This window comes from Aegilops tauschii, chromosome 3, assembly GCF_002575655.3.
Source record: "Aegilops tauschii subsp. strangulata cultivar AL8/78 chromosome 3, Aet v6.0, whole genome shotgun sequence".
NCBI lineage: Eukaryota > Viridiplantae > Streptophyta > Magnoliopsida > Poales > Poaceae > Aegilops > Aegilops tauschii.
The window spans coordinates 598,623,435-598,695,523 of NC_053037.3; the positions used below are offsets into that span (position 1 = coordinate 598,623,435).

Sequence of the window (72,089 nt, forward strand, 5' to 3'; positions counted from 1 at the left end):
ACTACATTGTTGAGAAAAAAGGCGGTTACAGGAAGATGAGGCCCGTCGAATCTTCCAGCTGGTGCCTTTTCTACTCCTGCCATGTAGGAACACATTTTTTGGGAATAACCATATGTTGAGCTTCCTATTTCGACCATCAAATGTATGGACATGCTTGCTAGTTGTCGACCTTCCTCATGTGTTTACCGTGCAAATCGCGATCAATTTGCTTGGTTTGCATTCGTTGACTAAGTTTTACCGATACTTTTTTGCTCGATGACGATTTTTTCCGGGAGGGGACGGAAAAATACGGTTTACGGAAAATGTCGGACTATATTATATTTAAGCTCGTTGGTTTTTGTCGATTCTTTGTTTTGTTGTTGTATTATTTGGCATCTTCATCATTTCATGCCTTGGTTATCTTAGTATCATTAATTAAATCAATTTTTGTTTAAATGGCGTCTTATTCTTCATGCCTTGATTGTCTTAATCTAAGTGCTCAAATTAAATTGTCCTTTAAAACATAAAGAGATGGTATATCCCTTCTGAAGGCGAATATGTAATTTGAAGGGTTCTTTCTGATTCACTGAATGCATATTGAGGTTTTGTCTCAATAGCTTTTCAATTGAATTTTTGTTAAACAGATTATATCTGGTGTTGAATACTGCCACACAAACATGGTTGTTCATCATGATCTAAAGCCAGAAAACATGTTACTTGATTCCAAATATAATGTGAAACTTGCTGACTTTGGGTTAAGCAATGTGATGCATGATGGCCACTTTTTGAAGACTAGTTGCGGGAGTGTAAACTATGCCGCACCAGAGGTATTGACTTATTTTATTATTTGAGTCCTTATCCTCATGCTTCTTCTCACGCATCGTCTGGGTTAATAGCTTTAATGAGTGTTTCTACATAGGTTATCTCTGGTGAATTGTACGCAGGACATGAGGTTGATGTTTGGAGCTGTGGGGTGATGCTTTATGCTCTTCTTTGTGGTGTTGTTCCATTCGATGATGACAACATTCCCAAACTATTCAATAAGATAAAGGTGTGACAGAACATTTGTAGATTAAGTTGGATCTAACAAGTGTTTACCTTTTTTTCTGGAAATCAACAAATTCATGTAGATTAGCTGGACTTTAGAATTCATTTTTTTCTGGAGATTTAACTCCACCTTATTTGGTGTTATAGGGAGGTATCTATATCCTTCCAAATCATTCATCTGATCTTGGAATGGATTTGATCCCAAGAATGCTTATTGTTGATCCCATGAAGAAAATCACAATCAGTGAAATTCGAGACCACCCATGGTTACAGAATCGCCTTCCTCCCTACCTGGCAGTGCCTCCACCAGACACAGCATAGCAAGCCAAAATGGTACCCCATATGTTTCATATTTCAAGCGACTATCATATCTGCACAGTAAAACTTTTCAGCCTTTATCCACTTACATATACAGGATTTTTAATGGATGATAGGAAATTAAGAATAATACTTTTGCCGTGAAATGCTCTCTTTTATGGGTATAATATCAATGTAATTGCAAAGAAAATATAATAGAAATCAATGGCCATAGTTGTGCCCTTTGTTTCAAAAAGGTATCACGTCAAGTCTCCATGCAATGCTGCTCTTTATTTAGCAAATAATAATCATTTATTATCGAGCATTCAAGTACCGTTTCTATGGGAATGATATGCTGATTTGCTAGATGTTCATTTCAGGAGATTGGCGAACATACACTTCAAGATGTTGCTAATCTGGGATATGATAAAGATCATGTGTGTGGATCGTCGTGCAATAGGCTGAAAATGAGGTATAATCACACAAAAATCAGTGGTTCAGTCCTTTCAGTTTTCATAACTGACTATATACTACATGTTTCCAAGAAAAGGTTTGCATATTACTTGCTCTTGGACAATCGGTTCCGGGCTACTAGTGGCTATTTGGGGGCTGACTATCAACAAGAAATGGTTAGTCCACATTTGCATCATCTGTGACCTATTTAATGCACTAAAGGTTTATGCACTATTAACTTTATGAGTGGATGGTTCTCTAGGATATGAGTTTTAATCAGTTTACTCTATCGGAATCAGCAAGCCCAAGTACCAGGAATTATCTTCCAGGCCCTAGCGTTGGTAGGTATAATTTGGCATGACGCGAAACTCTGGAGGTTTGGCCCTGGCCTCACAGGGACACGTTTCCCATTCCTGTTGAATCCGTCCCCTGCGATAGAATGGAAATGGAAGGAGAGAAAGAAGGGATGTGGTTGGGCCCGCAGGACATGTGGCACCCTGGCATTGGTAAGTACAACGTGGCCTGACGTGACAAACTGAACTTTTGGTCGGTCTATCGTAGAGAAACGTGTGCCATTACCCTTGAATCCATCCGTGGCAACAGATTGGAATTGGAAGGAGAGAAAGAAGGGATGTGTGTGGGCGCGCAAGGACATGTGGCGCCCTGGTGTTGGTATGTATAACGTCACGTGACACGACACACTGAAGTTTTGGACGGTCGGTTTAAGGGAAGCATTTCCCATTCTCCTTTAATCCGCCCCTGGTGACGGAATGGAAACGGAAGGTGAGAAAGAAGGGATGTGCATGGGTCCGCGAGGACATGTGGTGCCCTGGCATTGGTAGGTATAATGTGGCGTGATGTGACACGCTGAAGTTTTGACCGCTGATCATAGGGAAACATTTTCCATTCTATTTGTGACACGCGGAAATTAATAAGCAGTCATCAAGATCGTGACCGGTGCAGAGGTAGTGATTTTTTTTGAGTTTTTTTGCTGATTTTTTCGTTGGCTTTGTGTTACTATGAAAAAACAAAACAAATTCTTAGAAAACAGTCCAATATGCGTATGCACCCAGTATAGCCAACATCCTCTTCACCCACGAAATAACAGCGTTCCAGTTAATCCCACCCACCTCCAATGCCGGCCGCACGGCATACATATTTCACATTGGCGCCTCGTTACTGGCGACCGAAAAGCATCTCTGTTGTCCATCCTATTCCTATACCGTCCAAATGAACCAACAGCGGACGGAGGACTCGATCGACACATGCAAAAGGAAGGAGAGAAAAATGGGCGGGGGCCGGGAAACGACAAAGGAGAAAGAGGAAAACAACGTGCGCACTTAGGTAAGCGTAATGCTGACGCTAATGCTCACCTTTCCCTTTCCCCGGTTACACCGCCCCCATCTAATAAGCTTTATCTCATCTAAAGCCTAAAGCACACCTTCCCTCCCACCGCCGGAGGTAGAGCATCCTCAAAACCTGTGTCCGGGTGGTTGATCGACCACGGGATTTGGTCAGGTAATTAAGGCAATAGCACTGCTCATTTGGCCTGCAATTCATGTCGGAGTTTAGCATTTTTGCATCGTTGTTGCTTGCTTGGCCTGGTAGAGAGCTGAGTAAGTTCACGCATGCTCTTAAAGTTTAGTTCTGAGGGAATGCTACTTGTCCATTCTATTTTTGGCTCGAGTGAGAAATTTATTAGTGCAGTTTGTGTGCTGCTCTACTTGTGGTTGTGGGGATTTCGGTGCCCTCCCTTTTTGTTTCTTCCCTCCAATGGGGATCTTTGCTACAGATCCACGTATGAATATGTGAACCTTTTCAAGAATACTTTGCGTGTTAACCCATTACCTTGAATTTTATGTGTCATATGTGTCTTTGCACCAGGGCTGGGCATCCAACGTACGAGCAAGCATTATCGGTGGTTGTTATCCCAACCATTATTGCCAGACCAGATATATTACATATCAGAAAAGGCCTATAGTCATTCTTGCTGTGCGTGCAAGCATTTTTATGGTAATATATTATGATCCTACTCGATCCCTTCAAGAGAGTACATGTTGGTTGCCGATCATCTCACTGAACCAAACTTCAGTGATCGAATATGCTGTGCCACTCCCTATTTGAGAAGGGAACTCCATTTCCTTGACCTCTAATGGAACCACACTTGCCCTCACCAGTGATGTCCGATAGTGGTCATTTATGCCCAGCCCACTCATTTCACCCTCAAGGCCAGTATATAAGAAGTGACATGCTATAAATATTTCATGTTATTCATGATCAGCATATTCAGTGTAAGTCATGTTTCACCAGTTTCGATCAACTTGTGTCTGAACTATAAATCTGTTTACTAAATCTCATATATTATATCCCTTGTTTTGGCATAGTGAAAACGGATGGAAACACTAGAGGGGGTGGACATTCTGAAGCATTGAAGAGCTACAATCTGGGCAAAAAATTCGATGAAGGCACATTTGGAAAAGTGATGATTGCAGAGCATAAGCTTACATGACACAAATTTGCTATAAAGATTCGGAACCGTCGTAAAATAAAAACTATGGAAAGGGAAGAGAAAGGTATGCCTCCTTCTCCTTGCTCAATAGTGTAGGATACATTTAACTTGCTTGTTGAAAATTTCGAGTTATCTGCTTTCAGAGTGTTGGTCAGACTTGTGGGTGTGTTCCTGATTGCCGCTTAATCAATTTGTCGAGATAATGTATATTAGGTTAGTTCATCTTTGGTTAAGAAGAAAGATCACCTTGTGTCTTTGCTCGAGTTAGTAGAATTTACATCTCCAATTTATTCATAGACTCAATCTCTAACACTTTACTTCTATTGTTTTCTCATATCTTGTTTCTAGCAAATAGAGAAATCAAGATATTGATGTTGTTCGTTGACTTCACTCACCATCCTATCATCCGGTTTTATGAGGTTGAGGGACCTAGGGATATACTTTGTGATGGAATGTTGCAAGGATGGTGAGCTATTGGACTACATTGTTGAGAAAGGGCGGTTACAGGAATATGAGGCTCGTCGAATCTTCCAGTAGGCGTTGTTCACACTTTGCTTGAGTTCAGTCCGAGTGTTGTTCACACTCCTCAATGGCTATAGTGTTTGGATCTTAATCATTTGAAAGTTTTCTGCAATCTAATTGAGAAATGTATGTCAACGATTGTAGAATTCCGGCTATATGTTTCTCCTAAATTTGCATATCAACATAGCTGATTGAATTCTCGTCTGCATGGCGACTGTGATGGAAATATGCCCTAGAGGCAATGATAAAATGGTTATTATTATATTTCCTTATTCATGATAAAGGTTTATTATTCATGCTAGAATTGTATTGACCGGAAACTTAAATACATGTCTGGATACATAAACAAATATCGTGTCCCAACTGAGGCTCTACTAGACTAGCTCATTGATCAAAGATGGTTAAGGTTTCCTAACCATAGACATGTGTTGTCATTTGATAACAGGATCACATCATTAGAAGAATGATGTGATGGAGAACACCCATCTGTTAGCTTAGCATATTGATCTTTCAGTTTATTGCTATTGCTTTCTTAATGTCAAATACATATTCCTTCGACTATGAGATTATGCAACTCCTGGATACCGGAGGAATACATTGTGTGCTATCAAACATCACTATGTAACTGGGAGATCATAAAGATGATATATAGGTATCTCCGAAGGTGTTTGTTGAGTTGGCATAGATCGATATTAGGATTTGTCACTCGGAGTACCGGAGAGGTATCGTTGGGCCCTCTCGGTAATACACATCATAAGAAGCCTTGAAAGCAAAGTGACTAATGAGTTAGTTGTAAGATGATGTATTATGGAACGAGTAAAGAGACTTGGTGGTAACGAGATTGAACTAGGTATGGAGATACCGATGATCAATCTCGGGCAAGCACTAGTAGAAAAACTACTTCACGTGAGACACATCAGTCCCGGTTTGTAAATGAACTGGCACTAATGGTACCACTAGTCCCAGTTCGAACGGCTATGCATTAGTCCCGGTTCATTTGTGACCTATAGTCCCGGTTTGTGTCACAAACCGGGACTAAAGGGCTAGTGGCAGGTTGGCGTCAGGCCGCGGCCCCACGAGCCCCTTTAGTCCCGGTTTGTGACACAAACCGGGACTAAATGGGGTCTAACCTTTAGTCCCGGTTGGAGACACAAACCGGGACTAAAGGGCAATTTTCAAACTCTACCCCCCCCCCCCCTAGTATTGCACTTTCAGTTTTGAAAAAAAAGAAAATGATAAAAACTTCAAAAATTAAAATTCTTTGAGATGTAGTTATGTTACTACATCTACTAGTTAGGTAAATTTAAAGACATAAATTTCAACATGTTTTGCAAAAAAAGTGTGATGAAAAAGTAAAACGACTATACCTTTTGCATACGATGTTGGAAAAAAAGTATAATATATCAAAATATCCAGCACAAAAATCCGCATCCGATTTTGACCTTCTCAAATTACCAACCACATCATTTAGACAAGAGATAAATAAAGTTTCCAACTGTCCACATATGAAATAGCAACTATATCTATTCAGTATAACTAGCAATTACTTTCTTCCTCCCTTTTGTCCTTGTGATGCAACTCCTTGAAACCTTCCTCACTCTCCCCCACAAAATCCTATAGTGTGTACACTACCTGTTGTTCAAGTTGACATGTCAATGGACACCGATATACACAACTTGTGTTTGGTACACATGGAAGGGACTCGACCTCGGTATACTTTTCTGGTTCTAGTTCCAAGTACATGCAACCCGACTTACATTCATTCCTGATAACATGCCAATATATCTTCTCTTAATGTGTGCGAGAGGCATTTTCCTATCTCTTTGTGTATTCTCCGACACCAGCTCCACTGCTTGTACTTCCACCATGGACCAATGGCATGGACTCTATCAAGTGGAGCACGATGTCGTAGCAAATCTCTGTGTTGCTAAACTTCCCAAACATCCTAGAATTGTTGTGGTATACATCCTTCTCCATCACCATGAACACCATGGTCTGCATGGCATACCTAATCATGCACGATATCTATGAGTGAGTGGAGGGACATGGGCGTGATGTCCGGGTCCTCTAGGAGGCGGTGGAGCTTGCATATAGATTTCACAGCCACCTCCACTCTAGGAAGGACCTAGAACATCTATGGTTAGAGCACGCATAGGTGGTCAGTAAGGACCATTTGCAAAAGAACGGCACATTCATGGTGCGCGCTAGCTTAGTGAATCACAGGAACATTTCTTCAACGGCGGGCACAGAGATGACACCAATGATGTCGAGGGACGGAGGGCTTCAAGGGGAGATGGTGATGGACGAGATAATGTCCAACACCTACATGCCCAACTAGTGTTACAGAAGGAATGTGCGTGGGCCCGTCAAGATATGTGCCACCCTGACGTTGGGAGGTATAATTTGGCGTGACGCGAAGCTCTGATGGTTTGGCCGGTTGGTCAGAAGGACTGATACGTCTCCAACGTATCTATAATTTTTTATTGCTCCATGCTATATTATCTTCTGTTTTGGACATTATTGGGCTTTATTATCCACTTTTATATTATTTTTGGGACTAACCTATTAACCGGAGGCCCAGCCCAGAATTGCTGTTTTTTGCCTATTTCAGAGTTTCGCAAAAAAAGAATATCAAACGGAGTCCAAACGGAATGAAACCTTCGGGAACGTGATTTTTGGAACAAACAAGATCCAGGAGACTTGGACCCTACGTCAAGCAACCAACAGGGAAGCCACGAGGAAGGGGGGCGCGCCTACCCCCCAGGGCGCGCCCTCCACCCTCGTGGGCCCCCTGTTGCTCCACCGACGTACTTCTTCCTCCTATATATACCTACATACCCCCAAACGATCAGAAACGGAGCCAAAAACCTAATTCCACCGCCACAACCTTCTGTACCCACGAGATCCCATCTTGGGGCCTGTTCTAGAGCTCCGCCGGAGGGGGCATCCATCACGGAGGGCTTCTACATCAAGACCATAGCCTCTCCGATGAAGTGTGAGTAGTTTACCTCAGACCTTCGGGTCCATAGCTATTAGCTAGATGGCTTCTTCTCTCTTTTTGGATCTCAATACAATGTTCTCCCCCTCTCTCGTGGAGATCTATTCGATGTAATCTTCTTTCTGCGGTGTGTTTGTTGAGACCGATGAATTGTGGGTTTATGATCAAGATTATCTACGAACAATATTTGAATCTTCTCTGAATTCTTTTATGTATGATTCGTTATCTTTGCAAGTCTCTTCGAATTAGCAGGTTGGCTTAGCCTACTAGATTGATCTTTCTTGCAATGGGAGAAGTGCTTAGCTTTGGGTTCAATCTTGCGGTGTCCTTTCCGAGTGACAGTAGGGGCAGCAAGGCACGTATTGTATTGTTGCCATCGAGGATAACAAGATGGGTTTTTTTTATCATATTGCATGAATTTATCCCTCTACATCATGTCATCTTGCTTAAGGGGTTACTCCGTTTTCATGAACTTAATACTCTAGATGCATGCTGGATAGCGGTCGATGAGTGGAGTAATAGTAGTAGATGCAGGCAGGAGTCGGTCTACTTGTCTCGGACGTGATGCCTATATACATGATCATACCTAGATATTCTCATAACTATGCTCAATTCTGTCAATTGCTCAACAGTAATTCGTTCACCCACCGTAAAATACTTATGCTCTTGAGAGAAGCCACTAGTGAAACCTATGGCCCCGGGTCTATCTTCATCATATTAATCTTCCAACACTTTGTTATTGCCTTTGCTTTTTACTTTGCTTTTATTTTACTTTGCATCTTTATCACAAAAATACCAAAAATATTATCCTATCATATCTATCAGATCTCACTCTCGTAAGTGACCGTGAAGGGATTGACAACCCCTTATCGCGTTGGTTGCGAGGAGTTATTTGTTTTGTGTAGGTGCGAGGGACTCGCGCGTAGCCTCCTACTGGATTGATACCTTGGTTCTCAAAAACTGAGGGAAATACTTACGCTACTTTGCTGCATCACCCTTTCCTCTTCAAGGGAAAACCAATGCAGTGCTCAAGAGGTAGCAAGAAGGATTTCTCGCGCCGTTGCCGGGGAGGTCTACGCAAAAGTCAACATACCAAGTACCCATCACAATCCCTTATCTCCCGCATTACATTATTTGCCATTTGCCTCTCGCTTTCCTCTCCCCCACTTCACCCTTGCCGTTTTATTCGCCCTCTCTTTTTAGCTTGCCTCTTTTCCGTTGCTTGTCGCTATGGCTAGTCCCTTACCCACTCCGTTGTCCCCTGAGTTTGAAGTCTTTCACTTCAAACAAAGACAAGGAGAAAACTTAAAAGATTCCTAGTTGAGGATAATGGAGTCTTATCGTAATTGTACCTTTGAAGTGAACCTGAGAATTTTGCTTCGCAATTTCTATGTTGGATTAAATATGTCTCATAGACAACTCTTGGATTGCGTTGCCAAAGGCAATTTTATTCAAATGGATCCCCATATTGCGCTTGAAATTATAGAAGGTATAGTGGGAACACTACCTCAACAAAAGGGGCCTCATCCTACCCAGGAAGAGACACAAGTTTTTGAAAAAAATTGTGAAGTTACTAAGATTTTACAGAAGTCTCTTGAACCTCTTAAGAACGTTAGCGGAAATATTCACCGCATGAATATGTTGATTACTCTTTGCGATAAGTGGTTGGATTCTTTAGATCTAAAAATTTCAGAATATGAAGGGAAACGTAAAGAACCTCCCGGATTCGAGCTTGATTCCGCTAAAAAGTTGAAAACCAAAGATGGCAATACCTAGATCTATCTTTGCTTTTATGCCTAGCTAGGGGCGTTAAACGATAGCGCTTGTTCGGAGACAACCCAATATTTTTCCTTGCTGATTAGTAATAAATATTTGTTCTAGCCTCTGGTTAGATGTGTTTTTATGCTTTAATTAGTGTTTGTGCCAAGTTAAACCTATAGGATCTTCTTGGATGATAGTTATTTGATCTTGCAGAAATTTCCAGAACCTTTCTGTTCACGAAAACAGTTGTTAAAAATCACCAGAACGTGATAAAATATTGATTCGAATTGCTGATGATCAATAAACAAATTTTCTAGGTCTTCCTATTTTGGCTGATTTTTTGGTGTTCCAGAAGTTTGTGTTAGTTACAGATTACTACAGACTGTTCTGTTTTTAACAGATTCTGTTTTTCGTGTGTTGTTTGCTTATTTTGATGAATCTATGGCTACTAAAATAGTTTATAAACCATAGAGAAGTTGGAATACAGTAGGTTTAACACCAATATAAACAAAGAATGAGTTCATTACAGTACCTTGAAGTGGTCTTTTGTTTTCTTTCGCTAACGGAGCTCACGAGATTTTCTGTTAAGTTTTGTGTTGTGAAGTTTTCAAGTTTTGGGTGAAAGATTTGATGGATTATGGAACAAGGAGTGGCATGAGCCTAAGCTTGGGGATTCCCATGGCACCCCCAAGATAATCTAAGGACACCAAAAATCCAAAGCTTGGGGATGCCCCGGAAGGCATCCCCTCTTTCGTCTACTTCCATCGGTAACTTTACTTGGAGCTATATTTTTATTCACCACATGATATGTGTTTTGCTTGGAGCGTCTTGTATGACTTGAGTCTTTGCTTTTTAGTTTGCCACAATCATCCTTGCTGTACACACCTTTTGAGAGAGACACACATGATTCGGAAATTATTAGAATACTCTATGTGCTTCACTTATATCTTTTGAGTTATATAGCTTTGCTCTAGTACTTCACTTATATCTTTTAGAGCACGATGGTGGATTTGTTTTATAGAAACTATTGATCTCTCATGCTTCACTTAGATTATTTTGAGAGTCTTAAATAGCATGGTAATTTGCTTAAATAATCCTAATATGCTAGGTATTCAAGATTAGTAAAGAACTTTCTTATGAGTGTTTTGAATACTAAGAGAAGTTTGATGCTTGATGATTGTTTTGAGACATGGAAGTAATTAATAATATCAAAGTCGTGCTAGTTGAGTAGTTGTGAATTTGAGAAATGCTTGTGTTGAAGTTTGCAAGTCCCGTAGCATGCACATATGGTAAACGTTATGTAACAAATTTGAAACATGAGGTGTTCTTTGATTGTCCTCCTTATGAGTGGCGGTCGGGGACGAGCAATGGTATTTTCCTACCAATCTATCCCCCTAGGAGCATGCGCGTAGTGCTTGGTTTTTGATGACTTGTAGATTTTTGCAATAAGTATATGAGTTCTTTATGACTAATGTTGAGTCCATGGATTATACGCACTCTCACCCTTCCATCATTGCTAGACTCTTCGGTACCGTGCATTGCCCTTTCTCACATTGAGAGTTGGTGCAAACTTCGCCGGTGCATCCAAACCCCGTGATATGATACGCTCTTTCACACACAAACCTCCTTATATCTTCCTCAAAACAGCCACCATACCTACCTATTATGGCATTTCCATAGCCTTTCCGAGATATATTGCCATGCAACTTTCCACCATTCCGTTTATCATGACACATTCATAATTGTCATATTGTTTAGCATGATCATGTAGTTGACATAGTATTTGTGGCAAAGCCACCGTTCATAATTCTCATACATGTCACTCTTGGTTCATTGCATATCCCGGTACACCGCCGGAGGCATTCATATAGAGTCATACTTTGTTCTAGTATCGAGTTGTAATCGTTGAGTTGTAAATAAATAGAAGTGTGATGATCATCATTTTCTAGAGCATTGTCCCAAGCGAGGAATTAAAAAAAGAGAAAGGCCATAAAAAAATAGAGAAGGCCCAAAAAAAGAGAGAAAAAGAGAGAAGGGACAATGTTACTATCCTTTACCACACTTGTGCTTCAAAGTAGCACCATAATCTTCGTGATAGAGAGTCTCTTGTTTTGTCACTTTCATATACTAGTGGGAATTTTCAATTATAGAACTTGGCTTGTATATTCCAACAATGGGCTCCTCAAGTGCCCTAGGTCTTCATGAGCAAGCAAGTTGGATGCACACCCACTTAGTTTATTTTGTTGAGCTTTCATACATTTATAGCTCTAGTGCATCCGTTGCATGGCAATCCCTACTCCTTGCATTAATATCAATCGATGGGCATCTCCATAGCTCATTGATTAGCCTCGTTGATGTGAGACTTTCTCCTTTTTTGTCTTCTCCACATAACCCCCATCATCATACTCTATTCCACCCATAGTGCTATGTCCATGGCTCGTGCTCATGTATTGCGTGAAAGTTTATAGGTTTGAGATTACTAAAGTATGAAACAATTTCTTGGCTTGTCATCGGGGTTGTGCATGATGAGAGCATTCTTGTGTGAAGAAAATGGAGCATGACTAAACTATATGATTTTGTAGGGATGAACTTTCTTTGGCCATGTTCTTTTGAGAGGACATAATTGCTTAGTTAGTATGCTTGAAGTATTATTATTTTTATGTCAATATGAACTTTTATCTTGAAGCTTTCGGATCTGAATATTCATACCATGATTAAGAAGAATTACATTGAAATTATGCCAAGTAGCACTCCGCATCAAAAATTCTGTTTTTATCATTTACCTACTCGAGGACGAGCAGGAATTAAGCTTGGGGATGCTTCATACGTCTCCAACGTATCTATAATTTTTGATTGCTCCATGCTATATTATCTTCTGTTTTGGACATTATTAGGCTTTATTATCCACTTTTATATTATTTTTGGGACTAACCTATTAACCGGAGGCCCAGCCCAGAATTGCTGTTTTTTTGCCTATTTCAGAGTTTCGCAGAAAAAGAATATCAAACGGAGTCCAAACGGAATGAATCCTTCGGGAACGTGATTTTTTGAACAAAAAAGATCCAGGAGACTTGGACCCTACGTCAAGCAACCAACAGGGAAGCCATGAGGTAGGGGGCGTGCCTACCCCCAGGGCGCGCCCTCCACCCTCGTGGGCCCCCTGTTGCTCCACTGACGTACTTCTTCCTCCTATATATACCTACGTACCCCCAAACGATCAGAAACGGAGCCAAACACCTAATTCCACCGCCGCAACATTCTGTACCCACGAGATCCCATCTTGGGGCCTGTTCCGGAGCTCTGCCGGAGGGGGCATCCATCACGGAGGGCTTCTACATCAACACCATAGCCTCTCCGATGAAGTGTAAGTAGTTTACCTCAGACCTTCGGGTCCATAGCTATTAGCTAGATGGCTTCTTCTCTCTTTTTGGATCTCAATACAATGTTCTCCCCCTCTCTCATGGAGATCTATTCGATGTAATCTTCTTTTTGTGGTGTGTTTGTTGAGACCAATGAATTGTGGGTTTAGGATCAAGATTATCTATGAACAATATTTGAATCTTCTCTGAATTCTTTTATGTATGATTGGTTATCTTTGCAAGTATCTTCGAATTACCAGTTTGGTTTGGCCTACTAGATTGATCTTTCTTGCAATGGGAGAAGTGCTTAGCTTTGGGTTCAATCTTGTGGTGTCCTTTCCCAGTGACAGTAGGGGCAGCAAGGCACGTATTGTATTGTTGCCATCGAGGATAACAAGATGGGGTTTTTATCATATTGCGTGAATTTATCCCTCTACATCATGTCATCTTGCTTAAGGCGTTACTCTGTTTTCATGAACTTAATACTCTAGATGCATGCTGGATAGCGGTCGATGAGTGGAGTAATAGTAGTAGATGCAGGCAGGAGTCGGTCTACTTGTCTCGGACGTGATGCCTATATACATGATCATACCTAGATATTCTCATAACTATGCTCAATTATGTCAATTGCTCAACAGTAATTCGTTCACCCATCGTAAAATACTTATGCTCTTGAGAGAAGCCACTAGTGAAACCTATGGCCCCCGGGTCTATCTTCATCATATTAATCTTCCAACACTTTGTTATTGCCTTTGCTTTTTTACTTTGCTTTTATTTTACTTTGCATCTTTATCACAAAAATACCAAAAATATTATCCTATCATATCTATCAGATCTCACTCTCGTAAGTGACCGTGAAGGGATTGACAACCCCTTATCGCGTTGGTTGCGAGGAGTTATTTGTTTTGTGTAGGTGCGAGGGACTCGCGCGTAGCCTCCTACTGGATTGATACCTTGGTTCTCAAAAACTGAGGGAAATACTTACGCTACTTTGCTGCACCACCCTTTCCTCTTCAAGGGAAAACCAACGCAGTGCTCAAGAGGTAGCAGGGACACATTTCCCATTCCTGTTGAATCCGTCCCCGCGATAGAATGGAAATGGTAGGAGAGAAAGAAGGTATGTGGTTGGGCCCGCAGGACATGTGGCACCCTGGTATTGGTAAGTACAACGTGGCCTGACAGGACAAACTGAAGTTTTGGTCGGTCTATCGTAGAGAAACGTGTGCCATTACCCTTGAATCCACCCATGGCAACATATTGGAAATGGAAGGAAAGAAATAAGGGATGTGTTGAAGGAAATATGCCCTAGAGGCAATAATAAAGTTATTATTTATTACCTCATATCATTATAAATGTTTATTATTCATGCTAGAATTATATTAACCGGAAACATAATACATGTGTGAATACATAGACAAACATAGTGTCACTAGTATGCCTCTACTTGACTAGCTCGTTAATCATAGATGGTTGAGTTTCCTAGCCATGGACATGAGTTATCATTTGATTAACGGGATCACATCATTAGGAGAATGATGTGATTGACTTGACCCATTCCGTTAGCTTAGCACTTGATCGTTTAGTTTACTGCTATTGCTTTCTCCATGACTTATACATGTTCCTACGACTATGAGATTATGCAACTCCCGAATACTGGAAGAACACTTTGTGTGCTACCAAACGTCACAACATAACTGGGTGGTTATAAAGGTGCTCTACAGGTGTCTCCGATGGTGTTTGTTGAGTTGGCATAGATCGAGATTAGGATTTGTCACTCCGATTGTCGGAGAGGTATCTCTGGGCCCTCTTGGTAATGCACATCACAATAAGCCTTGCAAGCAATGTGACTAATGACTTATTTGCAGGATGATGCATTACGGAACGAGTAAAGAGACTTGCCGGTAACGAGATTGAGCTAGGTATTAAGATACCGACGATCGAATCTCGGACAAGTAACATACCGATGACAAAGGGAACAATGTATGTTGTTATGCGGTTTGACCGATAAAGATCTTCGTAGAATATGTAGGAACCAATATGAACATCCAGGTTCCGCTATTGGTTATTGACTGGAGACATGTCTCGGTCATGTCTACCTAGTTCTCGAACCCGTAGGGTCCGCACGCTTAAAGTTCTATGACGATCGGTATTATGAGTTTTTGTGTTTTGATGTACCGAAGGTAGTTCGGAGTCCCGGATATGATCACGGACATGACGAGGAGTCTCGAAATGGTCAAGACGTAAAGATCGATATATTGGACGACTATGCTCGGACACCGGAAGTGTCTAGGGAGGTTTCGGACATATACCGGAGTATTGGGGGGTTACCGGAACCCCCCGGGGGATGTAATGGGCCTATTGGGCCTTAGTGGAGAAGAGGAGGGGCGGCCAGGGCAGTCCGCGCGCCCCCTCCCCCTCAATTCCGAATTGGACAAGGAGGGGGGCGGCGCCCCCATTTCCTTCCCCTCACTCTCCTCCTTCCCCCTTCTCCTACTCCTACTAGGAAAGGAGGAGTCCTACTCCCGGTGGGAGTAGGACTCCCCCCTTGGCGCGCCCTCCTCCTGGCCGGCCGCCTCCCCCCTAGCTCCTTTATATACGGGGGCAGGGGGGCACCCCATAGACACAACAATTGATCATTGATCTTTTAGCCATGTGCGGTGCTCCCCTCCACCATAATCCATCTTGGTCATATCGTAGCAGTGCTTAGGCGAAGCCCTGCGTCGGTAGCATCATCATCACCGTCACCACGCCGTCGGGCTAACGAAGCTCTTCCCGGAAGCTCTACTGGATCGTGAGTTCGCGGGACGTCACCGAGCTGAACGTGTGCTGAACGCGGAGGTGCCGTACGTTCGGTGCTGAGGATCGGTCGATCGTGAAGACGTACGACTACATCAACCGCGTTGTTATAACGCTTCCGCTTATGGTCTACGAGGGTACGTAGACGACACTCTCCTCTCTCGTTGTTATGCATCACCATGATCTTGCATGTGCGTAGGAATTTTTTTTGAAATTACTACGTTCCCCAACATGTGTGTGGGCCCGCAAGGACATGAGGCGCCCTGGTGTTGGTAGGTATAACGTCACGTAACGCGACACTCTGAAGTTTTGGACGGTCGGTTGAACGGAAACGTTACCCATTCCCCTCTAATATGATCCTGGCGACGAAATGGAAATGGAAGGTGAGAAAGAAGCGATGTGTGTGGGTCCGCAAGGACATGTGGTGCCCTGGCATTGGTAGGTATAACGTGGTGTTATGTGACACGCTGAAGTTTTGACCGCCGATCATAGGGAAACGTTTCCCATTCTAGGTGTGACGCGAAAATTAATAAGCAGCCATCAAGATCGTGACCGGTGTAGAGGTAGTGATTTTTTTTTTAGTTTTTTTGCTGATTTTTTTAGTTGGCATTGTGTTACTATGAAAAAACAAAACAAATTCAGAGAAAACAGTCCAACATGCGTATGCACCCAGTATAGTCAACGTCCTCTTCACGCACGAAACAAGGGCGTTCCAGTTAATCCCACCCACATCTAATGTCGGCCGTACGGCATACATATTTCACATCGGCGCCTCGTTACTGGCGACGAAAAGCATCTTTATTATCCATTCTATTCCTATACCGTCCGAATGAACCAACAACGGATGGACGAATCGCCCGGACCAACATTCACCTCAGCATGCTCGGAATTGAAAGTCTTGATTGCGGGTCGATCTCACTTTCCCCAAATTCACTCTATATATGGTCGAAAGGATCCTACAGAGAGATTGATGGATTCTTATTCTGTTGCTGGTCGAAAAGATCCTACAAAGCAATCGGGGGATTCTGATTCTGATGCTACCGTGGTACGTGTAATTCTTATGTGAACAATTATTGAGTAGTACTAGCAGATTCATGTGTTAGATCATTCATTGTTGCATGACTGCATTTCTTGCATGTCTCTTCCATGTTTACCACACATATATGCCTAGTCAAGGTATTAATCTGTGAACCATTTTAAGAATACATTTCATGTTAGCGCAACTCCAACCGATCCCCTATCCCATCGTAAGCATAAGGGAGTATATTTGGCTTTTTTCTCCTCTAAACCGCACATAGACAATCCATTATTACCATTAGTGGAGTAAATTTTTTACTCGAACCCCAATCTTCTTGTTATATTTACTCGGGATCACGGAGGCCGAGTAAAAAAATCGCCATTCTCTCTTCCTCTCCCTGCCTCCTCTTCTCCCCCTCGCCCCGTCACTAGAGCGACCCTCGCCCCGATCCGCCGCCCTCCCTCCTCCCGATGGCCGGACGTGGTGGCCACCGGTCCTCTCCGTCGATCCGCAGCGTGGATCAGTGCCACCACGCTCGACGGTCATCGTCCGTGGGCGCTTCCTCGAGCCGCCGCCGGTCCCCTCCATCGATCCGCAGCAAGAATCTGTGCCGCCACGCCCGCGGGTCATCGTTCGCGGGCGCTTCCTCAAGCAGCCGCTGGTCCCCTCCGTCGACTCGCAACACGGATCGGTGCCGCCACGCCCACGGGTCATCGCCCATGGGCGCTTCCTCGAGCCGCCTCCGATCCCCTCCGTCGATCCGCAGCGCAGATCCGTGCCGCCACGCCGGCGGGTCATTGACCGCGAGCGCTTCCTCCAGCTGCCGCCGCTCAGCCGATACGAGTAGTACTAGCAACAGATCCTACAAAGCTCATTCATTGTTGCATGACTGCATTTGCATGTCTCGTCCATGTTTATCACACATATGTGCCGACTCATGGTATTTATTTGTGAACCTTTTTAAGAATACTTTCCATGTTAACCCACTAGCTAGGATTCTATTTGTCATCTGTGTCTTCGCGCTAGGGCTGGGCACCCAAAGCACGAGCGAGCATTTTCGATAGTTGTTATCCCAACTATCCTAGCCAGACCTGATACATTACATATCAGGAAAGGCCTATAGTCATTCAGTGCTGCATGTGCAGGCAGTTTTATTGTAATATATTATGATCCCACTCGATCCGTACAAGATAGTAATTGTTGGTTGCCGATCATCTCACTGAACCATACTTCAGCAATCGAATATGTTGTGCCTCTCCCTATTTGAGAAGGGAACTTCACCCATTTTGTTGACCTTTAATTGGAACCACACTTGCCCTCGCCAGTCATGTCCCACAGTGGTCATTTATGGCCAGCCCACTCATTTCACACTCAAGGCCGGTCTCTAAGAAGTGACATGTTGTAAATATTTCATGTTATTCATGATCAGTATACATGTTTTACCAGTTTCAATCAACTTGCGTGTCAACTATAAATCTTTTTACTGAATCACATATATCTATTCTCTTGTTATTGCATAGTGAAAATGGATGGGAACACCAAAGGAGGTGGACATTGTGAAGCATTGAAGAGCTACAATCTGTGCAAAACGTTAGGTGCAGGCACATTTGGAACAGGGATGATTGTAGAGCTTAAGCATACAGGACACAAAGTTGCTATAAAGATTCTGAACTGTCGTAAAATGAATACTGTGGAAATGGAAGAGAAAGGTATGCCTCCTCCTTGTACAATAGTCTAGGATACATTTGACTTGCTTGTTCAGGATTTCGAGTTATCTGCTTTCAGAGTGCTGGTCAGACTTGTGGGTGTGTTCCTAATTCCCACTTAATCAATTAGACGAGATAATGTACATTCGTATAGGATACATTTGGCTTTGGTTAAGAAGAAAGTTCAGCTTGTGTTGTTGCTGCGAGTTAGTAGAATTTGCATATGCATTTTCTTCATAGGCTCAATGTCTCACACTTTACTTCTATTGTTTTCTAATATATTATTTCCAGCAAATAGAGAAATCAAGATATTGAGGTTGTTCATTGACTTCATTCACCCTCATATCATCCGGATTTATGAGGTCATTGAGACACCGAAGGATATCTTTGTTGTGATGGAATATTGCCAGAATGGTGACCTATTGAACTACATTGTCGAGAAAAGGCGGTTACAGGATGATGAGGCCCGTCCAATCTTCCAGCAGGTGCTTTTTCTGCTCTTGCCATGTAGGAACACATTTTTTGGGAATAACAATATGTTGAGCTTCCTATTTCGACCATCAAATATATGGATATGCTTGCTAGTTGTCGACCTTCCTCATGTGTTTACTATGCAAATCGCGATCAATTTGCTTGGGTTGCATTTGTTGACTAAGTTTTACCAATAATTGTTTGCTCCATGACGGTTTTTTTTCGGGAGGGGCCGGAAAAACACGGTTTATGGAAAATGTCAAACTATATTATATTTAAGCTCGTTGGTTTTTGTCGATTCTTTGTTATGTTTTTGTATCATTTGGCATCTTCATATTTTCATGCCTTGGTTATCTTAGTATCATTAATTAAATCAACTTTTGTTATGGCATCTTATTCTTCATGCCTTGATTGCCTTAATCTCGGTGCTTAAATTAAATTGTCCTTTGAAACATAAAGATATGGTATATCCCTTCTGAAGGCGAATATGTAATTTGAAGGCTTCTTTGTGATTCACTGAATGCATATTGAGGTTTTATCTCAATAGTTTTTCAGTTAAATTTTTGTTAAACAGATTATATCTGGTGTTGAATGCTGCCACACGAACATGGTTGTTCATCGTGATCTAAAGCCAGAAACCTGTTACTTGATTCCAAATATAATGTGAAACTTGCTGACTTTGGGTTAAGAAAATTGATGCATGATGGCCATTTTTTGAAGACTAGCTACGGGAGTTTAAACTATGCCACACCAGAGGTATTCACTTATTTTATTATTTGAGTCCTTATCCTCATGCTTCTTCACACGCATCATCTGGGTTAATTGCTTTAATGAGTGTTTCTGCATAGGTTTTCTCAGGTGAGTTGTATGCTGGACCTGAGGTTGATGTTTGGAGCTGTGGGGTGATACTTTATGCTCTTCTTTGTGGTGCGGTTCCATTCGATGATGACAACATTCCCAAACTGTTCAATAAGATAAAGGTGTGACAGAACATTTGTAGATTAAGTTGGATCTGACAAGTGTTTACTTTTTTCTGGAAATCAAAAAATTCATGTAGATTAGTTGGACTTTAGAATTCATTTTTTTCTAGAGATTTGACTCCCCCTTATTTGGTGTTACAGGGAGGTTTCTATATCCTTTCAAATCATTTATCTGATCTAGCAATGGATTTGATCCCAAGAATGCGTATTGTTGATCCCATGAAGAGAATCAGAATCCATGAAATTCGAGACCACCCATGGTTTCAGGATCGCCTTCCTCGCTACCTGGCAATGCCTCCACCAAACACAGCACAACAAAGCCAAAATGGTATGCCATCTATTTCACATTTCAAGCGACTATCATATCTGCACAGTAAAACTTTTCATCCTTTATCCACTTATATATACAGGATTTTTAATGGATGATAGGAAAATTAAGAACAATAATTTTGTCGTGAAATGCTCTCTTTTATGGGAATAATATCAATGTAATATTTGCAATTATAATATAATAGAAATCAATGGCCATAGTTGTGCGCTTGGTTTCAGAAAGGTATCACGTCAAGTCTCCATGCAATGCTACTCTTTATTTATCAAAAAATAATAATTTATTATCGAGCATTCAAATATCGTTTCTATGGGAATGATATGTTGATTTTCTAGATGTTCATTTCAAGAGATTGACGAAGATACACTTCAAGATGTTGCCAATCTGGGATACAATAAAGATCATGTGTGTGAATCGTTGCGCAATAGGCTGAAAAATGAGGTATATTCAAACAAAAATCAGTGGTTCAGTCCTTTCAGTTTTCATAACTGACTTTATACTATATGTTTCTAGGAAACTGTTGCATATTACTTGCTCTTGGACAATCGGTTCCGGGCTACTAGTGGCTATTTGGGTGTTGACTATCAAGAAGAAATGGTTAGTCCACATTTTCATCATCTGTGGCCTATTTAATGCACTAAAGGTTTAAGCACTATTAACTTTATGAATGGATGGCTCTCTAGGATACGAGTTTTAATCAGTTTACTCTATTGGAATCAGCAAGCCCAAGTACCAGGAATTATCTTCCAGGAAGTAGTGATTCTCAAGGCAGTGGCTTGCGGCCATATTACCGCGTTGAAAGAAAATGGGCTCTTGGGCTCCAGATCTTGCAAACTGTCCACTTTACTTTGCTTTGCTTTGCACATTCAGCTGTTGAGCTAATGCATCACTTATCCAGCAGTCTCGAGCTCAACCTTGCACGATATTGATTGAGGTTCTAAAGGCACTTAAGGAATTAAATGTCCGTTGGAAGAAGAATGTGGAGTACAACATGAAATGCAGGTGGGGGTTCCCTGGGTTTCCTCAGGTCAGTGATATGTGGTTAGATGCCAACCACAGCTTTGTTGATGACTCTACTATCATGGATAATGGTGATGTTAATAGGAGGCTACCTGCGGTGATCAAGTTTGAATTTCAGGTCTGCAACACCTTCTACTACTAATGGTTTTTTGCAATAACAAAAAAAGGGATTTTCTACTCAATATCGCCTTCACAGTGGCGTCACTAGATAAAATACTGATTTTGCTGGAGCCAATATATTTGATTCATAATTGTTACCAAGTGACCATTATTATGTCTTGCATGTGTCTGTTATTGCCAACAACAATTGTCGACTGAATCATGGAATAACTTCCCATGTTTTAAAGCTGCACAGTGTTGGTGTTAGAAATTACAATTCGCCAGCATGGTACTGTATATACTGTCTATTTGGTTCTAACTTTAATTTATTTTTTCTCCAGCTTTACAAGACCAGGGATGACAAGTACCTGCTAGATATGCAGAGAGTTACTGGACCTCAGCTCCTCTTCCTGGAATTTTGTGCGTCCTTCCTTACCAAGCTTAGGGTTCTATAGCTAGTGCCTGTTCTGGTGGAGTGGTGAATAGCAAAACATATGAATGTCCCATGTGGTGCGGTTCATCGTCGCAACGGTGAATAAGTGATGGTGTGCAAGTATATAGGTTGTGTGTTTCATCTTCGGTTTACCCAGTCCCAGACAGAGAACCGTGTTTGTTTGAGTGACTAGTCCTATGTCAAGCACCAAAAAGGTTAAGTGGTTGTTATAAATAAGACCTATGTATGGTAAATAGGTTGTGGTGAACCTTTTCTGATTCTCCAAGCTGTGCCACGTACTGCTGGTGGTGATGCGACAGCACAAGCTTCTGTGATATTATTGCATGATCTAGTTTCTATTTGCCTTGCTGTTGATTATGGTGATGTTGTGTGCATCTACAGTGCAATGCATGACGGCAGGCGTGCGGCACGGCCATAGAAGTGGAAGCGCCGGGCTGCCACAGGGGCCAACCACGCGATGGCGCATGTGCGGGGTGGCGACGTCTTCGTTTGGCGGCGCCACGGCGGTGCTCTGGAGCTCAGGTGTGGTGCGGCGGCTGCGACGTCATTTTTCTCGGGTGGTTGTGTGCGGGCCGTCCTCGACCAGATGCGGAAGGATCTATTGCCGGGGTTCTGTATGCGTATTGGCCGAGGGCGACGAGGGTCACGCGCGTCTGGCTCCGCCATGGCTATCGGCTAGGGTAGTGGGCAACGTGGCAGTGGCGGACTGGCGGTGGTTGGTGTGTGCCCAGGACGGCGAGGTCTATCTCTCGCCATGTGGATGGTACGGGCTATAGGGTGGATAGGGCTGGGATTGGCGGCTTCCTACATGGCTTCTGGGTGGGTGAAGTTGCGGCGTGGTGGCAGTGGTGCCTACCCGGTGGCACCGTGTTGGCGGTGACGGTCTTCTCCCGCGGGCGCGTGGCCGACGGGTGTTGTAGGTTTCCGCGGCGGTCGTGGAGCAGGTCGCGGGGAGCCGAAGGAGGTGGGTGCTTGGCGGCCTGGGGTAACGGCTACCCCCAGGTGGTTGGAGAATCGTGTTTGTTTGGGTGACAAGTCCTGTGTCAAGCACCAAAAAGGTTAAGTGGTTGTTATAAATAAGACTTATGTATGGTATATAGGTTGTGGTGAACCTTTTCTGATTCTGCAAGCTGCGCCACGTACTGCTGGCGGTGATGCGACAGCACAAGCTTTTGTGATACTATTGATCTAGTTTCTATGTGCCTTGCTGTTGAATATGGCGATGTTGTGTGCATATACAATGCAATGCGTGACGGTAAGCGTGCAGCACGGCCATAGAAGTGGAAGCGCGGGCTGCCACGGGGGCCAACCACGCGATGGCGGGTTTTCGGGATGGCGACGTCTTCGTTTGGCGGTGCCACGACGGTGCTCTAGAGGTCAGGTGTGGTGCAGTGGTTGCGGCGTCATTTTTCTCGGGTGGTTGTGTGCGGGCCGTCCTCGGCCAGATCCAGAAGGATCTAGTGCCGGTGTGCCGTATGCGTATGCACCGAGGGTGACGAGGGTCATGGGCGTCTGGCTCCGCCATGGCCGTCGGCTAGTGTAGTGGGCAACGTGGCAGTGCCGGACTGGCGGTGGTTGGTGTGTGCCCAGGACGGCGAAGTCTATCTCTCACCATGTTGAAGGCTACCCCCTGGTGGTTGGAGGTGCCGGATATGATGGGGGGGTCTCCTATATGGATCTTGATTGGCCAGATTTGATGTCCAACGCCCACCCCTCCCGGTAGTGCTGGCTGGTAGATGGTCACATGCGTATGTTGGGTACTGGTGCAGGGGTTGGACTTGCCCCCCCTACCGAGGCTAGTTGCTCCTCACGCGTGCCCTGGTCACTCATTGCTCATGTTAAGGCAGTGTATCATGGATTGGTTAGGACGGTGACTACGTGTTACGATGTCAATGATGAGTTTGTCTGAGGATTTCATGACTGCGGCATTGGATGGAGGGATACACCTACACGGATGGCTTTTCGTCAGGCTCCATGAGTGACGGCTGCACTTCTTGGTCGCGTAGGAGGTATGGGATGTAGGGACGGGAAGCTTTGGCCTGCTCCGATGGTGCCCAGATCTAATGAGGATGCGTTTGCCCTTGTTGTGGTGATGACCGGGGCGCCTCCTGGTGGCTCTGGTGAGTTTTTGAGTGAAAGTTTCGCGTTTGGAGCCAGCCATGGCGGCGCCCGTGGGTGTCGTGCTCTTCCTAAATACATCATCTTGGGCCTCGTCCCTATGCCATGGATCAGGCTGGCGTGATTTCTATTTTTGTTTCCTTTTTTCATTTCTTTATTTCTTTTGTTTCTTTCCTCATTTTAATAAATGTTCCAAATTTCAGTAACTGTTGAGAAATTGGAAAATCTTTGAAAATTTTACATAATTTTGAAAATTATTTAACATTTTTTAAGGAAATTTTTTTAAAAATAAAAGAAAAGGGTACTAAAAACCGAAAGAAAAAACCACAAAGGAGCAAAAAAATTAGCAGAACCCGGAACTGGACAGGCCCATCTTGCTACAGTTTGCAAAGGTTACTCCCTACCTTCTCATGTGCACACAAGTGCCGCCTACATGAGCGCCACTATTTGTAACCTGCGAGTTTTCCATTTTTTCTAGATCCGTTGATTTAAAAAGTTTTATGTCTTTGAACTGTCCGTCCAAAGATCGAACCATTTTCACTGTTGGATTTCTTTTGTCGCGATCTTGGAAAGAAGATCCTATGATAATAGATTTCAATGAACTTTTTCTCCAAAAGAAAACCGGAAATCAAAAGAGAAAACAAAATAATAATAAAACTATAGGGAAAACAAAACCGAAAAAACAGAACTATAAACCAAAAGCGAATAATGAAAAAAAAACAGAACAAAAAAGGAGCCAGGAAGCACCGTTGCAGTTTTTTCTTTGCACAAAATGTGTTTTTTTTCGGGGGGAAACACAGTTGTGCTTTGTGCTCTTCCCGTAGAAGCACATGTGGTGCTTCTCATGGTAGAAGCACAAACTTTCTTCCAACAGGAAGCACATATTTGCTTCTTTTTATTGTATGCAATTATTTTTCTTGAAAACAAAGAAAATATAGAAAAACCAAAAAAAAACCATATAAACCTGAAAACACATTCATAAAAAGAAACCAGAAATCCAGAGGAAACGCCTAGCACGCGACATGTGGCTATTTGAAAAGAAATGTTTACAAAAATAAATAAAAGTGTTAGTGTCTGTGTACTTAGCAAAATGTTAGTTGACTAAAATAGTTAAATAAATTCGGAAAATAAATGCTTTTAGTGTGTTTAAAAAGAGAAAGGAAATGCAGGTTCCAAGCAGAAATTACAATATATGTGGGTCTCACATAATTTATATGTTTTCACTAGCGTTTCTCTTCCCTGCATAGAGTAGCATGTGCAAAAGGCTCTCAAAGAATTTCAATGTGGTTTTATTTATATGCATACCACACTCTTTATTTCCTAGAATTAGCGCCACAAAAAAATCTAAAAAATACCAAGGAAGGGTTGTGAACTTCTTTTAGTTTCGTTTCTACAACTCTTGAGCAAATTATTTTCCGGAGTCAACCCCATGAGCTAACAAAAATAATAAGCTCGAGATAACATGACTGCAAATAACAATAATGCTTCAGTAAGTTGGTTATCATATTCTGTACCAACTTCTTGACAGAATGTATGATGTATGGTTCTAAATTGTGAAATGTTTTGCTAGATGCTCTTTAGTGAATGATTTAGTTTTTCTCTTACCTCCTTTTGCAGAACGGGTCATGATTTTCAGACAAGTGCAGATCTGTATGTAATCTATCAATTATTTAATAGTTATCTCAGAATTTCACAGGCATAGTTTTGTATGGTTCTTTTTTTTGTTTGCCTTTGTCTGCTAAATATAGTGTGCTATTATATTGATAGCACATATGTATAGGTGTATATTGGAAGGCCATTGAATACACCATAGCTGTTGAATATGAGATACATTTTTAGTTCCCTACTGTGTCTTCTAGATTGCAGGCCATCTAGACTTTACAAGTGTTACCTATTACCACGCCACACGAGATGCTTTTTGTGTACACGTTATGTCTTCCAGATGCTGCATAATTTTATATAAAATGTTTTAATGCGATAACTACATGTTAAGACACTACCAATTATGTAACAACTTATTTCACAGGCATAGTTTTGTATGGTTCATTTTTTTGCCTCTGTATGATAAATAGTGTGTGATTATGTTGATGGGACATATGAAAAGACGTATACTGGAAGGCCGTTGAATACATAATAGCAGTTTAATATGAGGTACATTATTTAGTTCCCTGCTGTGTTTTCTACATTGCATGTCTCTAGACTTTACATGTGCTCCTTATTACGGCGCGACACGAGATGCTTTTCGCACACACGCTATGTCTTCCAGATGCTGTGTAATTTTATATATAATGGTTTAATGCGATACTTACATGGTAAGACACTAATGATTATATAACAACTTATTTTTGTCCTTCTTAGAAAACACGGAAGTATGTAGTGTCTGGTCTTCGGGTTAGAGCTTAGTGTGGTTGATAGTTATCGTAAGTTTTACCCATAAGCCGATTAACTGGAAAACGAACAACCGGTCTAGAAATATCCCACATAGCACAATTTGTCGATGTTTACAACCAGTAATTATTAAGTTTTGGCCTAAAAAGAAACTGACACATATAGTCACGATATGGTGTGTTTCTATAATTAGTACAACATTTATCCACAAGTAAAAATTGATTGAAGATATTTCTCTATTGTCATATCTCATTTAAGATAACAATTCATATGTCTATAGAACTATACTATTTTGAATAGTGCAACATGAGTATCACTTAGGTCATGTTAATGATGATTCCCTCGAAAATCATAAAGAAGATGGTTAGTACGACATGCATAATTAGACCTAAGGTGATTAATGGATAACATATCTTCATAAAAAAATGTACCATACCTAAGAAAGAACTATGTTTGTACAAATCTTACATTTGTAAACATATTACATTTTCTTCCATTTTCTCTTTAAACAAATCAAATAATATGTTATCGTTAAAAAACTTATGCAATTCTAGCCCACGCATCAAGAGGCCCACTATGCTAGTTGACAGAAAAACAAATAATCGTGGCGATATCCCAGGCAACGATCATGTATATAGGCGTCACGTCTGAGACAAGTAGATCAAAACAATTCTGCATCTACTACTATTACTTCACACATCGACCGCTATCCAACATGCATCTAGAGTATTGAGTTCATAAAGAACGGAGTAATGCCTTAAGCAAGATGACATGATGTAGACAAAGTAAACTGAGGCATGAATAAACCCCATCTTTTTATCCTTAATGGCAATGATACAAATACGTGTCATGTCCCCTTCTGTCACTGGGATTGAGCACCGCAAGATCGAATCCATCACAAAGCACCACTCCCATTGCAAGAAAAACCAATCTAGTTGGCCAAACCAAATTAACAGATCAGAGAGAAATAGAAAACTATTACAATCATGCATAAAAGAGTTCAGAGGAAACTCAAATAATATTCATGGATAATCTGATCATAAACTCACAATTCATCGGATCCCAACAAACACACCGCAAAAAGTCATTAAATTAAATAGATCTCCAAGAACATCAAGGAGAACATTGTTTTGTAGATCAAAGAGAGAGAAGAAGACATCTAGTTACTATCTATGGACCCTTAGGTCTGTGGTAAACTAATCACACATCATAGGAATGGTAGTAAGGTTGATGTAGATCCCCTCCGTGATCGATTCCCCCTCCGGCAGACTACCGGAGAAGGCCTCCAGCTGGGATCTCGTGGGAACAGAAACTTGCGGCGGCGGAAAAAGTGTTTCAGGTGGCTCTCTAATGTCAGGGGAATATTTGAGAATTTATAAAGGTGGAATTAGGTCAAGATGTGCCTCAAGGGGCCCACAACCTGGGGGTGCGCCTCCCAAGATTGTCGCTCCCTCGCGACTCTTCACGTCTTCTCCCCAACCTTCTAGAGTCTTTTCCGGTCCAGAAAAAATTAATCCAAAGTTTTTCTCTGTTTGGACTCTGTTTGATATTGATTTCCTGAAAAGAAAAAAATAGCGACTCGCACTAGGCACTAGATTAATAGGCTAGCCCCCAAAAAATGATATATAATTGCATATGAAACATCCATGATTGATACCATAATAGCATGGAATAGTAAAAAATTATAGATACATTGGAGACGTATCAAAGAGCGGGTTGCTAAACTGCACAAACAACTTGGAATTGTTGTGGCATGTCTCCTCTGCTTCATGATCATGAATATCCTAGGCTCCATGGCGGACTGACCAAGCACAGCTTCGATTGGGTAGAGGAGGGACGTGCACGTGCCCTGTGGGTCCACGAGGAGGCGATGGAACTTGCAGATGGAATTCACAACCAATGGCAATCGAGGGAGGACCTACAACATCTATGTCTAGAGCACGTCCAGGCTGTCTCTGTGGACTGTTTTCTAGGACAAGGGCACGTTCATGGTGCACCGGAGCTTAGTGACTCGGTGGACCACTTCATCACCTACACCAATGATGTGGAGGGACATCGGGCTTACATGGCGGATGGAGATGGTGTGGATAATGACCGGCCACTTCATCACCTACACGATGGAGAAATCCACGATGTGCACCGTCAAACGCCATGTTGAAAGATCTTATTATCATGGTGCTATTGGAGGCGATGGTCTTTCTTTCCTGCTTTAATAACCCTTGTTAGAGATTTTGAATTTGGCTCTTTACAACTTGTTATGCATAACTTATATATTATTACTCTTATTCCTGACGAGAGCAATGCTAAAAATATACATAATTTTAGACCTATTAGTCCTAGTAATTGTAGTGTTAGGATTTTTACTAAAGCCATGACTAACATGTCTTCCCCTTTTTTGGTCGAGTGAATTCTACTAATCAAACAAAAATTTAATACAGGTGGATTTATATTTGAAAGTGTGGTTATGGAACATGAAGTTATCATGAGATTCACTCTTCTAAATATAGTCCCCTTGTTCTTACGCTTGACTATGAAACGGTCTATGATAGTGTAAGATGGTAATTCCTTTTGGAAGTTCTTGCATCAAGAGGTTTTGGTGAGAAGTGGATTGGGTGGATTAAGTTGGTTCTCTTTCAAGGTTATTTATGTGTCAGGAATATTGACACTAATGGACCTTACATTATTAGTGGTAAGGGTTCAGAAGGAAGGTTATCTTTATTCCCCATTCTCTTTAATTTGGTTGCTCATGTTTTCACTCAAATGTTGGAGAAAGCTTATGTCCATGGGGGAAGAGATATATTGTTGGAGGATAAGAGCTGGAAAAAACTTATTAATTTTAAATATGGGACCCCTAAACCGATTTTGTTGTCCAAACGAGGTGTCTCTTATCTCTTCTAGAGGGATTAATTTGTTCTTTGACTACTTCTAAGTTCTTTTAAATATGTAGATTTGGAAATGGTTCTAGTGTTAAATTTTGGCATGACATTTGCGTTGGGGATTCGTCTCTCAAGGTACAATATTTAGATTTTCCTGATATTCCGGGAGTGAGGATTCATCTCTTAAGGAGCTTTATGATGTTTTCCCCGCACTTTCCACCAAAAAATCCTACATTTACACTATCTGCCACTGGAGTTGATATGTCAATGAAACACGGGTATACATTACTTGAGTTTAAGATACATGGATGCCACTTGGCCAAGGTCTACTATTTTTGGCTCAAATTCAATGTTCACCCAACCCGACTTACCTTTTGCACGATATGTTGTCTATATATATTCTAATTATGTGAGTGGCAGACATCAGCCAGTCTCCTAGATGTGAAACCTTGCGCCAGAGAATTCATAGAGTAGCTGCCCACCTGATGGGCCTCTTTTAGCCTTAGTGGGACCTGTTTGATAATCATGCGCCAGTGATGACGTTGCATGCATGCGAGAGTCTTGCGGTGCTCCGAGCTGGTGCTACCTTATCGATACATGACGTCGAAGATCTGCCTCTAGACGTACCCGTCCGCTCTGACTCCATTTCCTATAGCTAGTAGATGGACTTCAAAACCACCATCTCTCCGGGGAGGACTTATAATATCTATGTCTAAAGCACTTCCAGGCTATCATTGACCTCCCTTTGGAAGGGGAAGGGCATGTTCAACGCATGCGCGAGTTACTGAAGTAAATGGGAAAAACACTTTTAATAAAACAGTACTTTCCTCAACGAGCTTTATCGTGTAAATGAAATAAATATCTCGAGAACAAATATAGTAATAGTTTATTACCTTCTCAAACTACCAACCACATCATTTAGCCAAGAGATAAATAAAGTTTCCAAATGTCCACATATGAAATAGCAACTATATCTATTCAATATAAATAGCAATTACTTTCTTCCTCCCTTTTGTCCGTGTGATGCAACTCTTTGAAACCTTCCTCACTTTCCCCCACAAAATCCTGTAGTGTGTACACTACCTGTTGTTAAAGTTGACATGTCAATGCGACACCGATATACACAACTTGTGTTTGGTACACATGGAAGGGACTCGACCTCGGTATACTTTTCTTGTTCTAGTTCCTTGTACATGCAACCCGACTTACATTCATTCCTGATTACATGCCAATATATCTTCTCTTAATGTGAGCGAGAGGCATCTGCCTATCTCTTTGTGTATTCTCCGACGCCAGCTCCACTGCTTGTAGTTCCACCATGGACCACTGGCATGGACTCTATGAAGTCGAGCACGATGTCGTAGCAAATCTGTGTGTTGCTAAACTTCACAAACTTCACGAACAATATGGGTTGCATGGCAGACCTAATCATGCACGACGTCCATTGGTGTGTGGAGGGACGTGGGTGTGATGTCCGAGTCCACTAGGAGGTGGTGGAGCTTGAATATAGATTTAACAGCCACCTCCACTCTAGGAAGGACCTAGAACATCTAAAGCTAGAGCATGCATAGGTGGTCAGTAAGGACCATTTGCAAAAGAAGGGCACATTCATGGTGCGCGCGAACTTTGTGAATCACAGGAACATTTCTTCAACGGCGGGCACAGATATGACACCAATGATGTCGAGGGACGGAGGTCTTCAAGGGAAGATGGTGATGGCCGGGATAATGTCCAACAACTACATGCCCAACTAGTGTTACAGAAGGGATGTGCGTGGGCCCGTCAGGATATGTGCCGCCCTGGCGTTGGTAGGTATAATTTGGTGTGACGCGGAGCTCTGAAGGTTTGGCCGGTTGGTTAGAGCGACACGTTTCCCATTCTTGTTGAATCCGTACCCGGCGATAGAATGTAAATGGAAGGAGAGAAAGAAGGGATGTGGTTGGCCCCGCGGGACATGTGGCACCCTGGCATTGGTAAGTACAACATGGTCTGATGTGACAAACTGAACTTTTGGTCAGTCTATCATAGAGAAACGTGTTCCATTACCCTTGAATCCATCCATGGCAATAGATTGGAAATGGAGGGAAAGAAAGAAGGGATGTGTGTGGGCCCGCAAGGACATGTGGTGCCCTGGTCTGGGTAGGTATAACGTCATGTAACGCGACACACTGAAGTTTTGGACGGTCGATGAAGGGAAACATTTCCCATTCCCCTTTAATCCGCCCCTGGCGACGGAATGGAAAAGGAAGGTGAGAATGAAGGGATGTGCGTGGGTCCGCAAGGACATGTAGTGCCCTGGTATTGGTAGGTATAACGTGGCGTGGTGTGACACGCTGAAGTTTTGACCGCCGATCATAGGGAAATGTTTCCCATTCTAGGTGTGACACGCGAAAATTAATAAGCAGACATCAAGATCATGGCCGGTACGGTGCAGAGGTAGTGATTCTTTTGAGTTTTTTTGCTGATTTTTTTAGTTGGCATTGTGTTACTATGAAAAACAAACAAATTCTAAGAAAACAGTCCAACATGCGTATGGACCCAGTATAGCCAACATCCTCTTCACACACGAAACAATGGTGTTCCAGCTAATCCCACCCAACTCCAATGCCGTCCACACAACATACATATTTCACATCGGCGGCTCATTACTGGTGACCAAAAAGCATCTCTGTTGTCCATCCTATTCTTATACCATCCAAATGAACCAACAACGGATGGAGGACTCGATCGACACATGCAACACATTGCAAAAGGAAGGAGCGAATAATGGGCGAGGGCCGGGAAACGACAAAGGAGAAAGAGGAAAAACAACCCGCTCACTTAGGTAAACGCAATTCTTACGCTAATGCTCACCTTTCCCTTTCCCCGGTTACGCCGCCCCCATCTAAGAAGCTTTATCTCATCTAAAGCCTAAAGCACACCTTCCCTCCCACCGCCGGAGGTAGAGCATCCTCAAAACCTGTGTTAGGTAATTAAGGCAATAGCACTGCTCATTTGTCCTGTAATTCATGCTGGGGTTTAGCATTTTTGCGTCGTTGTTGCTTTCTTGGCCTGGTAGAGAGCTGGGTCGGTTCACGCGTGCTCCTAAATTTTAGTTCTGAGGGAGTGCTGCTTGCCCATTCTATTTTTGGCTCGAGTGAGAAATTTATTAGTCTAGTTTGTGTGCTGCTCTACTTGTGGTTGTGGGGATTTCGGTGCCCTCCCTTCTTGTTTCTTCCCTCCAATGGGGATCTTTGCTACAGATTCCCGTAGGAATCTATGAACCTTTTCAAGAATACTTTGCGTGTTAACCCATTACCTAGAATTTTATGTGTCATCTGTGTCTTCGCACCAGGGCCGGGCATCCAACGTACAAGCGAGCATTATCGATGGTTGTTATCCCAACCATTGTTGCCAGACCAGATACATTACATATCAGAAAAGGCCTATAGTCATTCTTGCTGCGCGTGCAAGCATTTTTATGGTAATATATTATGATCCTACTCCATCCGTTCAAGATAGTACATGTTGGTTGCCGATCATCTCACTGAACCAAACTTAAGCGATCGAATATGCTCTGCCACTCCCTATTTGAGAAGGGAACTCCATCTCGTTGACCTCTAATGGAACTACACTTGCCCTCACCAGTGATGTCCCATAGTGGTCATTTATGCCCAGCCCACTCATTTCACCCTCATGGCCAGTACTTAAGAAGTGACATGCTGTAAATATTTCGTGTTATTCATGATCAGCATATTTAGTGTAAGTCATGTTTCACCAGTTTCGATGAACTTGAACTATTGGTGTTAAATCACATGACGATGTGAACTAGATTATTGACTCTAGTGCAGGTGGGAGACTGGAGGAAATATGCCCTAGAGGCAATAATAAAGTTGTTATTTATATTTCCTTATATCATGATAAATGTTTATTATTCATTCTAGATTTGTATTAACCGGACACTTAGTACATGTGTGAATACATAGACAACACAGAATGTCCCTATAGCATGCCTCTACTTGACTAGCTCGTCAATCAAAGATGGTTAAGTTTCCTGACCATAGACATGTGTTGTCATTTGATAAACGGGATCACATCATTAGAGAATGATGTGATGGACAAGACCCATCAGTTAGCTTAGCATAATGATCGTTTAGTTTTATTGCTATTGCTTTCTTCATGACTTATACATATTCCTCTGACTATAAGATTATGCAACTCCCGAATACCGGAGGAACACCTTGTGTGCTATCAAACGTCACAATGTAACTGGGTGATTATAAAGATGCTCTACAGGTGTATCCGAAGGTGTTTGTTGGGTTGGCATAGATCGAGATTAGGATTTGTCACTCCGTGTATCGGAGAGGTATCTCTGGGCCCTCTCGGTAATGCACATCACTATAAGCCTTGCAAGCAATGCAACTAATGAGTTAGTTGCGGGATGATGCATTACGGAACGAGTAAAGAGACTTCCCGATAACGAGATTGAACTAGGTATGATGATACCTGTTGGAAATATGCCCTAGAGGCAATAATAAAATGGTTATTATTGTATTTCCTTGTTCATGATAATTGTCTATTGTTCATGCTATAATTGTATTAACTGGAAACCGTAATACATGTGTGAATACATGGACCACAACATGTCCCTAGTAAGCCTCTAGTTGACTAGCTCGTTGATCAATAGATGGTTATGGGTTTCCTGACGATGGACATTGGATGTCGTTGATAACGGGATCACATCATTAGGAGAATGATGTGATGGACAAGACCCAATCCTAAGCATAGCACAAGATCGTGTAGTTCGTTTGCTAAGAGCTTTTCTAATGTCAAGTATCATTTCCTTAGACCAAGAGATTGTGCAACTCCCGGATACCGTAGAATGCTTTGGGTGTACCAAACGTCACAATGTAACTGGGTGGCTATAAAGGTACACTACAGGTATCTCCGAAAGTGTCTGTTGGGTTGGTACAAATCGAGACTAGGATTTGTCACTCCGTATGACGGAGAGGTATCTCTGGGCCCACTCGGTAATGCATCATCATAATGAGCTCAATGTGACTAAGGAGTTAGCCACGGGATCATGCATTACGGAATGAGTAAAGAGACTTGCCGGTAACAAGATTGAACGAGGTATTGGGATACCGACGATCGAATCTCGGGCAAGCAACATGCCGATAGACAAAGGGAATTGTATATGGGATTGATTGAATCCCCGACATCGTGGTTCATCCGATGAGATCATCGTGGAACATGTGGGAGCCAATATGGGTATCCAGATCCCGCTATTGGTTATTGGCCGGAGAGGTGTCTCGGTCATGTCTGCATGGTTCCCGAACCCGTAGGGTCTACACACTTAAGGTTCGGTGACGCTAGAGTTGTTATGGGAAATAGTATGTGGTTACCGAAGGTTGTTCGGAGTCCCGGATGAGATCCCGGACATCACGAGGAGTTCCGGAATGGTCCGGCGGTGAAGATCGATATATTGGACGAAGGGTATTGGAGTCCGGAAGTGTTCCGGGGGTACCAGGCTATGGCCGGCATGACCGAAAGGTGTTTCGGGAGCCCCGGCAAGCGTTGGGGGGCCTCATGGGCCAAAGGGGAAGGGGCAAACCAGCCCACTAAGGGGTGGTGCGCCCCCCACACCCTTTCCCACGTTACTTGGGGAGGTGGGGCGCCTCCACCTGGCTTGGGAGGCAAGCCTCCACCTGCTTGGCTTCGGGGGCAAGTCTCCCTAGGATTTTCCCTAGGGAGATCCAATCTGCTTGGCCGCCGCCCCCTAGGGGAAACCCTAGGGCGCCTCCCCCTCTCCCCTTGCCCCTATATATAGTGGAGGGGTGGGAGGGCAGCCGCACCTCTTCCCTGGTGCAGCCCTCCCTCCTCATACACCTCCTCCTCCTCCTCCGTAGTGCTTAGCGAAGCTCTGCCGGAGAACCACGAGCTCCATTGCCACCACGCCGTCGTGCTGCTGGAGTTCTCCCTCAACTTCTCCTCTCCCCTTGCTGGATCAAGAAGGAGGAGACGTCCCCGGGCTGTACGTGTGTTGAACGCGGAGGCGCCGTCCGTTCGGCGCTAGATCGGATCTTCCGTGATTTGAATCGCTGCGAGTACGACTCCATCAACCGCGTTCTTGTAACGCTTCCGCATCGCGATCTTCAAGGGTATGAAGATGCACTCCCCTCTCTCTCGTTGCTAGTTAATCCATAGATTGATCTTGGTGATGCGTAGAAAATTTTGAATTTCTGCTACGTTCCCCAACAGTGGCATCATGAGCTAGGTCTATGCGTAGATTCTATGCACGAGTAGAACACAAAGTAGTTGTGGGCGATGATTTGTTCAATTTGCTTACCGTTACAAGTCTTATCTTGATTCGGAGGCATTGTGGGATGAAGCGGCCCGGACCGACCTTACACGTACTCTTACGTGAGACAGGTTCCACCGACTGACATGCACTTGATGCATAAGGTGGCTAGCGGGTGTCTGTCTCTCCCACTTTAGTCGGATCGGATTCGATGAAGAGGGTCCTTATGAAGGGTAAATAGCAATTGGCATATCACCGTTGTGGCTTTTGCGTAGGTAAGAAACGTTCTTGCTAGAAACACATAGCAGCCACGTAAAACATGCAACAACAATTAGAGGACGTCTAACTTGTTTTTGCAGGGTATGCTATGTGATGTGATATGGCCAAAAGGATGTGATGAATTATATATATGTGATGTAAGAGATTGATCATGTTCTTGTAATAGGAATCACGACTTGCATGTCGATGAGTATGACAACCGGCAGGAGCCATAGGAGTTGTCTTAATTTATTGTATGACCTGCGTGTCAATGAAAAACGCCATGTAATTACTTTACTTTATTGCTAACCGTTAGCCATAGTGGTAGAAGTAATAGTTGGCGAGACAACTTCATGAAGACACGATGATGGAGATCATGGTGTCATGCCGGTGACGAAGGTAATCATGCCGCGCCTCGAAGATGGAGATCAAAAGGCGCAAGATGATATTGGCCATATCATGTCACTTTATGATTTGCATGTGATGTTTGTCATGTTTACATCTTATTTGCTTAGAACGACGGTAGCATAAATAAGATGATCCCTCACTAAAATTTCAAGAGATGTGTCCCCCCTAACTGTGCACCGTTGCGAAGGTTCGTTGTTTCGAAGCACCACGTGATGATCGGGTGTGATAGATTCTAACGTTCGCATACAACGGGTGTAAGCCAAATTTACACATGCGAAACAATTAGGTTGACTTGACGAGCCTAGCATGTACAGACATGGCCTCGGAACACAAGAGACCGAAAGGTCGAACATGAGTCGTATAGTAGATACGATCAACATGGAGATGTTCACCGATGATGACTAGTCCGTCTCACGTGATGATCGCACACGGCCTAGTTAACTCGGATCATGTATCACTTAGATGACTAGAGGGATGTCTGTCTGAGTGGGAGTTCATTAAATAATTAGATGAACTTAATTATCATGAACATAGTCAAAAGGTCTTTGCAAATTATGTCGTAGCTTACGCTTTAGTTCTACTGTTTAAGATATGTTCCTAGAGAAAATTTAGTTGAATGCTGATAGTAGCAATTATGCGGACTGGGTCCGTAAACTGAGGATTGTCCTCATTGCTGCACAGAAGGCTTATGTCCTTAATGCACCGCTCGGTGTGCTGAACCTCGAGCGTCGTCTGTAGATGTTGCAAAACATCTGACATACACGTTTTGATGACTACATGATAGTTCAGTGCGTAATGCTAACGGTTTAAAATTGTGGCACCAAAGACGTTTTTGAAACGTCGCAGAACATATGAGATGTTCCAAAGACTGAAATTGGGATTTCAGACTAGTGCCCACGTCAAGAGGTATGAGACCTCTGACAAGTTTCTTAAGCCTGCAAACTAAGGGAGAAAAGCTCAATAGTTGAGCATGTGCTCAGATTGTCTGAGTACTACAATCGCTTGAATCGAGTGGGAGTTAATCTTCCAGATGAGATAGTGATGGTTCTCCATAGTCACTGCCACCAAGCTATTAGAGCTTCGTGATGAACTATAACATATCAGGGATAGACATGATGATCCTTGAGCAACTCGCGATGTTTGACACCGCGAAAGTAGAAATCAAGTAGGAGCATCAATTGTTGATGGTTAGTAAAACCACTAGTTTCAAGAAGGGCAAGGGAAAGAAGGGATACTTCATGAAACGGCAAATCTGTTGCTGCTCTAGTGAAGAAACCCAAGGTTGAACCCAAACCCGAGACTAAGTGCTTCTGTAATGAGGGGAACGGTCACTGAAGCAGAACTACCCTAGATACTTGGTAGATGAGAAGGCAGACAAGGTCGACAGAAGTGTATTGGATATACATTATATTAATGTGTACTTTACTAGTACTCCTAGTAGCACCAGGGTATTAGATACCGGTTTGGTTGCTAAGTGTTGGTAACTCGAAATAAAAGGCTACGGAATAAACGGAGACTAGCTAAAGGTGAGATGACGATATGTGTTGGAAGTGTTTCCAAGGTTGATCTGATCAAGCATCGCATGCTCCCTCTACCATCGAGATTGGTGCTAAACCTAAATAATTTTTATTTGGTGTTTACGTTGAGCATAGACATGATTGGATTATGTTTATCGCAATACGGTTATTCATTTAAGGAGAATAATGGTTACTCTGTCTATTTGAATAATAACTTCAATGGTCTTGCACCTAAAATGAATGGTTTATTGAATCTTGATCGTAGTGATACACATGTTCATGCCAAAAGATATAAGATAGTAATGATAGTACCACATACTTGAGGCACTGCCACTTGAGTCATATTGGTATAAAACGCATGAAGAAGCTCCATGTTGATGGATCTTTGGACTCACTCGTTTTTGAAAAGATTGAGACATGCGAACCATGTCTACTAGTATATATGCATGAAGAAAGTCCACACAGATGGATCGTTTGGACTCACTTGATTTTGAATCACTTGAGACATGCAAATCATACCACATGGGCAAGATGACTGAAAGGCCTCGTTTTCAGTAAGATGGAACAAGAAAGCAACTTGTTGGAAGTAATACATTTTGATGTGTGCAGTCCAATGAGTGCTGAGGCATGCAGTGGATATCGTTATGTTCTTACTTCACAGATGATTTGAGTAGATGCTGAGTATATTTACTTGATGAAACACAAGTCTGAATTATTGAAAGGTTCAAGTAATTTCAGGGTGAAGTTGAAGATCGTCGTGACAAGAGGATAAAATGTCTGTGATATGATCATAGAGATTAATATCTGAGTTACGAGTTTGGCACACAATTAAGACATTGTGGAAATTGTTTCACAACTAATACTGCCTGGAACACCATAGTGTGATGGTGTGTCCGAACATCATAACTGCACCCTATTGGATATGGTGCATACCATGATGTCTCTTATCGAATTACCGCTATCGTTTATGGGCTAGGCATTAGAGACAACCGCATTCACTTTAAATAGGGCACCACGCAATTCCGTTGAGACGACACCGTATGAACTATGGTTTAGAGAAACCTAAGCTGTCGTTTCTTAAAAGTTTGGGGCTGCGACGCTTATGTAAAAAAAGTTTCAGGCTGATAAGCTCGAACCCAAAGCGGATAAATGCATCTTCATAGAATACCCAAAACAGTTGGGTATACCTCCTATTTCAGATCTGGAAGCAAAAGTGATTGTTTCTAGAAACGGGTCCTTTCTCGAGGAAAAGTTTCTCTCGAAAGAATTGAGTGGGAGGATGGTGGAGACTTGATGAGGTTATTGAACCGTCACTTCAACTAGTGTGTAGCAGGGCACAAGAAGTTGTTCCTGTGGCACCTACACCAATTGAAGTGGAAGCTTATGATAGTGATCATGAAACTTCGGATCAAGTCACTACCAAACCTCATAGGACGACAAGGATGCGTACTACTTCAGAGTGGTACGTAATCCTATCTTGGAACTCATGTTGCTAGACAACAATGAATCTAAGAGCTATGGAGAAACGATGGTGGGCCCAGATTCTGACGAATGGCTCGAGGCCATAAAATCCGAGAGAGGATCCATGTATAAAAACAAAGTATAGACTTTGGAAGAACTACTTGATGGTCGTAAGGCTGTTGGGTGCAGATGGATTTTAAAAGGAAGACGGACAATGATGGTAAGTGTCACCATTAAGAAAGCTCGACTTGCCGTTAAGATGTTTTCCGACAAGTTCAAGGAGTTGACTACGATGAGACTTTCTCACTCGTAGCGATGCTAAGAGTCTGTTGGAATTATATTAGCAGTTACTGCATTATTTATGAAATCTTGTAGATGGGATGTCAAAACATTGTTTCCTCGATGATTTTCTTGAGGAAAGGTTGTATGTGATACAACCAGAAGGTTTTGTCAATACTGAAAGATGCTAACAAGTATGCAAAGCTCCAGCAATCCTTCTAAGGACTGGAGTAAGCATCTCGGAGTTGGAATGTACGCTTTGATGAGATGATCAAAGATTTTTGGTTTTTTACAAAGTTTATGAGAAACTTGTATTTCCAAAGAAGTGAGTGGGAGCACTATAGAATTTTTGACGAGTATATGTTGTTAACATATTGTTGATCAGAAATGATGTAGAATTTCTGGAAAGCATACAGGGTTATTTGAAAAGTGTTTTTCAATGGAAAACCTGGATTAAGCTACTAGAACATTGAGCATCATGATCTATAAGGATAGATCAAAAACGCTTAATAGTACTTTCAGATGAATACATACCGTGACAAGATTTTGAAGGAGTTCAAAATATATCAGCAAAGAAGGAGTTCTTGGCTGTGTTACAAGGTGTGAGTATTGAGTAAGACTCAAGACCTGACCACGGCAGAAGAGAGAGAAAGGACGAAGGTCGTCCCCTATGCTTTAGACATAGTCTCTATAGTATGCTATGCTGTGTGCCGCACCTGAAGTGTGCCTTGCCATGAGTCAGTCAAGGGGTACAATAGTGATCCAGGAATGGATCACATGGCAGCGGTCGAACTTATCCTTAGTAACTAGTGGACTAAGGAATTTTCTCGATTATGGAGGTGGTAAAATAGTTCGTAGTAAAGGGTTACGTCGATGCAAACTTTGACACTAATCCGGATGACTCTGAGTAGTAAACCGGATTCGTATAGTAGAGCAGTTATTTGGAATAGCTCCAAGTAGCGCGTGGTAGCTGCATCTACAAGATGACATAGAGATTTGTAAAGCACACACGGATCTGAAAGGTTCAGACCCGTTGACTAATAACCTCTCTCACAAGCGAGATATGAACAAACCCCATGTGTGTTGGATTCATTACAATCACATAGTGATGTGAACTAGATTATTGACTCTAGTGCAAGTGGGAGACTGTTGGAAATATGCCCTAGAGGCAATAATAGAATGGTTATTATTGTATTTCCTTGTTCATGATAATTGTCTATTGTTCATGCTATAATTATATTAACTGGAAACCATAATACATGTGTGAATACATAGACCATAACATGTCCCTAGTAAGCCTCTAGTTGACTAGCTCGTTGATCAATAGATGGTTATGGGTTTCCTGACCATGGACATTGGATGTCGTTGATAACGGGATCACATCATTAGGAGAATGATGTGATGGACAAGACCCAATCCTAAGCATAGCACAAGATCGTGTAGTTCGTTTGCTAAGAGCTTTTCTAATGTCAAGTATCATTTCCTTAGACCATGAGATTGTGCAACTCCCGGATACCGTAGGAATGCTTTGGGTGTACCAAATGTCACAACGTAACTGGGTGGCTATAAAGGTACACTACAGGTATCTCCGAAAGTGTCTGTTGGGTTGGTAAGAATCGAGACTCGGATTTGTCACTCCGTATGACGGAGAGGTATCTCTGGGCCCACTCGGTAATGCATCATCATAATGAGCTCAATGTGACTAAGGAGTTAGCCACGGGATCATGCGTTACGGAACGAGTAAAGAGACTTGCCGGTAACAAGATTGAACGAGGTATTGGGATACCGACGATCGAATCTCGGGCAAGCAACATGCCGATAGACAAAGGGAATTGTATACGGGATTGATTGAATCCCCGACATCGTGGTTCATCCGATGAGATCATCGTGGAACATGTGGGAGCCAATATGGGTATCCAGATCCCGCTATTGGTTATTGGCCGGAGAGGTGTCTCGGTCATGTCTGCATGGTTCCCGAACCCGTAGGGTCTACACACTTAAGGTTCGGTGACGCTAGAGTTGTTATGGGAAATAGTATGTGGTTACCGAAGGTTGTTCGGAGTCCCGGATGAGATCCCGGACATCACGAGGAGTTCCGGAATGGTCCGGCGGTGAAGATCGATATATTGGACGAAGGGTATTGGAGTCCGGAAGTGTTCCGGGGGTACCAGGCTATGGCCAGCATGACCGAAAGGTGTTTCGGGAGCCCCGGCAAGCGTTGGGGGGCCTCATGGGCCAAAGGGGAAGGGGCAAACAAGCCCACTAAGGGGTGGTGCGCCCCCCACAACCTTTCCCACGTTACTTGGGGAGGTGGGGCGCCTCCATCTGGCTTGGGAGGCAAGCCTCCACCTGCTTGGCTTGGGGGCCAAGTCTCCCTAGGATTTTCCCTAGGGAGATCCAATCTGCTTGGCCGCCGCCCCCTAGGGGAAACCCTAGGGCGCTACCCCCTCTCCCCTTACCCCTATATATAGTGGAGGGGTGGGAGGGCAGCCGCAGCTCTTCCCTGGTGCAGCCCTCCCTCCTCATACACCTCCTCCTCCTCCGTAGTGCTTAACGAAGCTCTGCCGGAGAACCACGAGCTCCATTGCCACCACGCCGTCGTGCTGCTGGAGTTCTCCCTCAACTTCTCCTCTCCCCTTTCTGGATCAGGAAGGAGGAGACGTCCCCGGGCTGTACGTGTGTTGAACGCGGAGGCGCCGTCCGTTCGGCGCTAGATCGGATCTTCCACGATTTGAATCGCTGCGAGTACGACTCCATCAACCGCGTTCTTGTAACGCTTCCGCATCGTGATCTTCAAGGGTATGAAGATGCACTCCCCTCCCTCTCGTTGCTAGTTAATCCATAGATTGATCTTGGTGATGCGTAGAAAATTTTGAATTTCTGCTACGTTCCCCAACAATACCGACGATCGAATCTTGGCAAAGTAACATACCGATGACAAAGGGAATAAAGTATGTTGTTATGCGGTTTGACCGATAAAGATCTTCATAGAATATGTAGGAGCCAATATGAGCATCCAGGTTCCGCTATTGGTTATTGACCGGAGATGTGTCTCGGTCATGTCTACATTGTTCTCGAACCCGTAGGGTCCGCACGCTTAACGTTCAATGACAATTTCTATTATGAGTTATGTGATTTGATGACCGAAGTTTGTTCACAGTCCCGGATGAGATCGCGGACATGACGAGGAGTCTCGAAATGGTCGAGAGATAAATATTGATATATTGGAAGATAGTATTCGGACACCGGAAGGGTTTCGGATTGTATCGGGTACATACCGGAGTACCGGAGGGGTTACCGGAACACCCCGGGAAAAGATATGGGCCTTATGGGCCATAGGAGGGAGGCTGACCAGCCCACAAGGGGATGGTGCGCCCCCCACAAGGGAGGAGGCTGAATTGGACTTGGGAAGGGGGCGCAACCCCCCTTTCCTTCTCCTACTCCCTCTCCTTCCCCTTTTCCCCCCTCCGGTAGAAGGAAAAAAGGATGGGACCGAATCCTACTAGGACTGGAGTCCTAGTAGGACTCCCCTCCCCCTGGCGCGCCCCTTGTTGGCCGGCCTCCTCCTCCTCTCCCTTATATACGGGGGCAGGGGGGCACCCCGAAGGCACAACAGACAATCTCTTAGCCGTGTGCGGTGCCCCCTTCCACAGTTCAACACCTCGGTCATATCGTCGTAGTGCTTAGGAGAAGCCCTGCACCGGTAACTTCATCATTACTATCGCCACGCCGTCGTGCTGACGGAACTCTTCCTCATCCTCAACTGGATCAAGAGCTTGAGGGATGTCATCGTGCTGAACGTGTGCTGAACATGGAGGTGCCGTACGTTCGATACTTGGATCGGTTGGATCGTGAAGACGTTCCACTACATCAACCGCGTTACTAAACGCTTCCGCTTTCGGTTTACGAGGGTACGTTGACACACTCTCCCGTCTTGTTGCTATGCATCTCCTAGATAGATCTTGCGTGATCGTAGATTTTTTTTAAATACTACGTTCCCAACAACTCTAGCTCCAGTACTATTACTTCTAGCTGGGCTGCTATCTTCTTTTTCTGGACATTGTCCACCTTCCAAACCATCCACAAGTCCACGACCCATGGTGGAGCATTTGCATGCAGCTCGTACTGGCCACTAGCATCCGGCTCATCTGGCCAGCTCGTACACCCAGTAGGTTGACCGCTACCGAGGGAACTGTTGCTACTGCTGCCTGCGGACCCTGCTGCGTACGTGCCTAGTATTGCGCTGACCGCCTGCTTGCATGATCTGCTGCGCATGTTGCTGGTTGAGATGCACGCAACGCCGCCGGCCTCAGACCTTGCCTCGTCGGATCCGCCGCAACAACTCACGGTTGCACTGTCCAATATCACATATGCACCACGTTCATCTGGTTCGAGTGCAGCTCGCCGCATGTTGCATTCTTCTGGAGTAACCACTTCACGCTTCGCGTCGTGTTCTTCTGGCGACACGTCTTCGCCGTCTTCTAGCGCGAACATACCATCACGCATTGTGTCGTGGACTTCTGGCGCCACTTCTTCACCTGCTTCTAGCGCGACCACACCATTACGCTGTACATCATGGTCTTCTCGCGCCATGACTTCGCTTGCTTCTAGCATGACCACACCACTGCGCCTTGCGTCATGGACTTCTGGCACCACAACTTCGCCTGGGTTTGCTGGCGTAATCACACTGTCACGCCTTGGGTCATGGTCTTCTGGCGCCACAACTTCGCCTAGGTTTACTGACGTGGATGCACTCACCGGATCCGTGTCTAGCTTACAAAGATCATCTGGATCCTCCTCGTCCACTAGCTCGCACATCAACATCATATCCTCGTCGTCTCCATCCTCGGCATGAGCGCCCTTTGCTTCGGTGCATCCTCGCAGTCAGCCTTGAAATATCTGAGGAGGCCACCTTTATGACACCTCATTTTTCTAATGTCAAACTTCCTCCTCGGTGGTGCAGGCACATCTTTGTCGTCCGAGTCGGCAAAGTTCTTTCTCGCCGAGCGCTGCTTCCCCTTCCCCTTCTTGCCGCTGCTCGTGGATCCGCCTTGCTTTTCTTTCGACAGGGCGATAAATTGCGCCTTTGTCAACATCAGGTGCTCACTCGCCTCTGCGTCGCCAAAACTGAGACAAATTCTCTCGTCGTGGGCCTTGAACCTTCCGATGAGATCCTCGACCGTGAGAGTATTCAGGTCGAGACATTGTTCGATCGACGCGATGATTTGGATGTAGTGTGCCGGCGCGGCGCGCAAAAATCATCGGATGATCGCAACTTCCTCAAGGGTTGAACCATAGTCGCGTATGCCGTTGACGAGGGTCTTGAGACGGGAGGCAAACTGATCAACCGTCTGACTTTCATCCATCTTCAGGCACTCGTAGCTTCTCATCAGGGACTGAAGGTGTGCTTCCTTGACACGGTCATGACCCTGGTGCAGAATCTTGATGGTCTCCCATGCCTCCTTGGCCGAGTTCTTTCCGACGAGGGGTTGGAGCACATCCTTTGGCAGGCGGAGTAGATCGCCGTTAACGCCTGACGATCCTTCCGGTACATCGCCGCGTCGGGGTCGCCGTCTTCCCAGTACTCAGCTCCCTCCATCGCAACCTCCATGTTCATCGCCCATAGTGCGTAGTCCCATCGATCCAGACGGGGGAATTGTGATCCCCCCACCATCGGCATCGGTGCTCCCGCTGCCGCCGTCACGATCTCCTTGCCTGTGTTCAACATGATCCTTCGATTGCTTTCCAAGAATACGTCAATACACCAAAGCTTTGATACCAATTGTTGGCACTGGTCCCGTAAAATATGACGCCGACGAGTAGCTTCCGCCAGAGAGGTAAGTACACAACCTGCTGCTCGATGCGTTCTAGCCGGCCGATACTTTTGGCCAACACGTACACAGGTGCAACACAGCAAAGCACGCACAAAGGCAGGTGGATCGGTTCTTCTCTGGCCACAGCACACATACACGTACACGTACGTATACCTGCAATCCGCCGGGTTTGCTTGATCAATCTAGACTAGCACAACACGTGAACACAAGACGCTGATGGATCGCAACAGTAGCGTGTCGCTCCTGGGATTTGTTATTGCTTTGATCTAGGTTATTACAGGGGTAGGTTACACGAGTATATAAAGAGCTAGAGCTAGCCTAATGCATAATCCAGTCGGTTGATTCTTCCAGCCCAAACCAGAAACGGACAGCGTGGTTATTTCCAACAGATACCAGTAAAATGTGCCAGCATTGAACAAATATTGTTATTCATTGGAAAAGTGGAATTACTAAAGGGAACTGAAGTACGAGTTGATTGCAAATTTAGACAGTGCCTGTACACAATTTGTTTCTCTACTCCCTCTCTATCAGTTTACAGGGCATGCATGTACTCCTAGGTCGTCAATTTGATCAGCCTAATACAAGTCATATATTACAAAAAATATACCAATATAAACTTCAGATGTTCTATTTTCAAACGGTATAATTTTTGTGTTATATAGTTTATATTAGGGTGATAAAATTGGCAACCTATGTATACGCACCGGACTTGTAAACTGAAACGTAGGGAGTAGTTTCTTTTAGCACAGTGGTAGCTACGTAATCCTTTCTCTCTCAGCAAAATCAATTTCATTATTATGGCAATACTAGTACCTTAATCAACAGGACTACAGTAGCGCGGAGAGCGAATTTACAACTTCAATTTAGAAAATTGTTGAAATTTGCCTTGCTGCTGCGCATGCCAACCAGCCCTTAGTTTTTTTTCTGGCTAGTCGGTAACATGCATTCAGATGTTGTTTGATAACAGTCCTATGAAAAAGATGCAGCTTAATGGGTTGCAAAGAATTGATGCGAGTGGAATTTAGAAACAAGGAGAACAGTGGGGGCTCTACAGAGACCATAACATACATGATACATCTAGATATATCTATTTCTCCGACAAGTATTTCCGGACAGAGGGACTACTAATGAACAGAAGGCTAAGCCCAACATTCAGTGCTTATACCAAGTGAAACCAGAGATAAGTCGCCCCAAAAATCCTCTTAAACCAGTCATCCCGCGCCTTAGCTAAGGTTTCTGCAAATGAGATTTAAAAAGGATACTTATTGCTTGATGGAAAAAAGGTTGCAGAGAGAGAACAGAGAACGTAGCGATGAATGAAGTATACAAAGTGAGAACTCCTGGCTGCAGTGGATGGAAGAAGGCAGGCTGGAAAGACCAACCAACGACCATGTATGAGAGACGAGGCGTACCAAGAAATGAGAAATGGCATGCATCCTGGTCGAATCGAGATACAATTATTGTAATATTACCTCATCCTCTTGTCAACATAGATATTAGCTATCCGACGGGAATGTTCTTCACGTGCATGCTTGCTGGTAGGACGGATAAATTTCTTGACGTGCCGCCTGCGCTGGAAAGGAGCAAAGCTGACCCGGGCAGATCCAAACAATCAAATGAAATTGATTAGTAAGTTTATTAGTAAGTTGCAGCTGATCATGGATTACACCACTTGATAGCGAATTGGCGATGCACTGTCGGCGTGTTTGCGTGCATACCCGAAGCCGATGGGGAGTACGTTCTGCGGACCCATCGGACCATCCGGCAGTAGCAGCCTATCTTTGAATTCTGGAGTCATGTTAGCCAAGTCCTGGACGATCTGTGCTGCTCTAGTCCACATAGGTCTCCAGTCCCGAGAGAACTTACTGATTTCCAATTTCCCATAGGAACAGGCAGAAGGGGATATGAATATCGTACTCCAGAAGTCCAGATAACATTCGATATGAACAGCAAAACTTGCTGATTCGATGGGGACTATGACTAAGGAAATTTGTTTGATGTGTATGCTGCGAGAAAATGGGATATGAAAGTAGTACTCCAGAATCTGGATACCTGGCTACTTCTGATTGGAATAAACGGTGCACGCGAAGAAACTTGACGAGGACCATGGCCTCGAGGCTGGGCGTCCAACGGGGCTCCAGCGGCAGGAAGCGAGGGAGGATGTAATCCAAGGCTTCGGTCCACTGGCCCTGGGACACCAGGCGCACCAGATGGATCACGCAAAAGTAGGCGTTCGTCTGCTTCAGCATCCTGCATCCGATGATCAGCGAGTAAGCAAGGTGGATCAAACCACTGGCGACGCAAAGGACGGGCGGCGGGTGTATACGCGATGAAGGTAGAGCCGTAGCCTTGGAGCCAGAGAAAGGTGAGGAGACGCCGGTGACGGAACCGCCTCACGCAGGGATACTCTTCAGGGGCCAACGATTGCAGCTTCTGGCCGCCGCACACGTCCTCGTCGCCGTCATCGGCGTTCGCCGATTTTTTGACTGGGGATTGGGTTTGGGATCGGGGACAAGTGCCGATTTGGGACTGGGATTTATAGGCTTCGGGCTGGTGGTGGTGGTGGTGGTGGGACCAACGCATTAAAGGAGCGGAAATGCAATTTAAATCAAGAACCCTCGTAACCTTCCCTCTAAAAAAAGAACCCTCAGCACCTGCAACAAATGATTTGCATTCCCTCAAACAAACAAATCATTTCCATGGCGATTTTAGTTTTGCCATCACCCGCTACAACTAAATTTGCTATCCTTGTGACAACTAAATTTGCCATAAAAAACATTTGTTTTGCCATGTATTTCGGGGGAACGTCAACACAACTGATGTCAACGGACAGTGCGAGACGACTCCTCATATTGGCTGACCAGCGGCCACACTCCTCAAATTGAAACCCTTAAATTCATGCATATCCATGCATGTCCATCATACACATGAATATCACATGTAAATAACAAATTGCTGGTATCGAGAATACATAGTTCGAAGTTCGAACACAATATTTATTTTAAGTGCACAATTCATTGGTTTTTATTGTGGGTTCACATATGCTTCACAAGATTACTGAGCAGCTGCGCGTGCACCTCATGACTCTGAAGTTTCGGATGCATCTGCAAAAAATTGATAAGCTGGTCTGCATCTTATTGTTCTTGGATGTGGACTCGTTCTCCAGGCTTGTCAAAATCATGGGTTCAGGCTGCCGCTTCACCCTCGTCCTCGAGACCAAATGCCAGTCCTTCCATCTACACGCATGGCGTTGCTGCTTGACTGTCGTGGATGATATGTTGGGTGCTACAAGGAAGCTATTGAGGGTGCTGCAAGGCGAGAGTGCATCGGGTTCTATGCGCCCATCACCACATGCCATCGTTGCTTCAAGACAGGGGCATCAACTGGCACGCCAATGTTGCAATGGTGTGGCGTCGGACCTCAAAGTGTAGGAATCCGCTGCTGAAGACGAGTCGGCATTGTTGCATGCCAGTGACTGAGTGCTTCAAGTCTAGCCACAAATATCCCTCTTTGCTGCAACTGGTAATAGATTGCCATAGACGTGTGGTTGAGGTGATGATGCAAGGCCCACCGCAGCATCCCCGTTGTTGCAAGCGACCGCGGGCTGCTGGGAGGGGGGCTACGGCGAGTGGCGACATGTGATGCCACGACGGCCTTCCGCGATGTTGCGCAGCTAGCGGAAGCCATTGTGGAGGCTGCAACATGAGGGGACATTGGTGCTGTATGTGCCCACCGCCACGTGTCATCTTCGCTCCAAAACAGGGGCATCACCTGGACATCAGCGCTGCAATAGTGTGCCGTCGGACCTCAAGGTACGGGAATCCACTACCACCGACGAGTCGGTGTTTGCTGCATTGTAGACATTGAGTCCTTCAAGTCCAAGCCGCAGCTACACCTCTTTGCTGCAAGCGACCGCAGGCTGGGCGTCGGTCCTTTATCGGTCAATAAATGAGTTAAAAACATTAATCTCCTACTCTTAAGGCCATGCGTAGTACGTTTTCTAAAAGGCCACATGCACGTGCATATTGCTGAAACGAGAGAGCAAATAACTGAGGGGTACCACTGCGGGAGCATCTCAATGGTCACACTTTGGTGGACTGCAGCGCCTTCAGCCGTCGTCACGTGTCACCTGTTGGGTGCTTTCTCAGGATTTTATTTTTAATTTTTCTGTACACGTTTTCAGGATTTAGATTATTTTTAGGGTTTTTTCGGTTTTGCTGAGATTATGGAGAAATGTTTTTTAAAAATGCGCAAGAAACACATTTTTTCTTCCACGAGAACGTGTTTCTTTTCGCTACCATGAGAGGCGGTGAGGCACAGGTTTGCTTCTGTGAGAGTCACAGTTATGCCTCTTGGAAAAAGAGAAAAAAAATGCATTTTCTCTACAAGAGAGGCACATATTTGCTTCTGCAAGAGGCACGGCTGTGCCTCTCGGACATGAAAAAAAACATGTTTTCTTTTTTTATTCTATGAGAGGCACAGGTTTGCTTCCGTGGGAGGCACGGGCCTTCTTCTCGTGGAGGCACAGGTTTGCTTCCGTGAGAAGCATATATCTGCCTCTCGGAAAGGGAAAGAACTGTTTAAAAACGTGTTTTCGGCTACGGTTTTTTCTATCGGTTTTTCTAAAAAAAACATAAATAAAATTTCATCGATATATATTAGCATGGGATCAAGTTTCGAAGAACTCAATTCGACGAATCCAACGGTGAAAATGGTTTGAGATTTGGACGCATGGTTAAAGAGATAAAACGTTTTGAAAAAAAATCTACGGAATAAAAAGGAAAACTCTCGGGTTGCCACTTGTCAGCCTCAGAGGAGGTGGAGTGATCTTTGCAAAGAAAAACTCCCTCAACTAGTGATTTCACTGAAATGACCCATTGATCGGTTGGCTTGGTTGTTGTCGCGTCGTCCAATGCAAAGAAAAGAAAAACGATTGAGCCTACTGCATGCAAAAGCAAAGGCCTAAGCCCGGTCCGAGGAGATTGAGGCAATCGCACCGGCAATCCCTGGATTCCGGCAAATGCCTAGGATCTGCCTAAAAACAGCCCAGATTTAGGTAGAAAATGACAAACCCGCTCATTGCGGTCGCGGGAGCTATATCTCGCTTGTAGCAAGATATACATGCTGCACTCGCCTGAAATGTTTTATGACCAATTTTAGCTATTGGGCCGGCCCAATTTGTCTGGTTTTTTTATTGATTCGATCGGGTTTCCATCGAGATGAGGCTGCATTCCATCTAGCGTCTTCCATTTTTTGCTTTCACTTTGGTTTTCTTTTCTTTCTTCAACGGTTTTCTTTAGTTTTCTATTTTTCTATAATTTTAATTGGTTTCTTTATTTTATTCTTGGTTTTCCTTTTTTCCCTTTCTTTTTACCTGAATTTTTTGTTTCTTTTCTTCGATTTTTTATATTCTTTGTTTCCTTCTCTTTTTTGCACGGTCTTTCTTTGGTTTTCTTTTTCCTTTTCTTCTTTTCTTCGTTTCTCTTTTGTTTTTTTGATGGTTTTCATCATTATTTTCATTTTTCCCTCTTTTGATTTTCTTTCTTTCTTGGTTTTCAACGGGTTTTTTTCTTTGGTTCTTTATAGGTTTTTACTATTTTTCATTCATTTTGTAGTTGTTTCTTTAGTTTTCTTTTTTCCTTTGGTTTTTTGTTTCTTTTACGGTTTTCATTCTTTTTTTTTGTTTCTCCTGGTTTTCATTCTACATTTTTTGCGTATGTCAAGAACACTTTTTTAAAACATGCTTAGTATTTTATACATGTTTAACAATTTTCAAATAGAACGTTGACATTTTTAGTACATGATTACCATTTTTTATCTACACATTAATTGCATTTTCAAATTCTTAATTAATACCGGCATAATAATACTTGTAGAATATTTTTCAAATACTAGATAAACTATTTTGAATATGTGGTCAACATCTCATCTATAAATTTTTTAAAATTTTCAAATGCTTCATTAATATTCTTCGAAGTAAACATTAACATTTTAATAGCTAATCAACATTATTGCAATACATATTTAACATTTTTCAGATACTTGAATAACATTTATAAATATTGGTTTACCATTTTGTTCAAAAGCTTGATGTATATTTTCTAAACACATGATGAAATGTTTTGTATAAATTGTTTCAAATGCCTGGTTAACATTTTTTGAATACATGGTCAACTTTTTTCTATACACATTTTTCAAATATTTGATTACGATTTTTCAAATACAAGATTAACATTTTTTAATACAGGGTCTAAATATTTTTTCTGTTGACATTTTAACATTTTCAATTAGCTAATTAACATTTATCAAATACAACTGAAACATTTTTTTTAATACATGGTCAAAAATTATTCTATACACATTTAAACACTTTTTAATGTTGTTAACATGTTTCAAATACTTTTTAAACATTTTTTAAAATTTTTATTACCATTTTGTATATACATGATAAAAAAATTACACATATTGTACATTTTTTGTATACATGAGAAACATATTTTTGTACTTGTTTAACATTTTTCAGTTTCTCATTTAAAAACAATTGTTACATATTTATTAAGAATATTTGGAAAATGAAAGTAGAAAAACGTGAAAAAAAACAAGGGTGTAGCCTCCAGTGCAACTGGGCAGTCCCATTTTTGGAGGAGCTTGATGCGTGAGTTCAACTGGTTATAGCACAAATGAAGCGAGGCATGGCGCTGGCTCGCTGCGATTGCCTAGACAAGCGGTAAATGTGCACCCAGGAGGGCCTGGTGTCCAATGTGGTCCGGTCCGCCCCCCGTGTTCTACTCTTCCTTGCCGGAGAGTGCACCTTCACTTCATTGGTCTTATTGCCGGTGCTCCTGGAGATGGCGGATAAAGGACGACACGGGTTTCCACGTTAGGCGCCGCCACTGTAGGATAGGTTTATGGTTGGGTCTTATTTTGTTCTAAATATTCGAAATGTAATGAAAATCCGTTGTGTTTGTATGAAATCCGTCATGTTTATATGAAATCAAGCCTTGTTTGCACGAATTTCATCTGGTTTGTTGAAAAATAGTTTGAAATGTATGCGGCTACGGTTGGATGGTGGCCTTCCGCACCCATATCCACGGAATAGTCTCCCCTATCCACGGACAGATGCGAGAGGAAATTTGCGGGTTACCGTTGGAGATGCCCTAAGGCCGAAACGTTAAACAACTATTCGACGCCTGTATCCTTTCAGCCTGAACACATCAACCGTTACCCCTTCGATGGGTTCTGCAAAGGTCATGTTTTTCCCTAGGAGCACATCATTGGTGCATCCAACCGTCACCACATACCGCGTGCTAGGCACTTCCTCTGAATTTCTGTTTTTTAATTTTTATGTATGCCATTTCGGGTTTTAAATGGTTTAGTTTTTCGGTTTATTGTTTCGGGTTTTCTAATGTTTTCCTAGTTTTTCATAGGTTTTGCAGAAAAACAATTGTGTAGAAAAAAAGCAAATTAATGCTTCTACCGCGAGAAGTACCGACTGTGCTTTCAAGAGAAGTACAATTGTGCTTTTCGAAAAAGAAAGAGCACAACTTGTGCTTCTACAAGAAGCACAACTGTGTTTCCCCAAAAAAACGCACATCCTGTTCGTCCAAAATTAAAGTAAAAATTGCAACCATGCTTCTAGGCTCCTTTTTTTTTTCTTTTTTCAGTGTCTTTTTTTACAGTTTTTTCTATTTTTTCTTTTGTTTTTTCTTCGGATTTTTGGTTTTTGTGAAGAAACATTTGTCGCCACCTATTAATATGGGATCGTCTTTCTAAGATCTCGACGCGAGAAATCTAACTGTGAAAATAGTTCGGTCAATGGACGGACGGTTCAAGAGATAAAACGTTTGGAATAATAAATCTATGAAAAATGAAAAACACACAGGTTAGAACAAGTGGTGCTCATGCAATGCACCACTAGTCAACACCTGTGAAGGTGGGGAGTGACCTTTGCAAACAGTAGTGAGGTGAGCCGCTCTAGTTCTGTGTTCTGCTTTTTTTTGTTTCTCTTTTTTGGTTTTTGTTTAGTTATTTATTTTGGGTTTTTAATATCCTTTCTCTTTTCTTTTTAAAAACATTTTCTTTTCTAACAGTTCTGTAAATTTAAAAAATAATTAGAATTTCTAAAAATGTTCAAATTCTCAAATAATGTTTCTGTTTACATTACTTTCAGAGTTTAAAAACATTAACATTTAAAAAATTATTCACAAATTCAAAATATATTCTACATAAATTGAATAATATTCCTTTTTTATATTCTTTTTGGAAAAAATGTGTCCGTGTCCAAAAGATGATTGGAACTTTTTTCTCTTTCTTTTTTATCACATGGTGAAATAATTTAATACGCATTCAAGAATTCTTCAATATGCATTGAACTTTTTGAAATATATACTAAATACTTTTGTATATTTCTTCATCATTTTGTTTTACACACGAAATTTTTGCTAATATATAGGGAACTTTGTTTTAATATGCAATTAGGGGTTTTTCAATTTTCTGAATATTTTTTAAAACATTGGAACCTGTTTTTCAAATTCTTGAAGATCTTTGGATTTTGGAATATTTTTTTGTCAAAATTTTGAACATTTTTCCAAAATGAGGAAATAAAAAAAATAAAAATGAAAAAAGAAAACAAAAATAAAAATAGAAATCACGCCAGAGTGATTCGGCCCGCTGCCGAGTACGAGCAAGCAGACCAGAGTTTTCACCCGGATTCCTGGCATAGGGACGAGGCCCAAGACAATGTCTATAGGAAGAGCATGGCGGGCGCCGCCATGGCCAACGCCAAAGCATGAAGCTTTCACTCAGAAACTTACCTGAACCACCAGGAGGTGCCCTAATCCCCACCACAATGAGGGCCAATGCATCCACACCGGATCTGGGCACTGTCTGAGCAGGCCAGAGCCTCTCATAAGTACACCCCTTACCTCCCACGCGACTAAGAGGTGAAGCCGTCACTAATGGAGCCTGTTGTAAAAGCCATATGTGTAGGTGTAGTCTGCCATCCGGGGCCATGCCGGGGCTGTTGTCGAGACATCCTCAGACGAACTCATCATCGACATGGTACACGTGGTCGCCACCCGAACCAGTACATGAGACACTGCCTTACATGAGCAATGAGTGAGCAGGGCACGTGTAAAGGAGCAACTAGCCCTCGGTAGGGGCACTAGTAGGAAAAGGGGCTTTTACCCCGGTTTGTAAGGGCCTTTTGTCCCGGTTTTTCGAACCGGGACTAAAGGGTCGTTACTAAAGCCCTAACCCTTTAGTCCCGGTTCTTACACGAACCGGGACAGAAGGTCCTCCACGTGGCCGCTGCTGCCAGCCCAGGCAGGGGGGCCTTTGGTCCCGGTTGGTGACACCAACCGGGACCAATAGGCAGGGCCTTTTGTCCCGATTGGTGTCACCAACCGGGACCAATAGGCATCCACGCGTCAGCATTTCAGGGGCTGGGGTTTTTGTTTTTTTAAAGGGGGGGGTTGGGGGGTTAATTTAGGTGTTTCATATATTGTGTTAGCTAGCTAATTAATAGAGAGAAGTGTCCTCTCTTATCTCCGTGCTTAGTCGACGCTACGTACTATATACGTATGGAGAGGACTAGACACGCTAGCTAGTAATCAAATGAAGGAAACAGAAGATCGTCATGAACATATGCATACGGAGAGAAGTGATATCGACCACCTCTCCTTCTCCGAGAGATTGGTCGAACAACAAGTTCTCGTATATCTATCCGACACTACCAGCTAATTAAATTGTAAGAACACAGGGTCCACATAGTATTCTCCGTTTTCAGCGATCACGTGGTCAAGGAAGAATGCCGCCAATTCCTCTTGAATTCCTCACATACGATCTGGTGCTAGGAGTTCATCCCGCTTCCGAAACATCTAATTTGAAGAAGGGGTCAATACATATATATATGAATAAATGAAACTCAACACAAATGATGGTAATAAAATAAAATTGTGAATATTATTGCTTACGCACTTCATATTGTTCTTCAGAGTAGCCCCGCTCACAGGTCGTGTAGCGGATGGACTCGCAAACGTAGTATCCACAGTAATTATTCCCGGGTTCCTGCCACAACCACTTTACAAGAAATAGAGGTCAATCAAACTGATAAGCAAGCATGCTAAATGGTATTGATGAAACTAGCGCTTGAATCACTAGGAGATGCGCGGAACATGCTACTATAGTACTTACTTTCGGGTGTTTAAATTGCAGCTTCTTCGGCAGTCCCGGAGCTTTTGTGGTGAATTTTCTCCAAACCCTGCCAGACAAAGAAAACAATTACTTGATATCAGGAAATGAACAAAGTTGCTGATATGGTGGATAATGATCGATTTAACTTACTTCTCGAGCATTTGAGTCATGTTCGCATAGTCCTGGGGATCTTTTCGTCTCGAGTCTAAGACGGTTACTACTCCCTGCTCAAGCTTAATCTCTAGGAGAATATAGTGGAAGCTGCGCATGCATGCATAAGTCATCAATTACATTACCATAACCTGGACTAATAAGGGAAACCGAATATGCACAAGACAGTAACACTCACTTGAAGTTGTAAGGAAAGAGTATTATATCTTTGTTTTGATTTAATACCAACGATTGTAGCAAGTTGGCCTCGGCTTCTTTGGGATGTTTTTCAACCGTATATGCATCTATGAGATTTGTGTTAATGAACCCAATATCACCGATTTGTCTTTTCTTCAATTCGGCGATCTTCAATCTGCATAATATAGTGAGGATAATTATAAATACATGCAATGAAAGAGCTGACCTATATAGAGAGACTTAATGACAGAAGTAGTACTACTTATAGACAGTAGCAAGTGATCGTTGTTTTATCGAGGGCCTTTTGATTGTAAAACTGGAAGAAATCCTCAAATGGAACATTCAGCAGTTCAATTCCAACGAGGTCATGCTCCGGTTTAACTCTCAGCGTCAAAGTACTCGTCCCATCAGACTCTCTGCAGGTTTTCATGTACCAATCATGTAATCTTCGCATCATCATTGTTAGAGATCTTTCATCTTTGACGAGAGGCTTCCCGTAATGGTATTTGTGTTCGTCCACCTCCATGATTTCATAATGTACATCGTCGGGCAGGTAATCTCCAAGATTGCTATAACCGGGCACCATCCTCAGATCATTAGCGACGATGTCTTTTGACACCTTGAGCGGGGGGCACGATTGGTTCGCTTGTTCGCCGAGCTGGGCAATTTTTTTCCCAGCTCGTCGTTCTTTTAACCTTTGATCACTGACAGTACTTCCCGACCGCTCCGCTTCGGCATATGTCTTTGCAAGAATGCGCTCATAGTTGCCTCTCGGCGGAGACTTTGGTGGTTTTGTCAGGGCAGCCAGAGTGCGCTTTGCTTTCACCGGATCTACCTTCTCCTCCGGAGGTGGATGTTTCTTTGCTTTCACCCCTTCAAAGAAGTTTGTCACTTCGGCTCGCACGATCTTCCTGGTTTCCTCCTCGGTCCTCTCGTATGGTAACTTCTCTGGAGTCTTCAGAGAAGGACCGAATCTGTATTGCCTCCCGCCTCTGGCAGCTGTACTGCTAGACGCCGGCAGAGCAGACGGAGCGGCTGCGGCTGTCTTCTTTCCTTGCTTACGAGGCGGAGGAGAAGGACTACGACGCGCCGGAGCAGCCGCAGCGGCGGCGGGTCTCTTCCGCCCTTGCTGACGAGGCGGAGATGGAGGAGGCTGGTTGCTCTGGCGCGCCGGCGCAGGCGGAGAAGGAGGCGGAGTGCCGCCACACGCCGGAGAAGGAGGCTGAGTGCCCTGATCACTCGCCGGAGGAGGAGGCGGAGGAGGAGGCGGAGTGCCGCCACGCGCCGGAGAAGGAGGCTGAGTGCCCTGATCACTCGCCGGAGGAGGAGGCGGAGGAGGAGGCGAACTGCCCTTACTCGCCGGAGCCGTCCAGTTCGGAAGGTTGATGAGCTCCTTCCGCCATAGGCACGGAGTCTTCAGAGCTAAACCCAGCCGAGTCTCCCCTTCACCGGTAGGGTGGTCAAGCTGGAGGTCCTCAAATCCCTCAGTTATTTCATCCACCATCACCCTAGCATATCCTTCTGGAATCGGCCGGCAATGGTAGGTTGCGCCGGGTTCAGGAGGTAAAACAGAGCCAACAGCCGCCTTGACTTTGAAGTTCTGCCATTGCGCCATAAGGTGGCAATGTTGAGACTCCGTGATAGCATCCATGGGGTAGCTAGCAGGAGTCGTCAAGACATGCTCCAGCTGAAGCAGCTCGGTGGAAGCCACGCTGCTTCTCCGCTGAGATGGCGGGGTAGCTTCGAGGGTAGTTTCGGCATGTCGATTGCTGTCTCGTTCCTCTAGCGCTTGAACCCTTTCGTGCAGCTTCTGAATTTGGGTCTGCTCCATTTTTTTCCTCCTCTCCTGGCTTTTGTAACCGCCTGCGTCCGGAAAACCAGCCTTCCACGGAATGGAGCCTGGCGTGCTTCGTGTCCGTCCAGGGTGCTCAGGATTCCCGAGGGCCACTGTGAGCTCGTCGTTCTCTCTGTCTGGAACGAACGTCCCTTCCTGCGCTGCATCGATATATTGCTGAATCTTCTTGACTGGTATTCTCAAAAGCTCGTTCGTGCAAACGCACCTCCCTGATACAGGGTCCAAGGTTCCGCCAGCCCCGAACAACCAAGTCCGGCAACGGTCTGTCCAGTTCATTATCTGTGGTTCGATCCCTTTTTCAAGCAGATCATTCTCAGCCTTGGCCCACTTAGGCCGGGCTTTGAGGTAGCCACCTGACCCCGTGCGATGGTGAAGCTTCTTCTTCGCAGCATTCTTCTTGTTTGTCGCTGACATCTTCTTACTCTTTTCCGATGTCTTGTGGGCCACAAATGCGGGCCAGTGATCTCTGATCTTCTCATACCGGCCGATGAATTCTGGTGTCTCTTCTTTGTCAACAAACGTTTTCAGGTCATTCTTCCACCTCCTGAATAGGTCTGCCATCTTCTTAAGAGCATGAGACCGTCCATCATGTCGTAATTATCATGGAGGGAGTTATATATATCGACAACGATGACATACATACATGGGAAAATAATGTTATCGGGGAGGGGGTATATCGACCCCCGCCCTACGTGTTGAAGTTATCGGGAGGGGGTTATATCGACAACGACAATGAACGTACATGGGAAAATAATATTATCGGGGAGGGGGTATATCGACCCCCCCTCGTGTTGAAGTTATCGGGAGAGGGGTATATCGACGACGACAGACCCGATAAAACATAAGAAATCAAAGAAGAAACAAAAAGAGGAGAAGAAGATCGAAGAAAAAAAGAAGAAAAAAAAGAGGAGAAGAAGAAAGGAATAGAGGAGAGAAGAAGAAAAAATAGAATTTTTTCTATTTTTTCTTCTTCTCTTCTATTCCTTTCTTCTTCTCCTCTTCTTTTTCTTCTTTTTTCCTCTTCTTATTTATTTCTCCTCTTCTTCCTCTCCTCTTCTTCTCCCTTCTTCCTCTTCTTATTTTCCTTTTTCCTCTCATTCATAAAAAATGTTCAAATAGAAAATTTCGAAAAAAGTAAAGGTTTTGCCTAATGCATTGTTCATATGAATATACAAACATTTGCATATTCTACAATAATTAATATCACCAAAAAAATCTATGAACAGAAAAAAATCCTAAATTTTCTAAAAATCTATCTTTTGCATATATACATGAACATATATATACACAGAGAACATATATACATGCATATACATAGAGAAAATGCAAAAAAAATCTAAAAAAGGACATATAAACAGATACACACACATACATATACTCTTACATATACATATAATTAAGCATATAAATGTGCAGAAAAAACAGGGAGGAATTAGGGGGCAGTGCCGGCCCTGACCAAGGCGACGGCGGCGCGTCGGGGCAGGGGCAGAGGCGACGGCGACGTGGTCGGGGCAGGGGCAGAGGCGTCGGCGGCGAAGGGCGGGGCAGGGCGACGGCGACGACGGGGACGGGCCGGGGCGGCGCGCATCGGGGCAGGGGCGCGGCTGACGGCGAGGGCGCGGGCAACGGCGACGGCGACGACGGGCACGGGCGACAGCGGGGGCGGCGGGCGGCGTCGAGGCAGCCTGGCGGCGTCGGCGTCGTCGGGGCGTCAACTGCTAGGTAACTCTGAAAATTTCCTAAGTGTGAACTTATATAGCAAAGCCTTTAGTCCCGGTTCGTGGCACCAACCGGGACTAAAGGTAGGCATTAGTCCCGGTTGGTGCCACCAACCGGGACCAAAGCCCTCTTTTCAGCAGCGCAAAGGGCGGGAAGCGGCGGCCTTTGGTCCCGGTTGGTGGCACCAACCGGGACTAAAGGGGGGCCATTGGTCCCGGTTGGTGCCACGAACCGGTACCAATGCACCCCTTTAGTCCTGGTTGGTGGCACCAACCGGGACCAAAGGCCTCTTGCTGCCCGCGTCGCGGCCAAAAGTTTAGTCCCACCTCGCTAGCCGAGGGGGGCTCGGAGTGGTTTATAAGCCCCGCTACGGCTGCTGTCTCGAACTCCTCTCTATAGCAGGCTTCTGGGCCTAACTTTGGCCCGCTGCCCGTTGAGCCCTCTAGCCCTTCTGGGCCTGTATTTGCAAACCCGAGGGTTGGAGGGCCCAGCGGACAGCGCCCCAACATTTTTTTTGCTGTATTTAGTTTTTTTGTTTTCTTTTTTGCTTTATTTATTTTGTTTTGTTTCTACTTACAACAAAAAAACTTATTTATTTTATTTTATTTTGTTTCTAATTACTTATTTATTTTACTTTATGATAATTCTTTTTGCTATTAAAGTTTCTATCAAAAAAAGTTCTTTATGAAAATTCTTTTTGCTGTATTTAGTTTTTTGTTTTCTTTTTTGCTTTATTTATTTTGTTTTGTTTCTACTTACAACAAAAAACTTATTTATTTTATTTTATTTTGTTTCTAATTACTTATTTATTTTACTTTATGATAATTCTTTTTGCTATTAAAGTTTCTATCAAAAAAAGTTCTTTATGAAAATTCTTTTTGCTTTTAATGATTTTGAACAGAAAATACTTCGATAATTTTAGTTGCATCAATTTTATATGATTTTAGTTTCAATAATACTAGAGGTTTCTTATAATGTTTTGAACAGAAAATACTTTGTTAATTTTAGTTTCATAAATTTTATTAAAGTTTATTTTATTTTGTCGTAACACAAGAAGTCCGGAGTTGTAATAAGTTATTAAAAGTAAAAAAGAGACGCAATGCTCGTTGAGTTGCTTCAAGCCTTTCGAAATAGTGTAGACTGCACTGCACATAGCTCCATGCAGTCTACCTTATTCCTCAAGGCTTGAAGCTAAGCAACGTGAGCATTGCGCCTCTTCTTCATCGTCTCTGCACTCAGGGCTTATAAACCGCTCCTAGTGCCTCTCAGCTAGCGAGGTGGGACTAAAAAACTGCTTAGTAAGAAACTCTAGTACCGGTTCGTGCCACGAACCGGTACTAAAGGTGCTCGTGGGGCCACAGCCTCATTAGTACCGGTTCGTGGCACCAACCGGGACCAAAGGGTGGAATTGGTCCCGGTTCGTGCCACCAACCAGGACCAATGGCCTTGCACAGCGGCGTGGTGGTGGGAGTTTAGTCCCACCTCGCTAGCTGAGAGAGAGCCGCACCTGTTTATAAGGTGCGGTGCGCCTGAGCTGTCGAGCTCCTCTCTAAAGCAGGCTTACGGGCCTAACCTCTCTGTATATGCCTGTGGGCCTACTGGGCCTTCTGTGGGCCTAAATCCTGGCCCATGGATGGGTTTCTAATCGTATTCAGGCCGTGGTGGCCCAGTAGGTGGCATAAATTTTGATTTTTGGCCTGTTATTTTTCATGCATTTACTAATTATTTTGAGCTATAAGACCCTAAAATTGAAAAGCATTTCAAATGGACTCTGAAAAGGTTGAAAGTTGGCATGGTATCATCATTTCATCCACATAGCATGTGCAAGAAAGTTGAGAGGGTTATGGCAAAAACTAGATGCACTTCGTGTACAAAACGGACAATGGTATCATACTCGTCTGTTACAAAGTTGGCATGATATCATCATAATAGTTGCGGGAGAACGTCTTCACTTTTTCTTCGCTTGTGTCATTTGCTTATTGCGCCGTAACCATGGATAATCTTCATCGTTTATCAGGATGCTTGGGCCAGCCTTGACTTTGAAGGGAGGAATTTCATGAAACTTTTCATAATCTTCAGACATGTCTGTCTTGCCCTCCACTCCCACAATCTCCCTTTTTCCTGAAAGAACTATGTGGCGCTTTGGCTCATCGTATGATGTATTCGCTTCCTTATCTTTTCTTTTTCTTGGTCTGGTAGACATGTCCTTCACATAGATAACCTGTGCCACATCATTGGCTAGGACGAACGGTTCGTCAGTGTACCCAAGATTGTTCAGATTCACTGTTATCATTCCGTACTGTGGGTCTACCTGTACCCCGCCTCCTGACAGATTGACCCATTTGCACTTAAACAAAGGGACCTTAAAATCATGTCCGTAGTCAAGTTCCCATATGTCCATTATGTAACCATAATATGTGTCCTTTCCCCTCTCGGTTGCTGCATCAAAGCGGACACCGCTGTTTTGGTTGGTGCTCTTTTGATCTTGGGCGATCGTGTAAAATGTATTCCCATTTATCTCGTATCCTTTGTAAGTCAATACAGTCGAAGATGGTCCCCTGGACAACGAGTACAACTCATCACAAACAGTGGTGTCACCTCTGAGACGTGTTTCCAACCAACTGCTGAAAGTCCTGATGTGTTCACATGTAATCCAGTCGTCACACTGCTTCGGGTGTTTGGAGCGCAGACTGCTCTTGTGTTCATCGACATACGGGGTCACCAAGGTAGAGTTCTGTAGAACTGTGTAGTGTGCTTGAGACCAAGAATATCCGTCCCTGCATATTATTGAGTCCCCTCGAAGCGTGCCTTTTCCAGTCAGTCTCCCCTCATACCGCGATTTAGGGAGACCTATCTTCTTAAGGCCAGGAATGAAGTCAACACAAAACCCAATGACATCCTCTGTTTGATGGCCCATGGAGATGCTTCCTTCTGGCCTAGCGCGGTTACGGACATATTTCTTTAGGACTCCCATGAACCTCTCAAAGGGGAACATATTGTGAAGAAATACGGGCCCCAGAATGACAATCTCGTCGACTAGATGAACTAGGACGTGTGTCATGATATTGAAGAAGGATGGTGGGAACACTAGCTCAAAACTGACAAGACATTGCGCCACATCACTCCTTAGCCTTGGTATGATTTCTGGATCGATCACCTTCTGAGAGATTGCATTGAGGAATGCACATAGCTTCACAATGGCTAATCAGACGTTTTCCGGTAGAAGCCCCCTCAATGCAACCGGAAGCAGTTGCGTCATAATCACGTGGCAGTCATGAGATTTTAGGTTCTGGAACTTTTTCTCTGGCATATTTATTATTCCCTTTATATTCGACGAGAAGCCAGTCGGGACCTTCATACTGAGCAGGCATTCAAAGAAGATTTCTTTCTCTTCTTTCGTAAGAGCGTAGCTGGCAGGACCTTCATACTGCTTCGGAGGCATGCCGTCTTTTTCGTGCAAACGTTGCAGGTCCTCCCGTGCCTCAGGTGTATCTTTTGTCTTCCCATACACACCCAAGAAGCCTAGCAGGTTCACGCAAAGGTTCTTCGTCACGTGCATCACGTCGATTGAAGAGCGTGTTGGGGATCGTAGCAGAATTTTAAAAATTTCCTACACATCACCAAGATCCATCTATGGAGTATACTAGCAACGAGGGGAAAGGAGTGCATCTACATACCCTTGTAGATCGCGAGCGGAAGCGTTCCAATGAACGCGGTTGATGGAGTCGTACTCGCCGTGATCCAAATCACCGATGACCGAGTGCCGAACGGACGGCACCTCCGCGTTCAACACACGTACGGAGCAGCGACGTCTCCTCCTTCTTGATCCAGCAAGGGGGAAGGAGAGGTTGATGGAGATCCAGCAGCACGACGGCGTGGTGGTGGATGTAGCGGGATCTCAGCAGGGCTTCGCCAAGCTTCTGCGAGAGGGAGAGGTGTTGCAGGGGGAGAGGAAGGCGCCGGGGGCTGTGGTGCTGCTGCCCTCCCTCCCCCCCACTATTTATAGGCCCCCTGGGAGGGGGGCCCCGGCCTAGAACCCATCTACATGGGGGGGCAAGGGGAAAGGGGGGGTGGCTTCCCCCCCAAGCCAAGTGGGGCGCCCCCCACCCCTAGGGTTTCCAACCCTAGGCGCAGAGGGAGGCCCAAGGGGGGCGCCCGAGCCCACTAAGGGCTGGTTCCCTTCCCACTTCAGCCCACGGGGCCCTCCGGGATAGGTGGCCCCACCCGGTGGACCCCCGGGACCCTTCCGGTGGTCCCGGTACAATATCGATAACCCCCGAAACTTTCCCGGTGGCCGAAACTGGACTTCCTATATATAATTCTTCACCTCCGGACCATTCCGGAACTCCTCGTGACGTCCGGGATTTCATCCGGGACTCCGAACAACTTTCGGGTTTCCGCATACTCATATCTCTACAACCCTAGCATCACCGAACCTTAAGTGTGTAGACCCTACGGGTTCGGGAGACATGCAGACATGACCGAGACGCCTCTCCGCTCAATAACCAACAGCGGGATCTGGATACCCATGTTGGCTCCTACATGTTCCACAATGATCTCATCGGATGAACCACGATGTCGAGGATTCAATCAATCCCGTATACAATTCCCTTTGTCAATCGGTATGTTACTTGCCCGAGATTCGATCATCGGTATCCCAATACCTTGTTCAATCTCGTTACCGGCAAGTCTCTTTACTCGTACCGTAATGCATGATCCCGTGGCTAACTCCTTAGTCACATTGAGCTCATTATGATGATGCATTACCGAGTGGGCCCAGAGATACCTCTCCGTCATACGGAGTGACAAATCCCAGTCTCGATCCGTGCCAACTCAACAGACACTTTCGGAGATACCCATAGTGTATCTTTATAGTCACCCAGTTACGTTGTGACGTTTGGCACACCCAAAGCACTCCTACGGTATCCGGAAGTTGCACGATCTCATGGTCTAAGGAAAAGATACTTGACATTGGAAAAAGCTCTAGCAAACGAACTACACGATCTTTGAGCTATGCTTAGGATTGGGTCTTGTCCATCACATCATTCTCCTAATGATGTGATCCCGTTATCAGTGACATCCAATGTCCATAGTCAGGAAACCATGACTATCTGTTGATCAACGAGCTAGTCAACTAGAGGCTTACTAGGGACACGTTGTGGTCTATGTATTCACACATGTATTACGATTTTCGGATAACACAATTATAGCATGAAAATAGACAATTATCATGAACAAGGAAATATAATAATAACCATTTATTATTGCCTCTAGGGCATATTTCCAACAGTCTCCCACTTGCACTAGAGTCAATAATCTAGTTACATTGTGATGAATCGAACACCCATTGCATCCTGGTGTTGATCATGTTTTGCTCTACGGAGAGGTTTAGTCAACGGATCTGCTACATTCAGGTCCGTATGTACTTTACAAATATCTATGTCTCCATTTTGAACACTTTCACGAATGGAGTTGAAGCAACGCTTGATATGCCTGGTCTTCCTGTGAAATCTGGGCTCCTTCGCAAGGGCAATAGCTCCAGTGTTGTCACAGAAGAGAGTCATCGGGCCCGACGCATTGGGAATCACCCCTAGGTCGGTAATGAACTCCTTCATCCAGACTGCTTCCTGTGCTGCCTCCGAGGCTGCCATGTACTCCGCTTCACATGTAGATCCCGCCACGACGCTTTGCTTGCAACTGCACCAGCTTACTGCTCCTCCATTCAAAATATACACGTATCCGGTTTGTGACTTCGAGTCATCCAGATCTGTGTCGAAGCTAGCGTCGACGTAACCCTTTACGACGAGCTCTTCGTCACCTCCATAAACGAGAAACATATCCTTTGTCCTCTTCAGGTACTTAGGATATTCTTGACCGCTGTCCAGTGTTCCATGCCGGGATTACTTTGGTACCTTCCTACCAAACTTACGGCAAGGTTTACATCAGGTCTGGTACACAACATGGCATACATAATAGACCCTATGGCCAAGGCATAGGGGATGACACTCATCTTTTCTCTATCTTCTGCCGTGGTCGGGCATTGAGCCGTGCTCAATTGCACACCTTGCAATACAGCCAAGAACCCCTTCTTGGACTGATCCATATTGAACTTCTTCAATATCTTGTCAAGGTACGTACTCTGTGAAAGACCAATGAGGCGTCTTGATCTATCTCTATAGATTTTGATGCCTAATATATAAGCAGCTTCTCCAAGGTCCTTCATTGAAAAACATTTATTCAAACAGGCCTTTATACTTTCCAAGAATTCTATATCATTTCCCATCAATAGTATGTCATCCACATATAATATGAGAAATGCTACAGAGCTCCCACTCACTTTCTTGTAAACACAGGCTTCTCCATAAGTCTGTGTAAACCCAAACGCTTTGATCATCTCATCAAAACGAATGTTCCAACTCCGAGATGCTTGCACCAGTCCATAGATGGAGCGATGGAGCTTGCATACCTTGTTAGCATTCTTAGGATCGACAAAACCTTCCGGCTGCATCATATACAATTCTTCCTTAAGAAAGCCGTTAAGGAATGCTGTTTTGACGTCCATTTGCCATATCTCATAATCATAGAATGCAGCAATTGCTAACATGATTCGGACGGACTTTAGCTTCGCTACAGGTGAGAAAGTCTCATCGTAGTCAACCCCTTGAACTTGTCGATAACCCTTAGCGACAAGTCGAGCCTTATAGATGGTCACATTACCATCCGCGTCTGTCTTCTTCTTAAAGATCCATTTATTTTCTATGGCTCGCCGATCATCGGGCAAGTCAGTCAAAGTCCATACTTCATTTTCATACATGGATCCTATGTCGGATTTCATGGCTTCTAGCCATTTGTCGGAATCCGGGCCTGCCATCGCTTCTTCATAGTTCGAAGGTTCATCGTTGTCTAACAACATGATTTCCAGGACAGGGTTGCCGTACCACTCTGGTGCGGAACGTGTCCTTGTGGACTACGAAGTTCAGCAGTAACTTGATCCGAAGCTTCATGATCATCATCATTAACTTCCTCCCCAGTCGGTGTAGGCACCACAGGAACATCTTCCCGCGCTACGCTACTTTCCGGTTCGGAAGGGGTGACTATCACCTCATCAAGTTCCACTTTCCTCCCACTCAATTCTTTCGAGAGAAACTCTTTCTCCAGAAAGGACCCGTTCTTGGCAACAAAGATCTTGCCTTCGGATATGAGGTAGAAGGTATACCCAATGGTTTCCTTAGGGTATCCTATGAAGACGCATTTTTCCGACTTGGGTTCGAGATTTTCAGGTTGAAGTTTCTTGACACAAGCATCGCATCCCCAAACTTTTAGAAACGACAGCTTAGGTTTCTTCCCAAACCATAATTCATACGGTGTCATTTCAACGGATTTCGACGGAGCCCTATTTAAAGTGAATGCGGCAGTCTCTAAAGCATAGCCCCAAAATGAGAGCGGTAGATCGGTAAGAGACATCATAGATCGCACCATATCCAATAGAGTGCGATTACGACGTTCGGACACACCGTTTCGCTGAGGTGTTCCAGGCGGCGTGAGTTGTGAAACGATTCCACATTTCTTTAAGTGCGTACCAAATTCATGACTTAAATATTCTCCACCACGATCTGATCGTAAGAACTTTATTTTCCTGTCACGTTGATTCTCAACCTCACTCTGAAATTCCTTGAACATTTTAAAGGTTTCAGACTTGTGTTTCATTAGGTAGACATACCCATATCTACTTAAGTCATCAGTGAGAGTGAGAACATAATGATATCCTCCGCGAGCCTCAACACTCATTGGACCGCACACATCGGTATGTATGATTTCCAATAAGTTGATTGCTCGCTCCATTGTTCCGGAGAACAGAGTCTTGGTCATCTTACCCATGAGGCATGGTTCGCACGTGTCAAATGATTCGTAATCAAGAGACTCCAAAAGTCCATCTGCATGGAGCTTCTTCATGCGCTTGACACCAATGTGACCAAGGCGGCAGTGCCACAAGTATGTGGGACTATCGTTATCAACTTTACATCTTTTGGTATTCACACTATGAATATGTGTAACATCACGTTCGAGATTCATCAAGAATAAACCATTGACCAGCGGGGCATGACCATAAAACATATCTCTCATATAAATAGAACAACCATTATTCTCAGATTTAAATGAGCAGCCATCTCGAATTAAACGAGATCCAGATACAATGTTCATGCTCAAAGCTGGCACTAAATAACAATTATTGAGGTTTAAAACTACCCGTAGGTAGATGCAGAGGTAGCGTGCCGACGGCGATCACATCGACCTTGGAACCATTCCCGACGCGCATCGTCACCTCGTCCTTTGCCAGTCTCCGCTTATTCCGCAGTTCCTGTTTGAGTTACAAATATGAGCAACCGCACCGGTATCAAATACCCAGGAGCTACTACGAGTACTGGTAAGGTACACATGAATTACATGTATATCACATATACCTTTGGTGTTGCCGGCCTTCTTGTCCGTTAAGTATTTGGGGCAGTTCCGCTTCCAGTGACCACTTCCCTTGCAATAAAAGCACTCAGTCTCAGGCTTGGGTCCATTCCTTGGCTTCTTCCCGGCAACTGGCTTACCGGGCGCGGCAACTCCCTTGCCTTCCTTCTTGAAGTTCTTCTTACCCTTGCCTTTCTTGAACTTAGTGGTTTTATTCACCATCAACACTTGATGTTCCTTTTTGATCTCCACCTCCGCTGATTTCAGCATTGAATATACCTCAGGAATGGTCTTCTCCATCCCTTGCATATTGAAGTTCATCACAAAGCTCTTGTAGCTCGGTGGAAGCGACTGAAGGATTCTGTCAATGACCGCGTCATCCGGGAGATTAACTCCCAGCTGAGACAAGCGGTTGTGTAACCCAGACATTCTGAGTATGTGCTCACTAACAGAACTATTTTCCTCCATTTTACAGCTGAAGAACTTGTCGGAGACTTCATATCTCTCGACCCGGGCATGAGCTTGGAAAACCATTTTCAGCTCTTCGAACATCTCATATGCTCCATGTTTCTCAAAACGCTTTTGGAGACCCGGTTCTAAGCTGTAAAGCATGTCGCACTGAACGAGGGAGTAATCATCAGCACGTGATTGCCAAGCGTTCATAACATCTTGGTTCTCTGGGATTGGTGCTTCACCTAGCGGTGCTTCTAGGACATAATCTTTCTTGGCAGCTATGAGGATGATCCTCAGGTTCTGGACCCAGTCCGTATAGTTGCTGCCATCATCTTTCAGCTTGGTTTTCTCTAGGAACGCGTTGAAGTTGAGGACAACGTGGGCCATTTGATCTACAAGACATATTGTAAAGATTTTAGACTAAGTTCATGATAATTAGGTTCATCTAATCAAATTACTCAATGAACTCCCACTCAGATAGACATCCCTCTAGTCATCTAAGTGAAACATGATCCGAGTTAACTAGGCCGTGTCCGATCATCACGTGAGACGGACTAGTCAAGATCGGTGAACATCTCCATGCTGATCCTATCTTCTATACGACTCATGCTCGACCTTTCGGTCCTCCGTGTTCCGAGGCCATGTCTGTACATGCTAGGCTCGTCAAGTCAACCTAAGTGTATTGCGTGTGTTACGAGGCCATGTCTGTACATGCTAGGCTCGTCAACACCCATTGTATGCGAACGTTAGAATCTATCACACCCGATCATCACGTGGTGCTTCGAAACAACGAACCTTCGCAACGGTGCACACTTAGGGGGAACACTTTCTTGAAATTATTATAAGGGATCATCTTACTTACTACCGTTGTTCTAAGCAAATAAGATGCAAAACATGATAAACATCACATGCAATCAAATAGTGACATGATATGGCCAATATCATTTTGCTCCTTTGATCTCCATCTTCGGGGCACCATGATCATCTTCGTCACCGGCATGACACCATGATCTCCATCATCATGATCTCCATCATTGTGTCTTCATGAAGTTGTCACGCCAACGATTACTTCTACTTCTATGGCTAACGCGTTTAGCAATAAAGTAAAGTAATTTACATGGCGTTATTCAATGACACGCAGGTCATACAAAAAAAATAAAGACAACTCCTATGGCTCCTGCCGGTTGTCATACTCATCGACATGCAAGTCGTGATTCCTATTACAAGAATATGCTCAATCTCATACATCACATACATCATTCATCATATCTTCTGGCCATATCACATCACATAGCACATGCTGCAAAAACAAGTTAGACGTCCTCTAATTGTTGTTGCAAGTTTTTACGTGGCTTGTATAGGTTTCTAGCAAGAACATTTCTTACCTACGTAAAACCACAACGTGATATGCCAATTTCTATTTACCCTTCATAAGGACCCTTTTCATCGAATCCGTTCCGACTAAAGTAGGAGAGACAGACACCCGCTAGCCACCTTATGCAACTGGTGCATGTCAGTCGGTGGAACCTGTCTCACGTAAGCGTACGTGTAAGGTCGGTCCGGGCCGTTTCATCCCACAATACCGCCGAAACAAGATAAGACTAGTAGCGGCAAGAAGAATTGGCAACATCTACGCCCACAACTGCTTTGTGTTCTACTCGTGCATAGTAACTACGCATAGGCCTGGCTCATGATGCCACTGTTGGGGATCGTAGCAGAATTTTAAAAAGTTCCTACGCATCACCAAGATCCATCTATGGAGTATACTAGCAACGAGGGGAAAGGAGTGCATCTACATACCCTTGTAGATCACGAGCGGAAGCGTTCCAATGAACGGGGTTGATGGAGTCGTACTCGCCGTGATCCAAATCACCGATGACCGAGTGCCGAACGGACGGCACCTCCGCGTTCAACACACGTACGGAGCAGCGACGTCTCCTCCTTCTTGATCCAGCAAGGGGGAAGGAGAGGTTGATGGAGATCCAGCAGCACGACGGCGTGGTGGTGGATGTAGCGGGATCTCGGCAGGGCTTCGCCAAGCTTCTACGAGAGGGAGAGGTGTTGCAGGGGGAGAGGGAGGCGCCAGGGGCTGTGGTGCTGCTGCCCTCCCTCCCCCCACTATTTATAGGCCCCCTGGGAGGGGGGCCGCCGGCCTAGAACCCATCTATATGGGGGGGCGGCGGCCAAGGGGAAAGGGGGGTGGCTTCCCCCCCCCAAGCCAAGTGGGGCGCCCCCCATCCCTAGGGTTTCCAACCCTAGGCGCAGGGGGAGGCCCAGGGGGGGCGCCCCAGCCCACTAAGGGCTGGTTCCCTTCCCACTTCAGCCCACGGGGCCCTCCGGGATAGGTGGCCCCACCCGGTGGACCCCCGGGACCCTTCCGGTGGTCCCGGTACAATACCGATAACCCCCGAAACTTTCCCGGTGGCCGAAACTGGACTTCCTATATATAATTCTTCACCTCCGGACCATTCCGGAACTCCTCGTGACGTCCGGGATCTCATCCGGGACTCCGAACAACTTTCGGGTTTCCGCATACTCATATCTCTACAACCCTAGCGTCACCGAACCTTAAGTGTGTAGACCCTACGGGTTCGGGAGACATGCAGACATGACCGAGACGCCTCTCCGGTCAATAACCAACAGCGGGATCTGGATACCTATGTTGGCTCCTACATGTTCCACGATGATCTCATCGGATGAACCACGATGTCGAGGATTCAATCAATCCCGTATACAATTCCCTTTGTCAATCGGTATGTTACTTGCCCGAGATTCGATCGTCGGTATCCCAATACCTTGTTCAATCTCGTTACCGGCAAGTCTCTTTACTCGTACCGTAATGCATGATCCCGTGGCTAACTCCTTAGTCACATTGAGCTCATTATGATGATGCATTACCGAGTGGGCCCAGAGATACCTCTCCGTCATACGGAGTGACAAATCACAGTCTCGATCCGTGCCAACTCAACAGACACTTTCGGAGATACCCGTAGTGTACCTTTATAGTCACCCAGTTACGTTGTGACGTTTGGCACACCCAAAGCACTCCTACGGTATCCGGAAGTTGCACGATCTCATGGTCTAAGGAAAAGATACTTGACATTGGAAAAAGCTCTAGCAAACGAACTACACGATCTTTGAGCTATGCTTAGGATTGGGTCTTGTCCATCACATCATTCTCCTAATGATGTGATCCCGTTATCAGTGACATCCAATGTCCATAGTCAGGAAACCATGACTATCTGTTGATCAACGAGCTAGTCAACTAGAGGCTTACTAGGGACATGTTATGGTCTATGTATTCACACATGTATTATGGTTTCCAGTTAATATAATTATAGCATGAACAATAGACAATTATCATGAACAAGGAAATACAATAATAACCATTCTATTATTGCCTCTAGGGCATATTTCCAACAGAGCGGACCTCTAGCTCTTTCCAGTAGGGTAGGTCCCAAAATATAGATTTCTTCTTCCACATGGGTGCGTGTCCCTCAGCGTCATTCGGAACAGCTAGTCCGCCGGGACCCTTTGCAAAGATTACGTGTAAATCATTGACCATAGCAAGTACGTGATCACCGGTACGCATGGCGGGCTTCTTCCGGTGATCTGCCTCGCCTTTGAAATGCTTGCCTTTCTTTCGACATTGATGGTTGGTCGGAAGAAATCGACGATGGCCCAGGTACACATTCTTCCTGCATTTGTCCAGGTATATACTTTCAGTGTCATCTAAACAGTGCGTGCATGCGTGGTATCCCTTGTTTGTCTGTCCTGAAAGGTTACTGAGAGCGGGCCAATCATTGATGGTTACAAACAGCAACGCGTGCAGGTTAAATTCCTCCTG

At 44.1% G+C, this 72,089-nt stretch overlaps 2 pseudogenes; both read left to right on the forward strand.

Annotated features, from left to right (window-relative positions):
* LOC109774188 (serine/threonine protein kinase OSK3-like) overlaps positions 1-2,468 on the forward strand; it is a 3,130-nt pseudogene extending 662 nt beyond the window's left edge.
* Positions 2,469-18,264: 15,796 nt separating this feature from the next.
* On the forward strand, positions 18,265-22,055 carry LOC109774193 (carbon catabolite-derepressing protein kinase-like; annotated as a pseudogene).
* Positions 22,056-72,089: the final 50,034 nt, after the last annotated feature.